At 48.9% G+C, this 72,089-nt stretch overlaps 3 protein-coding genes across 8 annotated transcripts in view; 2 read left to right on the top strand and 1 right to left on the bottom strand.

Moving 5' to 3' along the window:
- The window catches only part of BARHL1 (BarH like homeobox 1), an 11,299-nt gene extending 11,048 nt beyond the window's left edge, over nt 1-251 (top strand). For both annotated transcript variants that reach the window (XM_072125545.1, XM_072125544.1), the window contains exon 3: nt 1-251. This exon is cut by the window's left edge and continues 244 nt beyond it. In XM_072125545.1, the coding sequence (XP_071981646.1) occupies nt 1-51 (51 nt within the window). In that variant the 3' untranslated portion in view covers nt 52-251.
- Nucleotides 252-14,886: 14,635 nt separating this feature from the next.
- On the bottom strand, nt 14,887-56,099 carry DDX31 (DEAD-box helicase 31). 5 transcript variants are annotated; one of them, XM_072125536.1, is made up of 21 exons: nt 55,926-55,999; nt 53,213-53,283; nt 50,594-50,961; nt 42,924-42,999; nt 42,797-42,840; nt 42,433-42,503; nt 42,247-42,311; nt 42,037-42,081; nt 41,907-41,948; nt 40,967-41,031; nt 40,756-40,875; nt 40,535-40,641; nt 39,485-39,702; nt 38,695-38,844; nt 37,387-37,446; nt 35,199-35,249; nt 32,678-32,817; nt 32,511-32,586; nt 26,630-26,741; nt 21,566-21,746; nt 14,887-15,316 (listed from the first exon to the last, which is right to left on the bottom strand). In XM_072125536.1, the coding sequence occupies exons 2-21, from the start codon at nt 53,213-53,215 to the stop codon at nt 15,193-15,195; spliced, it is 2,118 nt and encodes a 705-aa protein (XP_071981637.1). In that variant the 5' UTR covers nt 53,216-53,283; nt 55,926-55,999; the 3' UTR covers nt 14,887-15,192. The 5 variants fall into 5 exon arrangements, with proteins under 5 accessions (XP_071981637.1, XP_071981638.1, XP_071981636.1 ...); XM_072125537.1 differs by having other exon boundaries at nt 55,899-55,956; XM_072125535.1 differs by lacking the exon at nt 53,213-53,283 and having other exon boundaries at nt 55,926-56,099.
- Nucleotides 56,100-56,105: 6 nt separating this feature from the next.
- Nucleotides 56,106-66,227, top strand: GTF3C4 (general transcription factor IIIC subunit 4). The gene is made up of 5 exons (XM_072125532.1): nt 56,106-56,348; nt 61,028-62,779; nt 63,069-63,199; nt 65,305-65,393; nt 65,531-66,227. Exons 1-5 carry the CDS (start codon nt 56,106-56,108, stop codon nt 65,593-65,595), a joined length of 2,280 nt encoding a protein of 759 aa, XP_071981633.1. The 3' UTR covers nt 65,596-66,227.
- Nucleotides 66,228-72,089: the final 5,862 nt, after the last annotated feature.

Here is a 72,089-nt window from a genome sequence, read left to right as displayed (position 1 = left end):
GCCCTGCCCCCGCTGAGCGGCGTCCTCCCCAGGGCGGCACAACCGCGGTGAAGGGGCCTACAGAAACTCAACCAGGTGCCAACGTCATAGACTTCACCACCGCACCGGAGAACGGGTGACCTCATCAGCGATGGGGCTGTATATATACGGACTGTCAGCGGAGCAGCCCTACAAAAAAAAACTGAAAAAAAAAAAGTGACCTTCTGAGGAGACTTCAAAAACTACAAGAAGACTAAAGACACAAAAACTATTGTAATATGGTTCAACTTATTCATAACTTATTTCTCAGAAACTGGAAATTTTCCAGGAATTATTTATTATGACGTCATCATCTGGTCTTAGCATGATGGAAGAAAATTAAAAAAAAAAAACTAAAAAAAAAATGACCCAAAAATACAGAAATATCAGCCGGAGGGTCAACTCCTGCATCACTTTCCACGGAGTATTTATATATAGATTAATTAGAATTCTGAACAAACGTTTTTAATTAATTGGGAGGGAGAGGGTTAAGTGGCTCCGAAAAAAAATCACCAATTGTCTTGGAAATATCCACAAAAATTATTATTCCAATTCTTCCTGAGGCCAAAAATTCACTGTGACTAAAGATGAAACAACCTATAGGAACATGGAGAAGGCCAAGGCTATGGCATGACTAGCCTGTGCTAATGGTGATAGAACTAGCCAATGAGATCTCTCTACCTGTTAGCCCCGCCCCTGAGGATCCCACATATTTATTTCCTGCCTTTTACGTTGCTGCTATCCCTGTATCCATAGACATGTCCCTGATTCTGAGCTAATGGTGAGATGCAAGGATCCACAGGTCCTACATCTGCAGGTCCTAAGCTCCTTGTATCACCTCATATTATAAGGCCTAAAAACAAAATCCCCCTTGTACCTCTGGCCTCATGTTCTTGGGAAACTGTGAGAATTCTGGATTTGAGTGATTTTATTTCTGAGAAATAAGGATTGGTGGTCTTCTGCCTGTACATAGACCCTTTGTATATTACGTGCCCCCCCTCCATCGAACTATTTATAAAAAATGAAAATGACGCCATTGAATATGATTTTCCGAGCAAAGAAAGTGAAATAATGGGAAACTAACTTGACTTAACCTCTTATGTGCCACAGTCACTTGTTCAGTTCAGGCGTGACAGGAAAAAAATCTGTAATTGTAGGAATAGACATTTTTTGTAAAAGTTTCCTGAGGAACCATTGTCAATTTGTGTGGAAATTGAATAGTTTGGCGCCCATTTTGAGGCCTGTAGCAGCCATCTTTGAGGCACAGCTTATGAGTCTGAACATGTGGGGGGGTCCACGATGACCTCTATAAAGCGGATTGTCCTGTCCTGTGGCATGGCAGAGGTTAACAGCGTTGGCTTCTCTCCAGACTGATGTGTACATGTATTTTCTAGGGCCCCGTGGACCTGAATGTCATCATCCATCTTATTTATTCTCTGTTCAATGACTTTATGGGAAATATTAAAATGCCATAAAAAAAACAAAATCAGTAAACATCATTCACAAGGAACATCGCGCGTTGTCATTCACTTGAAAGAAATGAGCGCGGGCGCCATTTTGTTGGAGTCCAGTTTTGGATGTTGTTTCTGTCACCACAACCAGTTTATAATAATACACAATGTGATTGGCCAGTCAGAGACGTCTGCCATTTTATATCAGTAATGTATATGAGAGATCTGTGGTAAAAAAAATACACATGCGGCAAAGTACTGCTGTGTGTGAACATGCTCCGAGATGTATTGGTATTTTCACACATAATGTGGTAAACACAAGGCCTGCGCACCAGAGAAAGGCCTGAAATTTGAGCAACATGGAGACACCATGTTAGAAACCCATACTACACAAACATCTCATGTATTACTACACATGTGATTATCAATGGCCGCCATCCACAAGGCCTCACTTATGTGACAGACATGATACTACTTCATAAGATTTACTTCTGTGGACATCTTGACAAGTCTCACAGATCTTATTACCGTGAAAACACATTCTTGTCACAAGAAACGCAGAGCAATTTCTCCCCTCGTAGTAATGGCTGACCCCAAACTGTAAACACGGGCCATAGATCATCCACAATAAAATCTGTAGCTACACAAAGAAAAAGTCCCAGCAAGAAACGCAAACGGTCCATCGTATCTCTCTGTTATCAGCCAATTCACACCGGGGAGAGGAGACTGTACAGGGGGATACAATCTATTACTCTCTGTTATCAGCCATTACACCCCGGGGAGAGGAGACTGTACAGGGGGATACAATCTATTACTCTCTGTTATCAGCCATTACACCCCGGGGAGAGGAGACTGTACAGGGGGGATACAATCTATTACTCTGTGTTATCAGCCATTACATCCCGGGGAGAGGAGACTGTACAGGGGGATACAATCTATTTCTCTCTGTTATCAGCCATTACATCCCGGGGAGAGGAGACTGTACAGGGGGGATACAATCTATTACTCTCTGTTATCAGCCATTACATCCCGGGGAGAGGAGACTGTACAGGGGGGGATACAATCTATTACTCTCTGTTATCAGCCATTACATCCCGGGGAGAGGAGACTGTACAGGGGGGATACAATCTATTACTCTCTGTTATCAGCCATTACATCCCGGGGAGAGGAGACTGTACAGGGGGGGGATACAATCTATTACTCTCTGTTATCAGCCATTACATCCCGGGGAGAGGAGACTGTACAGGGGGATACAATCTATTACTCTCTGTTATCAGCCATTACACCCCGGGGAGAGGAGACTGTACAGGGGGATACAATCTATTACTCTGTGTTATCAGCCATTACATCCCGGGGAGAGGAGACTGTACAGGGGGATACAATCTATTTCTCTCTGTTATCAGCCATTACATCCCGGGGAGAGGAGACTGTACAGGGGGATACAATCTATTACTCTCTGTTATCAGCCATTACACCCCGGGGAGAGGAGACTGTACAGGGGGGGATACAATCTATTACTCTCTGTTATCAGCCATTACACACCGGGGAGAGGAGACTGTACAGGGGGGGATACAATCTATTACTCTCTGTTATCAGCCATTACATCCCGGGGAGAGGAGACTGTACAGGGGGGGATACAATCTATTACTCTCTGTTATCAGCCATTACATCCCGGGGAGAGGAGACTGTACAGGGGGATACAATCTATTACTCTCTGTTATCAGCCATTACATCCTGGGGACAGGAGACTGTACAGGGGGGGATACAATCTATTACTCTCTGTTATCAGCCATTAGACCCTGGGGAGAGGAGACTGTACAGGGGGGATACAATCTATTACTCTCTGTTATCAGCCATTACATCCCGGGGAGAGGAGACTGTACAGGGGGATACAATCTATTACTCTCTGTTATCAGCCATTACATCCCGGGGAGAGGAGACTGTACAGGGGGGATACAATCTATTACTCTCTGGTATCAGCCATTACATCCCGGGGAGAGGAGACTGTACAGGGGGGGATACAATCTATTACTCTCTGTTATCAGCCGTTACACCCCGGGGAGAGGGGACTGTACAGGGGGGGATACAATCTATTACTCTCTGTTATCAGCCATTACACCCCGGGGAGAGGAGACTGTACAGGGGGGGATACAAACTATAACTCTCTGTTATCAGCCATTACATCCCGGGGAGAGGAGACTGTACAGGGGGGATACAATCTATTACTCTCTGTTATCAGCCATTACATCCCGGGGAGAGGAGACTGTACAGGGGGATACAATCTATTACTCTCTGTTATCAGCCATTACACCCCGGGGAGAGGAGACTGTACAGGGGGGGATACAAACTATAACTCTCTGTTATCAGCCATTACATCCCGGGGAGAGGAGACTGTACAGGGGGGATACAATCTATTACTCTCTGTTATCAGCCATTACATCCCGGGGAGAGGAGACTGTACAGGGGGATACAATCTATTACTCTCTGTTATCAGCCATTACACCCCGGGGAGAGGAGACTGTACAGGGGGATACAATCTATTACTCTGTGTTATCAGCCATTACATCCCGGGGAGAGGAGACTGTACAGGGGGATACAATCTATTTCTCTCTGTTATCAGCCATTACATCCCGGGGAGAGGAGACTGTACAGGGGGATACAATCTATTACTCTCTGTTATCAGCCATTACACCCCGGGGAGAGGAGACTGTACAGGGGGGGATACAATCTATTACTCTCTGTTATCAGCCATTACACACCGGGGAGAGGAGACTGTACAGGGGGGGATACAATCTATTACTCTCTGTTATCAGCCATTACATCCCGGGGAGAGGAGACTGTACAGGGGGGGATACAATCTATTACTCTCTGTTATCAGCCATTACATCCCGGGGAGAGGAGACTGTACAGGGGGATACAATCTATTACTCTCTGTTATCAGCCATTACATCCTGGGGACAGGAGACTGTACAGGGGGGGATACAATCTATTACTCTCTGTTATCAGCCATTAGACCCTGGGGAGAGGAGACTGTACAGGGGGGATACAATCTATTACTCTCTGTTATCAGCCATTACATCCCGGGGAGAGGAGACTGTACAGGGGGATACAATCTATTACTCTCTGTTATCAGCCATTACATCCCGGGGAGAGGAGACTGTACAGGGGGGATACAATCTATTACTCTCTGGTATCAGCCATTACATCCCGGGGAGAGGAGACTGTACAGGGGGGGATACAATCTATTACTCTCTGTTATCAGCCGTTACACCCCGGGGAGAGGGGACTGTACAGGGGGGGATACAATCTATTACTCTCTGTTATCAGCCATTACACCCCGGGGAGAGGAGACTGTACAGGGGGGGATACAAACTATAACTCTCTGTTATCAGCCATTACATCCCGGGGAGAGGAGACTGTACAGGGGGGATACAATCTATTACTCTCTGTTATCAGCCATTACATCCCGGGGAGAGGAGACTGTACAGGGGGGGATACAATCTATTACTCTCTGTTATCAGCCATTACATCCCGGGGAGAGGAGACTGTACAGGGGGATACAATCTATTACTCTCTGTTATCAGCCATTACACCCTGGGGACAGGAGACTGTACAGGGGGGGATACAATCTATTACTCTCTGTTATCAGCCATTAGACCCCGGGGAGAGGAGACTGTACAGGGGGGATACAATCTATTACTCTCTGTTATCAGCCATTACATCCCGGGGAGAGGAGACTGTACAGGGGGATACAATCTATTACTCTCTGTTATCAGCCATTACATCCCGGGGAGAGGAGACTGTACAGGGGGGATACAATCTATTACTCTCTGGTATCAGCCATTACATCCTGGGGAGAGGAGACTGTACAGGGGGGGATACAATCTATTACTCTCTGTTATCAGCCATTACACCCCGGGGAGAGGAGACTGTACAGGGGGGGATACAATCTATTACTCTCTGTTATCAGCCGTTACACCCCGGGGAGAGGGGACTGTACAGGGGGGGATACAATCTATTACTCTCTGTTATCAGCCATTACACCCCGGGGAGAGGAGACTGTACAGGGGGGGATACAAACTATAACTCTCTGTTATCAGCCATTACATCCCGGGGAGAGGAGACTGTACAGGGGGGATACAATCTATTACTCCTTGTTATCAGCCATTACATCCCGGGGAGAGGAGACTGTACAGGGGGGGGGATACAATCTATTACTCTCTGTTATCAGCCATTACATCCCGGGGAGAGGAGACTGTACAGGGGGGATACAATCTATTACTCTCTGTTATCAGCCATTACATCCCGGGGAGAGGAGACTGTACAGGGGGGGGGGGGGGATACAATCTATTACTCTCTGTTATCAGCCATTACACCCCGGGGAGAGGAGACTGTACAGGGGGGATACAATCTATTACTCTCTGTTATCAGCCATTACATCCCGGGGAGAGGAGACTGTACAGGGGGGATACAATCTATTACTCTCTGTTATCAGCCATTACATCCCGGGGAGAGGAGACTGTACAGGGGGGGATACAATCTATTACTCTCTGTTATCAGCCATTACATCCCGGGGAGAGGAGACTGTACAGGGGGGATACAAACTATAACTCTCTGTTATCAGCCATTACATCCCGGGGAGAGGAGACTGTACAGGGGGGATACAATCTATTACTCTCTGTTATCAGCCATTACATCCCGGGGAGAGGAGACTGTACAGGGGGGGGATACAATCTATTACTCTCTGTTATCAGCCATTACACCCCGGGGAGAGGAGACTGTACAGGGGGGATACAATCTATTACTCTCTGTTATCAGCCATTACATCCCGGGGAGAGGAGACTGTACAGGGGGGATACAATCTATTACTCTCTGTTATCAGCCATTACATCCCGGGGAGAGGAGACTGTACAGGGGGGGATACAATCTATTACTCTCTGTTATCAGCCATTACATCCCGGGGAGAGGAGACTGTACAGGGGGGGATACAAACTATAACTCTCTGTTATCAGCCATTACATCCCGGGGAGAGGAGACTGTACAGGGGGGATACAATCTATTACTCTCTGTTATCAGCCATTACATCCCGGGGAGAGGAGACTGTACAGGGGGGGGGGGATACAATCTATTACTCTCTGTTATCAGCCATTACATCCCGGGGAGAGGAGACTGTACAGGGGGATACAAACTATTACTCTCTGTTATCAGCCATTACATCCCGGGGAGAGGAGACTGTACAGGGGGATACAATCTATTACTCTCTGTTATCAGCCATTACATCCTGGGGAGAGGAGACTGTACAGGGGGGGATACAATCTATTACTCTCTGTTATCAGCCATTACACCCCGGGGAGAGGAGACTGTACAGGGGGATACAATCTATTACTCTCTGTTATCAGCCATTACATCCCGGGGAGAAGAGATTGTACAGGGGGGAATACAATCTATTACTCTCTGTTATCAGCCATTACATCCCGGGGAGAGGAGACTGTACAGGGGGATACAATCTATTACTCTCTGTTATCAGCCATTACATCCCGGGGAGAGGAGACTGTACAGGGGGGGATACAATCTATTACTCTCTGTTATCAGCCATTACATCCCGGGGAGAGGAGACTGTACAGGGGGGATACAAACTATAACTCTCTGTTATCAGCCATTACATCCCGGGGAGAGGAGACTGTACAGGGGGGATACAATCTATTACTCTCTGCTATCAGCCATTACATCCCGGGGAGAGGAGACTGTACAGGGGGGGATACAATCTATTACTCTCTCACCCTGCTCCCTGGAAGGTTATGTATAACTTTTACTTCCCTTTTGATCCCCCCTGTAACTCTCCGGTCACACTACCGTTCAAGCCTCTGTTAATTAAAGTAAAGAAGAACTAAAGTTTAAAATATCAGTTAAAAATCCCGTTGACGTCAGTGTAAAATTTTATGTAAACTGTTACCATCAGTTAGGAATTCCTCTGCTATGCTAGTGGCGGTTTTAATTTATTATTATTATTTTTTAAACATTTCATTTGGATTTCAAATACAAGTAAAAGAACAATAAATATACAATGAGTGTTGTTCTGGCAGTAACAGTTCACCAAACACTTTCTGACAAACAAAAGAAAATCCCCTTGGGGGAGACGGATATCGGATGTTATCATTTTATCATTAAAGTCAATGGGAGACGGATAGTTAGAAACAGTATCAGCTTTTTTCAATCCGTTATTTTATCAGGTTTCTTTGGATAGATAAATAGATATAGATAGACAGAAATCTCTCTCTATATATATATACACTCACCGGCCACTTTATTAGGTACACCTGTCCAACTGCTCGTTAACACTTAATTTCTAATCTGCCAATCACATGGCGGCATTTAGGCATGTAGACATGGTCAAGACAATCTCCTGCAGTTCTCCCGAGCATCAGTATGGGGAAGAAAGGTGATTTGGTGCCTTTGAACGTGGCATGGTTGTTGGTGCCAGAAGGGCTGGTCTGAGTATTTCAGAAACTGCTGATCTACTGGGATTTTCACGCACAACCATCTCTAGGGTTTACAGATGGTCCGAAAAAGAAAAAACATCCAGTGAGTGGCAGTTCTGTGGGTGGAAATGCCTTGTTGATGCCAGAGGTCAGAGGAGAATGGGCAGACTGGTTCGAGCTGATAGAAAGGCACCGTTACAACCAAGGTAGGCAGAAGAGCATCTCTGAACGCACAGTACGTCCAACTTTGAGGCAGATGGGCTACAGCAGCAGAAGACCACACCGGGTGCCACTCCTTTCAGCTAAGAACAGGAAACTGAGGCTACAATTTGCACAAGCTCATCGAAATTGGACAGTAGAAGATTGGAAAAACGTTGCCTGAACTGGTCTGATGAGTCTCGATTTCTGCTGCGACATTCGGATGGTAGGGTCAGAATTTGGCGTCAACAACATGAAAGCATGGATCCATCCTGCCTTGTATCAACGGTTCAGGCTGGTGGTGTCATGGTGTGGGGAATATTTTCTTGGCACTCTTTGGGCCCCTTGGTACAACGCCACAGCCTACCTGAGTATTGTTGCTGACCATGTCCATCCCTTTATGAGCACAATGTACCCTGTAACATCTGATGGCTACTTTCAGCAGGATAATGCGCCATGTCATAAAGCTGGAATCATCTCAGACTGGTTTCTTGAACATGACAATGAGGTCACTGGACACAAATGGCCTCCACAGTTAATAGGATATCAATCCAATGGTACATCTTTGGGATGTGGTGGAACGGGAGATTCGCATCATGGATGTGCAGCCGACAAATCTGCGGCAACTGTGTGATGCCATCATGTCAATATGGACCAAAATCTCTGAGGAAGCTTCCAGCACCTTGTTGTATCTATGCCACGAAGAATTGAGGCAGTTCGGAAGGCAAAAGGGGGTCCAACCCGTTACTAGCATGGTGTACCTAATAAAGTGGCCGGTGAGTGTATATATACTAATAGAGAGAGAGAAATAGATGAGATTATAGATAAATGATACATTTTAAAGAAATAGCACAACAAAGAGTGAAAAATGCTGATCCTTTATTCCATATTAAAGTGCAACGTGCAAAACTTTGGCCATTTTTCACTCTGAACTTTGTAGTGCTGCCATTTCTTAGGATTAGGTGCAGCAGCCAACTCTATGGAGGACATTTACTTACCCGTCCGGAGGAGTCCACAGAAAGTGCATTGTCCGTGTATAATGCACTGTGCGATTCACTAAGATCGTGCACCCGATATCCTGTATGTGTCGCTTCCCCGCTCAGGTCCCCGGAGTTCACCTTCTTCTTCCTGGTGCATGTAAGTGTCTGATCTTGCAACACAATTTGAATGTTAATCCGATCACGTGCAACACAATCCCGTTAAATACCTGTCACAGCCGCGCAATCCCCGAAAACGCAGGAAAAAAACAACAAAAGTGCGTCCGTGGAACCTTATATGTACTGCTGTACTGCTCTAGACTTTTGTACTTTCTAGATACATACAACTGGGGGCTCACAATCACTCATTGGGGAGGAATAGAGAGACAGACATGAGTTATAGATGGCAGATTTGACATAATAAATGTTCCGTGTTTTCTTTTTTTGATGGAGATGAATAATGGAAATTCTGACAGTAATGGGAACTTAGCCCCAGGAATATGAATGATACAATATAAGACATTATAATAATTGAGGGCTTATAATAAGATGTCAGGAGCCGTGGATCACTCACCTTCCTGCCCTGATTACCTGCAACTTTGGATGAATCCAAGTTTTATTTCATTTGTTTACTTTTTAATTATTACAGTATTTGCAGTAAATTGGCATCTGGTGTAGGGTCATGTGACCTGGTCCATTATCTGCCCATGTGATAGCTCCTCTGGGCAATGCAGGTCTCTGATGAATGTACCGGATCACTTGACAGTCGAGGGTCCAATGTACTGCTGCCATTCAGAGGCAGACAGAGAAGGAGAGCACTAACATGTTAAGGGTGCGTTCATACATGGCGCTAGCGTTGCATTTACAAACACCTTGGGCCTCAGCCCGATCGCATATACATGAAACACATGCAATCGGTAACCACCAACCAATTTCTTGTATTGTTTAAATGCAAGCCAAGCTGGTTACTGGAAACACATATGCCATCGGGCCTAATATTTCTTACAGCTGAGTGTTCCTTATAGACAATACTTTGGCTGCGTTTAGACATGGAGTTTGGATTGCGTTTTGAATTGCAATTGAAAGGATCCAACTCCAATCACACGCTGAGCTAAAATTGCGCTTCTATCATGCTGGAAACGCAATGGTAATGGTGAACACGGCATCAGCAGCACAAGTCTCTTATGTCCTGAGGATTTGTCACAAATGTATCACTGCAGGTTACATGTATGGGATATAACAGGATATAACAGGGACAAAACTTGTGAGAAGTTTCTGGTCATGAGAGGTAAAAGTAGCAGAACTGTTCCATTGACAATGATCAAATATGGCACCAGAACCAGTGTCCTGGTAATAAGTCCAATGCTCTGTATGTTTATAGGCCCCTCTACTTCTCATCATATCCAGTCACTTTGTTGCCATAGATGCACCACTGAGTGCTGGTATGTTGGGACAATGGCCGCCTCTAACCCCTGGTGACCTCACCCCACCTGGGGGCCCTTGTATTAGTAACAGGATGAATTATTAATGCAGACCACTCCTGTATAATTGCTTTAAATGGTCACTTTGCAGGATGGGTGCTGCCGTCCCTTTAAGGTGTGGCTGGCTGGGTGACAGCCGTGTGCCAGCAGCTGGTGACTAGGACAGACTGGAAGCGGCTAGCAGTGCAGGCAGCCAACAGATGGACAGCGGAGCCTGCTAATACATGCATGTGACCCCCCTCCTCCCTGGCACATAAAGGGCAGCAGCCAGCAGCATTGTCTATGAGCCCTGCAGGTCGGAGTGACCTCTCACATGTGCAGGACAGTCTCAGGACACAAACAAAAGTCTCCCGAGCCCCTGCAGACATGTCAAGAGCTACAGCGAGTAAATGGAGAACTCATTGAAGACGCCTTCCCCTCATTGTCCTCCTGAAGTTGGTTAAGTTCCTCCTGCAACTTTTTGGCCTCATTTTTGTTACCACTGATAGTTATTGGGGTTCTCCAGTCTTTTTACTTTTGAAAGAACTGCCCCGTCACCTCAGTGCCCATTTGATGTCCCATTTTGGCAGCCACATTTGACACCCAGATTTTCCCCAACCACCTTAAAGGAATCCTCAGTCACTGTTAAAGGGAAATAAAGATGAGACACTTATGTTCTAAACCCCTCCATTTTATTGCCCTTTAATAATGGAAACAATTAGAGCCGAAGACCTTCTTTAAGGCAGCACATTGAGGGCACATTGCTGGTTTTAGGAAAAGCTGGGTGATAGATTGGAAGAGCAGAGACATCATATATCAGTCTCAACGTGTACCGTAATAATAATCAGGTTGTTAGTGGAATATTACAGAATCACAGCGGATCACGAAATCATTTAATGGATTCCAAATTCAAGCTTAGAGCTGTCCAGACATACACTACAGGTCCTAGAACGCTGTGTGACCGATATTGGGGGATCCATTGTAGAAGGATGTTTGGGGGTGACCCCCAATGCAAGACAGATAACACATAATCCCTATCGGATATAACCTGCCACCTGCCATGTGATTGCAAAAACTCTGATTAAAGTTGCGTGTTCATGTTCTGATTTCTTGCTAGTAATAAGTTACATTAGATGTGATGGAAGCAGTGATATGCCGCCATCTTGGATCACATGACATGGTTTCATAGCCAAAGATGCGCTACAGCCCCAGTGTACCCTCTAAATTGTCTAAATTGTCTAAATGGTACAGAGTTGCTTAGAACAAAGTGGCATTATTATAGTCGCTGGTGTGAAAGTCCTTCTGAAATAATGCAATTATGCGCCTCTTCTTAATCTTAAGGGTGCGTCCACGCGTTCCGCTGGTGTTGCGTACATAACGCGACGCTAGCGCACAGGGGCTCGGGGCATGAGAAACGCATGCGATCGGGTCACGAATCGCATGCGTTTCCCGGGAAATGCATATGCGATTGGCCCGAGCCCTGCCCCCTGTGCGATAGTGTCACGTTATGAACGTGACGCTAGCGGAATTTGTGAACGCGCCCTAAAAGGGTGCAGTCACACTTTGCGTTTAAAAATGCATTGCAACAGCTGAAGAGAGATTTGCCTATTTAAACAGCTGTTAACACTTGTGTTTACAAAACTCAACCGTTAACACTGTGTTAATGCAATGTTAACACATGCGTTAACACAAGTGTTAACATTTGCATCTTGTAAACACAAGTATTAACAGCTGTTTAATTAGGCAAATCTAATTGCCTAATTAACCCTAATTAGAGTACCTGCACATTACTCATACATTACAAATTTCTTGGGGAAAGGTTTGGGAGAAGGAAAGAACCAAAAACAACAACAAATAAGGGAGGTTCGCTGTGGTCACATTCCAAAGGGTAATTGATTGGTGAATCCTTATTCGGTTATAGATGGTAACATTTACTGTTTGCTCGAGGATCTTGTCTTCTGGTGGGCCAGAATTTTTCCTAAGCACAGGTGGTGTTCATTTGGTTGGTAACTTTATTAATATCGGGAGATTCCTTCTCTTTTTAGTTAATGCTAATTTTGTCGACATTAGAAGATGTGCAGAACATGTCTTCTCTTCCCTTAGGAATGACTCCCATAAGAGAAGGGCTTGCTCCGGGGAGATTGTTAGGTCTTTCTTGGTAGCTTCATTGATGACAATAGATGTGGCTTTGGGGTAGTCTCATAATTCCTAATTTTTTAAACTCTTGGATGCGTTCACACGTGGCGTCCTACAAAGTAGCCAAACATTTAGTAATATGAAAATGTATACTTTTAAGACGCTTGTGTTTTGTTGCATGTGTCAGGGTGCCACATGTGAACGCACTGGGTGCAAAGAATTTTATCTAAGAAAATTATTTATTATATTCTTTGACTTAAAGTAATTTAAAAAATAATTAAAAAAAAATCATAAAAACCCCTTTTTCCCTGCTTCCCCTTACCTGCAGCATGCTCTGTAATACACTTCGCAGGCTTTCACACTCCCTCACATCACAACTTTCCCACTTTTTATCCCCTTTTCGTCTTGTTTGCTGATTCTATTAACCCCGCGTTGGTCTTTTTCCCCGGCCTCTTTCATATTAATGGGACTAGTGGGGATTAATAGTATTTTTTTGGGAAATGCGCAGTAACTAATGAAGTCGATAAGGCGGCTCCTTTGTGATCGTTGTGCGTTTTGCATGTGAAAGGGCCGGGGCTAAATCCTCTGCCATGGATATGCTCGCCGCAGAGGATTGTCCCCCGGATCAGGGGGTTAATGAACTGACAGACAAGTTTATATCCAGCAGCCGGCGCACAACATATGCAGCCGCACACAAAAACTGCAGCTTCATGAAAAAAAAACCCGACATGGATCGACTTAAACCCCAGGGATAAGTGGTGGAAATTAATCTCATTGAATAAGAAAGACGCCAAACAAAACTCCTTAAAATCATATTAAAAATCTATCAAAGACGACTTGTGGGGGGTGGGGAGGGTGCAAGACGCCCACAGCTCGTTGCACATTTACAGGGACAAAATGGAAATCACTGGAAACAGATTCCACCAATATTTAATTTCCCTCGCACCTCGGAGATGCTCTTCCCACAATTAAAGGAATATTTAAAAATTCCAAATAAAAACACATTAGAGTTTAAATTTTAAAGGGGAACTCCATAATTTCTAAAACAGAAGTGTAGTCCCCGCTGTTGCACATATATAGGGCCCTGGATGCAAGAACTTAGATGACGGCTGCCATTCCCTGACTCATGAAGTTGTTTTGGGGTACAGGTTCAGTTCTTTAGATTCACTAACAGAACCTGTCACCAAATCTGTGACATGGAGGCAAAGTTCAAGCACACAAGGCCTTCTTGCTCATATCAATCAGAGCTCAGCTACCATTTTTAAAATTGCTGTGGTAAAATGAAAGCTTAACTCTGATTGGTTACCATAGGCGACACAGCTTTACTTGTTGATATGGTTGAGGCCTAGTGTTTTCTGTGGTGTGAGTTAGAGAAAGGTTTGACTAAATTCACACACACGATATTTCACTATGTACAACGTTGTTGGACACGTCTCACGCTGTCCATCCTTAGGGAGGTTCCCTTCAATCATAGTCTTTGCTTGTGAGGCACCGGCTCAGTGAAATGTACAACAATGGATGGTAACGTGAGACACAGGAACCCCTCTGCCCAGCGACATCTTTATGAGCGCTCCTCTTTTATCCTCTCAGGGAGAAGACAATGAGAAGACGCCTGAAGTGACTCCCAGCCGCGCCACAAAGGGCTCCCACAGAGAGGGGCCACAGTCAGGTCTAGGATTACACAGGCTGCTACATCACAATACAGAGGAACAGAGGATAGACTGGACAGGGAGACCCCCTGCCAAATATACCACCATAATACTAATGACATCACTGCCATATACTATGACATCACAATACAGAGGCATGGAGGATAGACTGGACAGGCCCGACCAAATATACCACCCTAATACTAATGACATCGCTGCCATATACCATGACATCACAATACAGAGGCATAAGATCTGTATGTACTAAATTAGTAAAGATCTTAGATGCTGACATCTTAAAGACAGAACACTATAAAGAATGCAGAGTTCATAGGTGATGACATCATAATGTACACATTAATTATAGGTGATGACATCATAATGTACACACTCAATAGACATTATAAGCACTGACATCACACTGCCCGGCTGACTTGACATCATAACATAATCTTCCATATTGTTAATTTGTGTTCAGATTTTTCAGGCAGAAATGGGAGAAAAAAAAATCAGAACTCTATAATCAGAATTTTGGTTTAATAACAGAATTTTGTCCATTAAAAATAATTTTTTGCTCTGTGTACAGTCATATATGTCTATTATGTCCTTTCTGAGTACTGAAGCTCCGTGGAGACCTAGCCAATGCATTGTGCGTTTTACATGGACAGTAATGAGATGTGTCAATCTTCACTGTAGTTCTGTTATTCAGTTTATGAACCAGGAAGCTCAGGATGAACAGAGCCACTGACTGCATTTATGTATAAAACTGTGCAATAAAACCCAGATCTAAATGATAAGACAATTCTATTTTTTCTCTCTGTCACTCAGGATGTCTCATTATTGCCCGTCTTCATCTTCTTGGGTCTGGCAGGGAGTCCGCTGGAATATTCTGACGTCAGGAGATTGGAGAACTTCTGCTTCGTCGTCACCGTTTTGTGTCTGTCAGTCCTGGGAGAGAAGGAAAGCGCACAGGATCAGAGATGGCTCACATGGCAGCCCACCACTCCATCTGGTTCATACAGACAGGTGCTGTTATAGGGTGGTATTCACACAGAAGTCCCAATATATAGACAGATGGTGATATAGGGCGGTATTCACACTACAGTCCCTCATATACTGTAAGCAGGCAGATGTCTGCGTGGAGTTTCTTGGGGTGTTCTGTGTGAATACTGTCCTGTATTAGCACCTGCCTGCATGGGACCCTTCTGTGTGCTGATATAGGGCGATATTCACACAGAAGCCCCATATATATCGCATGCAGGCAGGTGCTTATATATAGTGCGGCAGAAACTTCACCAAAGGTCCTGAGACTAAGGGGCCATCACAGGACCAAAAGGCATGGGGGGTCCAACAGAAAAAAAAAAAAAGAGGGATTTTACCCCATTATCTCTCAGTCTCCCTTAGGTAGGGATGAAAAAACCTTTCCAGGATTTCATCTTTTATGTGAAATCTCATCCATTTAACCATAAAAATAATCATGTAACACAATGGGGCAGATTTATTTAACCGGTCCATTCGCGATCCAGTGGCGCGTTCTCTGCGGTGGATTCGGGTCTACCGGCGATTCACTAAGGCAGTTCCTCCGCCGTCCACCAGGTGTCGCTGCTGCGCTGAAGTTCCCCCGAGGCTCGCTGGAGTTCACGATGCTATACTTGGTGAAGGTAAGCGCGTGTCCAGCGACACTTTTTTTTTTTTTTAAATGCGGCGGTTTCTCCGAATCCGTTGGGTTTTCGTTCGACCACGCCCCAGATTTGCGTCGCGTGCATGCCGATGCGCCACAATCAGATCGCGTGCGCCAAAAACCCGGGGCAATTCAGGGAAAATCTGCGCAAATCGGGTAACATGTTGGGAAAACGCAAATCGGGCCCTTAGTAAATGACCCCCATTGAGTCAGATCTACTTGAGATGAGTCAACTTCAGTGGTTGCAGGGAGTGGGTCAATTCAGACACCACTATCTTCAGTTCCATGGCACCTAGAAACATGATGTTGGTGTCATATTAAAGATAAGAACCTCTCCTTTCAGATTGCAGGCTTGTAGTTTTGTGAGATACAGAGCCTGAGCTACAGACAGATAAGTGGGAATTGGATCTTTACCTGCAGCTCAAACTTTCAACTATATCCCACTGCCCTTATCTCCGGTTTTGTTAATCACAGAAGCACAAGCTGATGCGATCCGAAAGATGAGATTATTATCTTTTATATGGAAGCAGCAACATCTTTTTAGGTGCTATAAACCAAAAGATAGGGCTGTCTGAAATGAGCTCTAAACTTGACTCATCACAGGTAAAATCTGACTCTTCTTTTTTCATTCTCAAATGACTGAAGAGGATTTTATTTATAGGATAATGGATGTGATTTCACATAAAAGAGGGAATTCTAGAAACAACATTTCATCACCAGCCTGAGAGGCCAGGAGTTAAATGGGGTAAAATCTGGTGGGATTTGGCCTGGATGCCCAGTGGGGTTAGAATAAGGACCATGATGACAACCTGTGACTCTACAGCTGTTGTGAGACTACAACTCCCAGCAACTTGGCCGTATGCTGCTGGGTGACAAGGGATGAGGTGCGCTACCATCCTCATGGATGGTTCATGGCCGCAGTCACATGTGTTATACTTGTAATATGTTCTGTCTGGGAAAGCTGGGTTACCTCTTACATGTCTTTCACTGCTGCTACACAGCCACACAACTTTCCCAGAACCCCGATGTACAAACCTGCCGCATTATGTAGTAATACCTCCCCCTTAGCCGCTGCATTCAGAGAACCTTAGAAAGCTGAGTGACAGCTGCTTTACATGGAGCTTTTCCGGAGCCCTGATGGGCAGCTCTGATACAGCAGTGCAAGGGGTTGTAGTCCTTTGCGACACTCATGTAATGGTGGGTCGGTCCTAATAGGGTTATGTCTGATGATTGACAGGAGGAGCACAGGGCAGGTCATTGAATAGCGATTACCCCGCTGACATGTTAACGTGCTTGGACACGGAGTCTGGGAAGGACTTGGAGACCCCCTTTACACCGAGGGTGTGGGGTCCCACCGGAGCGGAGATCACAGTCATTAATAGGAAACCGGCCGCGCTTCTGCCCCCCTCACCCGCCATGACACCTTAGTCTTTTTTTAATTGGGGTCTTAAACTGGTTCCTATTCAGCCCTGACAGGGTATGAAATAAGCTTATTGCGGGGGTCCCGTTGAGCCGCCCTGATCTCATTGTGGTACGGCCTTCACGGTCAACCTGCTGCTCGGAGCACGAGACAATGATGCAGACGGAGGGGCGCATATTCACCGGTTTTGCCAAAATTTTGTCAGGAACAAAAAAGGAAACCATCTGTTTAATAAAATGATGGCGGAAAGTGGTCGCACTCTGCTCATGGGCTCCAGAGAGAGGATCACCCAGCTTTCCCACCACCCAGAATGACCAGTCTCTCTATTAATGCTACAATCTATGTGTACTGTGATAGATCTAGGAAAGTTTGTCCCTTAGAGGCACAGGTTGATAACTTCTAGTCACCCAGCTTTCCCAGAAGTAGACACAGGACACAGGTTACATTGTTGCAACCAAGTGAAATCCATCACAAGTGAAATCCCCTCCAATGATCTCTTAATGATCCTTTAGGGTCTGTAAATGGTCTTTTGTGCAGGGGATGGCGACACGTTCGTGCACCCCGGGAGCCGCTCTTGTTCTCACCGGCTGGGAAGTCCCCAGGGCTAATGAGTAAAATAGAGGGGAGCAGACCCCCGACATCTCGTCAGGATAATCATGTGACACGCCTCGGGCCGCCAGTCCCCGCGCTGCGCCTTGTAACCCGCTACTTATCTACTAATCACACTATTCTTCCCATAATAAAAGCTCTGGACAAATCCTTCTAGTCATGGGGGGGGGGGGGGGTGGGTGGAGGTCCGGGGGTCCGAAGCAGTTTTCCATCTGCCTAAAGAGTCAAAGGAATGAGACAATGGGTCCCAACTTTGTCTGTGGAATGGGGGGCTCCTAGTGCCATATTGCTTGATGAGAGCCTAGCAGCATCCATATGGCAGTCTCTATATGGGGGTCTGGGGACAGGAGGGGACACCATTCTTGTAGGAGTAAATCTGGGAGTAAACTAGAGGCATCTACTTACCTGACCTGCACCCCATCCCCCAATAAAGAGGGGCAACACTGCACTGAGGACCCCTGCTGGGGACTAAGTGTAATACACTTCAGATTACAGACTCCCGTAACAACAGCAGTGGTCTACAGATGTCTTGTATGTACAGTGATTGTGGACCAGATTTATTAAAGCCCCTGCACTAGTTGTAGGTCAGACTGTCCAGTGAAAACTGCTTACTCAGGTATTCAACGGAACACAAAATTCTGCACGGACATCGGGCGTCCGCTGCTCAGATGGATCAAGCAACAAATTTATCGTGAAGTGGCCAACAGAATGGTGTCGCACAAACCATGTTAAAGGTGCACCAAAAAAAAAATTGGTGAACTCTGTCGGGGCAGTGCAGGCTAAGTGCATCACAATTCATGACGCTGGAGCCCCCTGCACACTACACAGGCAAACTGCACATAGTACACATTGCACTGTTTTTGATAAATATAGGCCAATGACTCCTCAACCACCAGTAGAATAGTGAGTGCAGCTCTGGAGTATAATACAGGATGTAATAATATATTCAAAAGAAGAAAGAAGTATGCTGTAAGACCCAAATTCAAAATATAAACAAATTTATTTGTACCGTGGTACACCACAACACAAAAACACATATAAAAACAATTAAAAAGTGTGAAAAACACACAAACACAATCCAGCAGGAAGACCTAGCATATGGTGATGCTGGTCCTCCTGACAGCCACCAGCTCCCCCTACTCTCAGCGACCTCTCCTAACTACGTGTATATCATAACAGTATAAACTGAAAAATGATGGCAATACATAAAACCAAGATAGCAAAACCCAAACAAACAACTGTATGAAGGAATGGAGTACTCAATTGATAATAGAGCCAAATCGCTATTTTGAAAGTAAATAATATGAAAAAATGCTCATAGGTCAATGAGGGTATCTACCTGTCATGTAAAGGATCCAAACCAAGGAAAGGTAAGGGGAAGCTGGGGCACAAAGCCCCACGCGTATCGCCAACCAACTGGCTTCCTCAGTGGTGTACACAGTGACTGCACCAGCAGCAGAATAGTGAGTGCAGCTCTGGTGTATAATACAGGATGTAACTCAGGATCAGTACAGGATAAGTAATGTCATGTATGTACACAGTGACTGCACCAGCAGCAGAATAGTGAGTGCAGCTCTGGGGTATAATACAGGATGTAACTCAGGATCAGTACAGGATAAGTAATGTCATGTATGTACACAGTGACTGCACCAGCAGCAGAATAGTGAGTGCAGCTCTGGGGTATAATACAGGATGTAACTCAGGATCAGTACAGGATAAGTAATGTCATGTATGTACACAGTGACTGCACCAGCAGCAGAATAGTGAGTGCAGCTCTGGGGTATAATACAGGATGTAACTCAGGATCAGTACAGGATAAGTAATGTCATGTATGTACACAGTGACTGCACCAGCAGCAGAATAGTGAGTGCAGCTCTGAAGTATAATACAGGATGTAACTCAGGATCAGTACAGGATAAGTAATGTCATGTATGTACACAGTGACTGCACCAGCAGCAGAATAGTGAGTGCAGCTCTGAAGTATAATACAGGATGTAACTCAGGATCAGTACAGGATAAGTAATGTCATGTATGTACACAGTGACTGCACCAGCAGCAGAATAGTGAGTGCAGCTCTGGAGTATAATACAGGATGTAACACAGGATCAGTACAGGATAAGTAATGTCATGTATGTACACAGTGACTGCACCAGCAGCAGAATAGTGAGTGCAGCTCTGGAGTATAATACAGGATGTAACTCAGGATCAGTACAGGATAAGTAATGTCATGTATGTACACAGTGACTGCACCAGCAGCAGAATAGTGAGTGCAGCTCTGGGGTATAATACAGGATGTAACTCAGGATCAGTACAGGATAAGTAATGTCATGTATGTACACAGTGACTGCACCAGCAGAATAGTGAGTGCAGCTCTGGGGTATAATATAGGATGTAACTCAGGATCAGTACAGGATAAGTAATGTCATGTATGTACACAGTGACTGCACCAGCAGCAGAATAGTGAGTGCAGCTCTGGGGTATAATACAGGATGTAACTCAGGATCAGTACAGGATAAGTAATGTCATGTATGTACACCGTGACTGCACCAGCAGCAGAATAGTGAGTGCAGCTCTGAAGTATAATACAGGATGTAACTCAGGATCAGTACAGGATAAGTAATGTCATGTATGTACACAGTGACTGCACCAGCAGCAGAATAGTGAGTGCAGCTCTGGGGTATAATACAGGATGTAACTCAGGATCAGTACAGGATAAGTAATGTCATGTATGTACACAGTGACTGCACCAGCAGCAGAATAGTGAGTGCAGCTCTGGGGTATAATACAGGATGTAACTCAGGATCAGTACAGGATAAGTAATGTCATGTATATACACAGTGACTGCACCAGCAGCAGAATAGTGAGTGCAGCTCTGGGGTATAATACAGGATGTAACTCAGGATCAGTACAGGATAAGTAATGTCATGTATATAGACAGTGACTGCACCAGCAGCAGAATAGTGAGTGCAGCTCTGGGGTATAATACAGGATGTAACTCAGGATCAGTACAGGATAAGTAATGTCATGTATATAGACAGTGACTGCACCAGCAGCAGAATAGTGAGTGCAGCTCTGGGGTATAATACAGGATGTAACTCAGGATCAGTACAGGATAAGTAATGTCATGTATATAGACAGTGACTGCACCAGCAGCAGAATAGTGAGTGCAGCTCTGGGGTATAATACAGGATGTAACTCAGGATCAGTACAGGATAAGTAATGTCATGTATATAGACAGTGACTGCACCAGCAGCAGAATAGTGAGTGCAGCTCTGGGGTATAATACAGGATGTAACTCAGGATCAGTACAGGATAAGTAATGTCATGTATATAGACAGTGACTGCACCAGCAGCAGAATAGTGAGTGCAGCTCTGGGGTATAATACAGGATGTAACTCAGGATCAGTACAGGATAAGTAATGTCATGTATATAGACAGTGACTGCACCAGCAGCAGAATAGTGAGTGCAGCTTTTTTTTTGTTTTACCTTTTGAACGTTGCTCCCTTCTGCTTCTTGGGGTTTCCGGTCAGCTGCTGGCTCAGGCTGTGTGGGGCATCTCTCAAGCCAAAACTTTTGGCTATGTGACCCAGGTGTAGAGAACGGACATGGAAAATGTGCTTCAGGTCCTTGGGGTAGGTGGCATAGGAGCGAATGAAGGATTGCAGGGCTAAAGAGGACAATAAGACAATTCAGAAACAAGTTTATAAAACTTTGCCTTGATATTTATTTCCCATCAGGAGGGAAAGAAGATTTTCATATGCACTGAATACTGCCCCCTGCTGAGGATAGCAGGTATTGCAGAGAAGAGCGGGGGAAGGGATGCGACAACTGCTCTGCATCTATACCATAGGTCATAAAGTCAAAATAATCTGAAAAAGGAAAACATGAGGAACCTAGGACCATGTGATTATCCGGAGATAATTATGGGTTAATTGGTTCATTATAAATGATTAAGTTCGTCTGTCATCTGATACATGTAACGAGCAGCTGATCACACGTCTCTGCTGCTCCCGCACACATCCCTCTGCTGTACCTTTCTCCCCCGTCCATGATTAGATAGAGTGAAGCTTAGCAGCGGCTCAGGAGTAATCTCTCCCGTCACTGCTGGATATTGGCGTTTATGAACAGTAATGAAAGTAAAAAGTGTCATTTTGGAGAGTGATGGACGAGAGATCAGGAGGAATCACTGAGGAAGATATCACCAGAGGTGGACACCGCCAGAGGCTCCGAGGATCAAAGCTACCAGCCCCATCTATATATATACCCCTACTATCAGTGCCTATAGTAATAGCCAGACTATAATACTGCCCCCTATGTACAGGAATATAACTACTATAATCCTGTCCCCTATGTACAGGAATATAACTACTATAATACTGCCCCCTATGTACAGGAATATAACTACTATAATACTGCCCCCTATGTACAGGAATATAACTACTATAATACTGCCCCCTATGTACAGGAATATAACTACTATAATACTGCCCCCTATGTACAAGAATATAACTACTATAATACTGCCCCCTATGTACAGGAATATAACTACTATAATACTGCCCCCTATGTACAGGAATATAACTACTATAATACTGCCCCCTATGTACAGGAATATAACTACTATAATACTGCCCCCTATGTACAGGAATATAACTACTATAATACTGTCCCCTGTGTACAGGAATATAACTACTATAATACTGCCCCCTATGTACAAGAATATAACTACTATTATACTGCCCCCTATGTACAGGAATATAACTACTATAATACTGCCCCCTATGTACAGGAATATAACTACTATAATACTGCTCCCTATGTACAAGAATATAACTACTATAATACTGCCTCCTATGTACAAGAATATAACTACTATAATACTGCCTCCTATGTACAAGAATATAACTACTATAATACTGCCCCCTATGTACAGGAATATAACTACTATAATACTGCCTCCTATGTACAAGAATATAACTACTATAATACTGCCTCCTATGTACAAGAATATAACTACTATAATACTGCCCCCTATGTACAGGAATATAACTACTATAATACTTCCCCCTATGTACAAGAATATAACTACTATAATACTGCCCCCTATGTACAGGAATATAACTACTATAATACTGCCCCCTATGTACAAGAATATAACTACTATAATACTGCCCCCTATGTACAGGAATATAACTACTATAATACTGCCCCCTATGTACAGGAATATGACTACTATAATACTGCCCCCTATGTACAGGGATATAACTACTATAATACTTCCCCCTATGTACAAGAATATAACTACTATAATACTGCCCCCTATGTACAGGAATATAACTACTATAATACTGCCCCCTATGTACAAGAATATAACTACTATAATACTGCTCCCTATGTACAGGAATATAACTACTATAATACTGCTCCCTATGTACAAGAATATAACTACTATAATACTGCCTCCTATGTACAAGAATATAACTACTATAATACTGCCCCCTATGTACAGGAATATAACTACTATAATACTTCCCCCTATGTACAGGAATATAACTACTATAATACTGCCCGCTATGTACAGGAATATAACTACTATAATACTGCCCCCTATGTACAAGAATATAACTACTATAAAACTTCACCCTATGTACAAGAATATAACTACTATAATACTGCCCCTATGTACAGGGATATAACTACTATAATACTGCCCCTATGTACAAGAATATAACTACTATAATACTGCCCCCTATGTACAGGAATATAACTACTATAATACTGCCCCCTATGTACAGGAATATAACTACTATAATACTGCCCCCTATGTACAGGAATATAACTACTATAATACTGCCCCCTATGTACAAGAATATAACTACTATAATACTGCCCCCTATGTACAGGAATATAACTACTATAATACTGCCCCCTATGTACAGGAATATAACTACTATAATACTGCCCCCTATGTACAGGAATATAACTACTATAATACTGCCCCCTATGTACAGGAATATAACTACTATAATACTGCTCCCTATGTACAGGAATATAACTACTATAATACTGCCCCCTATGTACAGGAATATAACTACTATAATACTGCCCCCTATGTACAGGAATATAACTACTATAATACTGCCCCCTATGTACAGGAATATAACTACTATAATACTGTCCCCTGTGTACAGGAATATAACTACTATAATACTGCCCCCTATGTACAAGAATATAACTACTATTATACTGCCCCCTATGTACAGGAATATAACTACTATAATACTGCCCCCTATGTACAGGAATATAACTACTATAATACTGCTCCCTATGTACAAGAATATAACTACTATAATACTGCCTCCTATGTACAAGAATATAACTACTATAATACTGCCTCCTATGTACAAGAATATAACTACTATAATACTGCCTCCTATGTACAAGAATATAACTACTATAATACTGCCCCCTATGTACAGGAATATAACTACTATAATACTTCCCCCTATGTACAAGAATATAACTACTATAATACTGCCCCCTATGTACAGGAATATAACTACTATAATACTGCCCCCTATGTACAAGAATATAACTACTATAATACTGCCCCCTATGTACAGGAATATAACTACTATAATACTGCCCCCTATGTACAGGAATATGACTACTATAATACTGCCCCCTATGTACAGGGATATAACTACTATAATACTTCCCCCTATGTACAAGAATATAACTACTATAATACTGCCCCCTATGTACAGGAATATAACTACTATAATACTGCCCCCTATGTACAAGAATATAACTACTATAATACTGCTCCCTATGTACAGGAATATAACTACTATAATACTGCTCCCTATGTACAAGAATATAACTACTATAATACTGCCTCCTATGTACAAGAATATAACTACTATAATACTGCCCCCTATGTACAGGAATATAACTACTATAATACTTCCCCCTATGTACAGGAATATAACTACTATAATACTGCCCGCTATGTACAGGAATATAACTACTATAATACTGCCCCCTATGTACAAGAATATAACTACTATAAAACTTCACCCTATGTACAAGAATATAACTACTATAATACTGCCCCTATGTACAGGGATATAACTACTATAATACTGCCCCTATGTACAAGAATATAACTACTATAATACTGCCCCCTATGTACAGGAATATAACTACTATAATACTGCCCCCTATGTATAGGGATATAACTACTATAATACTGCCCCCTATGTACAGGAATATAACTACTATAATACTGCCCCCTATGTACAGGGATATAACTACTATAATACTGCCCCTATGTACAGGAATATAACTACTATAATACTGCCCCTATGTACAAGAATATAACTACTATAATACTGCCCCCTATGTACAAGAATATAACTACTATAATACTGCCCCCTATGTACAGGAATATAACTACTATAATACTGCCCTCTATGTACAGGAATATAACTACTATAATACTGCCCCCTATGTACAAGAATATAACTACTATAATACTGCCCTCTATGTACAGGAATATAACTCCTATAATACTGCCCCCTATGTACAGGAATATAACTACTATAATACTGCCCCCTATGTACAAGAATATAACTACTATAATACTGCCCCCTATGTACAAGAATATAACTACTATAATACTGCCCCCTATGTACAAGAATATAACTACTATAATATAGCCCCCTATGTACAAGAATATAACTACTATAATACTGCCCCCTATGTACAAGAATATAACTACTATAATACTGCCCCCTATGTACAGGAATATAACTACTATAATACTGCCCCCTATGTACAGGAATATAACTACTATAATACTGCCCCTATGTACAAGAATATAACTACTATAATACTGCCCCCTATGTACAGGAATAGAACTACTATAATACTGCCCCCTATGTACAGGAATATAACTACTATAATACTGCCCCCTATGTACAGGAATATAACTACTATAATACTGCCCCCTATGTACAGGAATATAACTACTATAATACTGCCCCCTATGTACAAGAATATAACTACTATAATACTGCCCCCTATGTACAGGGATATAACTACTATAATACTGCCCCCTATGTACAGGAATATAACTACTATAATACTGCCCCTATGTACAAGAATATAACTACTATAATACTGCCCCCTATGTACAGGAATAGAACTACTATAATACTGCCCCCTATGTACAGGAATATAACTACTATAATACTGCCCCCTATGTACAGGAATATAACTACTATAATACTGCCCCCTATGTACAGGAATATAACTACTATAATACTGCCCCCTATGTACAGGAATATAACTCCTATAATACTGCCCCCTATGTACAAGAATATAACTACTATAATACTGCCCCCTATGTACAGGAATATAACTACTATAACACTACCCCCTATGTACAGGAATATAACTACTATAATACTGCCCCCTATGTACAAGAATATAACTACTATAATACTGCCCCCTATGTACAGGATACAATGTGTATTTTCCTCTTACCCTTCTTTGCAGATAGTGATGTCTCGGTGTTGGCGTGCACATAGTCTTCATACTTTGTCTGTAATACTGTGGCCCTCTCTTGTAGAGCCTGGGGGTCCGCTCTGTCTGGTCTCTGTGGGAGCGGGAGAGAGGGTTAAATCAGAAGTTGTGGAGAGTGAATAATAAAGCGTTTAGAATAGATTTAATAACAGTATAATGACACAGCGCGGTCTCCGGGGCAGGGGGGTAATCCTTCCAATATTAATGGTAAAAGAAGAGAAATTACACTGTAATAAAATGCTGGGAGGAGGAGGGGGGGGGGGGGGGAAGCTCACCAGACATTAACCCTTACTCTACCAAGAACTTAAAACTCTACTCATTTCCATCATTAATGTCCAACAGTCTTTTCTGATGTAATGGCTGACAACAGAGAGTAATAGATTGTATCCCCCCCTGTACAGTCTCCTCTCCCCGGGATGTAATGGCTGATAACAGAGAGTAATAGATTGTATCCCCCCCTGTACAGTCTCCTCTCCCCGGGATGTAATGGCTGATAACAGAGAGTAATAGATTGTATCCCCCCCTGTACAGTCTCCTCTCCCCGGGATGTAATGGCTGATAACAGAGAGTAATAGATTGTATCCCCCCCCCTGTACAGTCTCCTCTCCCCGGGATGTAATGGCTGATAACAGAGAGTAATAGATTGTATACCCCTGTACAGTTTCCTCTCCCCGGGATGTAATGGCTGATAACAGAGAGTAATAGATTGTATCCCCCCCTGTACAGTCTCCTCTCCCCGGGATGTAATGGCTGATAACAGAGAGTAATAGATTGTATCCCCCCCCTGTACAGTCTCCTCTCCCCGGGATGTAATGGCTGATAACAGAGAGTAATAGATTGTATCCCCCCCTGTACAGTCTCCTCTCCCCGGGATGTAATGGCTGATAACAGAGAGTAATAGATTGTATCCCCCCTGTACAGTCTCCTCTCCCCGGGATGTAATGGCTGATAACAGAGAGTAATAGATTGTATCCCCCTGTACAGTCTCCTCTCCCCGGGATGTAATGGCTGATAACAGAGAGTAATAGATTGTATCCCCCCTGTACAGTCTCCTCTCCCCGGGATGTAATGGCTGATAACAGAGAGTAATAGATTGTATCCCCCCCTGTACAGTCTCCTCTCCCCGGGATGTAATGGCTGATAACAGAGAGTAATAGATTGTATCCCCCTGTACAGTCTCCTCTCCCCGGGATGTAATGGCTGATAACAGAGAGTAATAGATTGTATCCCCCCTGTACAGTCTCCTCTCCCCGGGATGTAATGGTTGATAACAGAGAGTAATAGATTGTATCCCCCCCTGTACAGTCTCCTCTCCCCGGGATGTAATGGCTGATAACAGAGAGTAATAGATTGTATCCCCCCCTGTACAGTCTCCTCTCCCCGGGATGTAATGGCTGATAACAGAGAGTAATAGATTGTATCCCCCCCTGTACAGTCTCCTCTCCCCGGGATGTAATGGCTGATAACAGAGAGTAATAGATTGTATCCCCCCCTGTACAGTCTCCTCTCCCCGGGATGTAATGGCTGATAACAGAGAGTAATAGATTGTATCCCCCCCTGTACAGTCTCCTCTCCCCGGGATGTAATGGCTGATAACAGAGAGCAATAGATTGTATCCCCCCTGTACAGTCTCCTCTCCCCGGGATGTAATGGCTGATAACAGAGAGTAATAGATTGTATCCCCCCCTGTACAGTCTGCTCTCCCCGGGATGTAATGGCTGATAACAGAGAGTAATAGATTGTATCCCCCCCCCTGTACAGTCTCCTCTCCCCGGGATGTAATGGCTGATAACAGAGAGTAATAGATTGTATCCCCCCTGTACAGTCTCCTCTCCCCGGGATGTAATGGCTGATAACAGAGAGTAATAGATTGTATCCCCCCCCCTGTACAGTCTCCTCTCCCCGGGATGTAATGGCTGATAACAGAGAGTAATAGATTGTATCCCCCCCTGTACAGTCTCCTCTCCCCGGGATGTAATGGCTGATAACAGAGAGTAATAGATTGTATCCCCCCCTGTACAGTCTCCTCTCCCCGGGATGTAATGGCTGATAACAGAGAGTAATAGATTGTATCCCCCCCCCCTGTACAGTCTCCTCTCCCCGGGATGTAATGGCTGATAACAGAGAGTAATAGATTGTATCCCCCTGTACAGTCTCCTCTCCCCGGGATGTAATGGCTGATAACAGAGAGTAATAGATTGTATCCCCCCCTGTACAGTCTCCTCTCCCCGGGATGTAATGGCTGATAACAGAGAGTAATAGATTGTATCCCCCCCCCTGTACAGTCTCCTCTCCCCGGGATGTAATGGCTGATAACAGAGAGTAATAGATTGTATCCCCCCTGTACAGTCTCCTCTCCCCGGGATGTAATGGCTGATAACAGAGAGTAATAGATTGTATCCCCCCCTGTACAGTCTCCTCTCCCCGGGATGTAATGGCTGATAACAGAGAGTAATAGATTGTATCCCCCCCTGTACAGTCTCCTCTCCCCGGGATGTAATGGCTGATAACAGAGAGTAATAGATTGTATCCCCCCCCCCTGTACAGTCTCCTCTCCCCGGGATGTAATGGCTGATAACAGAGAGTAATAGATTGTATCCCCCTGTACAGTCTCCTCTCCCCGGGATGTAATGGCTGATAACAGAGAGTAATAGATTGTATCCCCCCTGTACAGTCTCCTCTCCCCGGGATGTGATGGCTGATAACAGAGAGTAATAGATTGTATCCCCCCCCTGTACAGTCTCCTCTCCCCGGGATGAAGTAGTCAGGATCCTGCATCTCACACTGACATTACTTCCTACAGCTGAGGGTTTGTTACAGTTGCATCCCCTGTAGATAATCTCTCTTATCCTGATACTTTGTTACGTTATCCGCCTCATAGAGGATTGTTTAGAATAGATACAACTGTAACAAACCTCCAGCTGTGGGAGTCAATGCATCAGGACGGTCTGCAATCACTGACAGCAAGCAGAGGTAGTGAGAATGTAGCGACACCAGTGGCCCCGCCCCCTGATGTGTATCCTGTAATCCGCCTGTCCCTTTAATTCCCGCTTTCACTGTAACTTTTTTCCTCATTTTTATTATTATTTTTTAATATTAATGTGCGGTGTCGTCGGCCGTCTCTCCCCAGGTGGACGCGATCCTCCGATATTAAAACTAAAGCACTTTAATAACGCAGGAAATACGGAAAAATAATCCTGCGCCCCCTCCTCCCGAGCCGCCCCTCCGTCCTGTTAACATCCCCCGATTAATGAGAAGAGGGGGGGGGGGGGGGGGGTCCGTGTGAGCACAACACTTGTTATAGTAATATTGCGGCTCCGGCCGGAGGAGGGGGATGAGCGAGCGGGAAGAGAAATCCGGATAAAGCGCTAAATAAACAGATCCCAAGCCGCCGCTCAATCCCTCCGCTGGTTACTGTTACACGGCGGGAAGAGGTGACAGCGACTGCCAGAATCCAATAAACACCTCAAACCCGGAAATTACACAGCGACTCCATCCTAAGCGAAAGATGACTCGTCTCACTGTCACAACTGCCAGGGGATTAGTGGTAATACAACAATATATTACAAAGGGAGGGGGAGGGATACAGCACCCCCCCCCACCGAGGAGTAACATCTACTACAAGACCCAACCCCAGAGCTGCACTCACTATTCTGCTGCTGGTGCAGTCACTGTGTACATACATGACATTACTTATCCTGTACTGATCCTGAGTTACATCCTGTATTATACTCCAGAGCTGCACTCACTATTCTGCTGCTGGTGCAGTCACTGTGTACATACATGACATTACTTATCCTGTACTGATCCTGAGTTACATCCTGTATTATACCCCAGAGCTGCACTCACTATTCTGCTGCTGGTGCAGTCACTGTGTACATACATGACATTACTTATCCTGTACTGATCCTGAGTTACATCCTGTATTATACCCCAGAGCTGTACTCACTATTCTGCTGCTGGAGCAGTCACTGTGTACATACATGGCATTACTTATCCTGTACTGATCCTGAGTTACATCCTGTATTATACTCCAGAGCTGCACTCACTATTCTGCTGCTGGTGCAGTCACTGTGTACATACATAACATTACTTATCCTGTACTGATCCTGAGTTACATCCTGTATTATACCCCAGAGCTGCACTCACTATTCTGCTGCTGGTGCAGTCACTGTGTACATACATGACATTACTTATCCTGTACTGATCCTGAGTTACATCCTGTATTATACTCCATAGCTGCACTCACTATTCTGCTGCTGGTGCAGTCACTGTGTACATACATGACATTACTTATCCTGTACTGATCCTGAGTTACATCCTGTATTATACCCCAGAGCTGCACTCACTATTCTGCTGCTGGTGCAGTCACTGTGTACATACATGACATTACTTATCCTGTACTGATCCTGAGTTACATCCTGTATTATACCCCAGAGCTGCACTCACTATTCTGCTGCTGGTGCAGTCACTGTGTACATACATGACATTACTTATCCTGTACTGATCCTGAGTTACATCCTGTATTATACCCCAGAGCTGCACTCACTATTCTGCTGCTGGTGCAGTCACTGTGTACATACATGACATTACTTATCCTGTACTGATCCTGAGTTACATCCTGTATTATACCCCAGAGCTGCACTCACTATTCTGCTGCTGGTGCAGTCACTGTGTACATACATGACATTACTTATCCTGTACTGATCCTGAGTTACATCCTGTATTATACCCCAGAGCTGCACTCACTATTCTGCTGCTGGTGCAGTCACTGTGTACATACATGACATTACTTATCCTGTACTGATCCTGAGTTACATCCTGTATTATACCCCAGAGCTGCACTCACTATTCTGCTGCTGGTGCAGTCACTGTGTACATACATGACATTACATATCCTGTACTGATCCTGAGTTACATCCTGTATTATACCCCAGAGCTGCACTCACTATTCTGCTGCTGGTGCAGTCACTGTGTACATACATGACATTACTTATCCTGTACTGATCCTGAGTTACATCCTGTATTATACTCCAGAGCTGCACTCACTATTCTGCTGGTGCAGTCACTGTGTACATACATGACATTACTTATCCTGTACTGATCCTGAGTTACATCCTGTATTATACCCCAGAGCTGCACTCACTATTCTGCTGCTGGTGCAGTCACTGTGTACATACATGACATTACTTATCCTGTACTGATCCTGAGTTACATCCTGTATTATACCCCAGAGCTGCACTCACTATTCTGCTGCTGGTGCAGTCACTGTGTACATACATGACATTACTTATCCTGTACTGATCCTGAGTTACATCCTGTATTATACCCCAGAGCTGCACTCACTATTCTGCTGCTGGTGCAGTCACTGTGTACATACATGACATTACTTATCCTGTACTGATCCTGAGTTACATCCTGTATTATACCCCAGAGCTGCACTCACTATTCTGCTGCTGGTGCAGTCACTGTGTACATACATGACATTACTTATCCTGTACTGATCCTGAGTTACATCCTGTATTATACCCCAGAGCTGCACTCACTATTCTGCTGCTGGTGCAGTCACTGTGTACATACATGACATTACATATCCTGTACTGATCCTGAGTTACATCCTGTATTATACCCCAGAGCTGCACTCACTATTCTGCAGGAGCAGTCACTGTATGAGTATGAAGCATCATGAATACAAACCACCATAACAAGCAGGACATTCTGGGAGAATTTAGCTTTGAAACCTGCAGACGTGTGAGTCAAGTACACCATAATATATGTACACAGTGGCATTCCAGTGTGAATGTATCAAACATATCGCTAGGTTCTGGATATGGCAACTTACTTTTCCCTGCTTTATTGACAGGAAGTCCTCCAACAGCAAGTTTGACAAGATGTCCTCCATCTTCATCTCCGAGACACTGAGGATAAAAAGACCTTGTTATAGAATATACAGCGCCCTCATAAGATGAGAAGGTCAGCAGCGGCACTGCACTCGGCAGAGTCTCCTACCAGATCTTGTGATTCACCAAAGTCTGAATGTACTCGGCCTCCGATGGCATCAGAAAGAGCAAACTGCTGCCACGAGCGCCGATCCTGGCTGTACGACCGACACGATGTATGTACTCCGCTGCGGACGCTGGAGCGCTATACTGCAAGGGGAGGAGGAGACAGTGATGTTATATAGCATCATGTACAGCGTGCAAGGAGGATGTATATACAGAGTGTTCTCATCTACAGGGGGAAGTATTATAGCAGTTATATTCCTGTACATAGGGGGCAGTATTATAGTAGTTATATTCCTGTACATAGGGAGCAGTATTATAGTAGTTATATTCCTGTACATAGGGGCAGTATTATAGCAGTTATATTCTTGTACATAGGGGGCAGTATTATAGCAGTTATATTCTTGTACATAGGGGGCAGTATTATAGTAGTTATATTCTTGTACATAGGGGGCAGTATTATAGTAGTTATATTCTTGTACATAGGGGGCAGTATTATAGTAGTTATATTCTTGTACATAGAGGGCAGTATTATAGTAGTTATATTCTTGTACATAGGGGGCAGTATTATAGTAGTTATATTCTTGTACATAGGGGGCAGTATTATAGTAGTTATATTCTTGTACATAGGGGGCAGTATTATAGTAGTTATATTCCTGTACATAGGGGGCAGTATTATAGTAGTTATATTCTTGTACATAGGGGGCAGTATTATAGTAGTTATATTCTTGTACATAGGGGCAGTATTATAGTAGTTATATTCTTGTACCTAGGAGGAAGTATTATAGTAGTTATATTCCTGTACATAGGAGGCAGTATTATAGTAGTTATATTCTTGTACATAGGGGGCAGTATAATAGTAGTTATATTCTTGTACATAGGGGGCAGTATTATAGTAGTTATATTCCTGTACATAGGGGGCAGTATTATAGTAGTTATATTCCTGTACATAGGGGGCAGTATTATAGTAGTTATATTCCTGTACATAGGGGGCAGTATTATAGTAGTTATATTCTTGTACATAGGGGGCAGTATTATAGTAGTTATATTCTTGTACATAGGGGCAGTATTATAGTAGTTATATTCTTGTACCTAGGAGGAAGTATTATAGTAGTTATATTCCTGTACATAGGAGGCAGTATTATAGTAGTTATATTCTTGTACATAGGGGCAGTATTATAGTAGTTATATTCTTGTACATAGAGGGCAGTATTATAGTAGTTATATTCCTGTACATAGGAGGTAGTATTATAGTAGTTATATTCTTGTACATAGGAGGCAGTATTATAGTAGTTATATTCCTGTACATAGGGGGCAGTATTATAGTAGTTATATTCCTGTACATAGGGGGCAGTATTATAGTAGTTATATTCCTGTACATAGGGGGCAGTATTATAGTAGTTATATTCTTGTACATAGGGGGCAGTATTATAGTAGTTATATTCCTGTACATAGGGGGCAGTATTATAGTAGTTATATTCCTGTACATAGGGGGCAGTATTATAGTAGTTATATTCCTGTACATAGGGGGCAGTATTATAGTAGTTATATTCCTGTACATAGGGGGCAGTATTATAGTATATACTTGTACATAGGGGGCAGTATTATAGTAGTTATATTCTTGTACGTAGGGGGCAGTATTACACTGATGTACTATATCCAGGGTTATATTTCTCTACCCCCTGTAGCAGAGCAGTGATTATGTGGTAGACATCTCATCAGTGTAATATCTCTCTCAGTGAGGCTGTGGTAGTAGATGTGGAGTGAGACACAGACAGACATATTTCAGCCTCCGCTCTATAACTCGCGGCCTCCTGACAGGGAGAGATGTGTGTGCAGTAAATGACGTATTGTTGGGATGAATTCTTGGAGCCCTAATTACCCCACATATAACAGCCCCGGCCTCTCCCGGCAGCCCATGAGGGATACATCAGATGCGGAGAAGAAGGATGTGCTCAGATGTGGCTGTCAGGGGAACGCCGCGCTCTGACATGTGAAGACAAAATGCATGCTAGATGTGGAGCTAATGGGCCCCATCTCCAGAGAAGCTGTCCTCCGCCGCGCTCCTCTCACCCCGCTCCCTGTCTCATCGTTAGCCGCTTGCATCTATTCTCAGAGACACCGCTGAGGAGACGGATAGGTAGGTGACACCGGGCAAGCTCAGCAATCTCCCGCTGCCGCTTGATGAGTGAGTAGGGGCAGGAGCGGGCGGCTATGCTGCCCAGGTGCTTGTGTATGGATACAGGCAGGAACACGCTCACCTGCCAGCCCCAATTTATACTCCATCCATCCTGCAGGATACACCGACGCTTTGCTACAAGCAATGGTGCTACTCAGACAATAGGATGGGTCACAGCAGCACAGAGTGTTTCAGAGTGTGATCCTGAGGAATGGTGGCAAATGTGCAATGATGTGATAGTAGGGGGCATAGAGAAAGCCGTCTGAGCAGCACAGAGTATTTAGGAAAGGATAAAGTGAAAAACGAAACCTCATAACCTACCTGCCGCAGAGGGCAAGGGGGAACTTACCTGTACAATCCATGTGACTTGGGGGAGATCCAGACCCCGAGCAGCAACATCCTGCAAGAAAGAAAATGAAGGTAAAAATCTTTTATGTCATACATAAAGACAAGGGGAGAGCCGCGCCGAGGCCGCCTGGACACGGGCGCAGAGCCGCGCCGAGGCCGCCTGGACACGGGCGCAGAGCCGCGCCGAGGCCGCCTGGACACGGGCGCAGAGCCGCGCCGAGGCCGCCTGGACACGGGCGCAGAGCCGCGCCGAGGCCGCCTGGACACGGGCGCAGAGCCGCGCCGAGGCCGCCTGGACACGGGCGCAGAGCCGCGCCGAGGCCGCCTGGACACGGGCGCAGAGCCGCGCCGAGGCCGCCTGGACACGGGCGCAGAGCCGCGCCGAGGCCGCCTGGACACGGGCGCAGAGCCGCGCCGAGGCCGCCTGGACACGGGCGCAGAGCCGCGCCGAGGCCGCCTGGACACGGGCGCAGAGCCGCGCCGAGGCCGCCTGGACACGGGCGCAGAGCCGCGCCGAGGCCGCCTGGACACGGGCGCAGAGCCGCGCCGAGGCCGCCTGGACACGGGCGCAGAGCCGCGCCGAGGCCGCCTGGACACGGGCGCAGAGCCGCGCCGAGGCCGCCTGGACACGGGCGCAGAGCCGCGCCGAGGCCGCCTGGACACGGGCGCAGAGCCGCGCCGAGGCCGCCTGGACACGGGCGCAGAGCCGCGCCGAGGCCGCCTGGACACGGGCGCAGAGCCGCGCCGAGGCCGCCTGGACACGGGCGCAGAGCCGCGCCGAGGCCGCCTGGACACGGGCGCAGAGCCGCGCCGAGGCCGCCTGGACACGGGCGCAGAGCCGCGCCGAGGCCGCCTGGACACGGGCGCAGAGCCGCGCTGAGGCCCAGAGCTCGGATACAGTGCTACACTGTAGTAAAATGACTGAAGGTGAATGTCAACATGTGCACGAAGGACAGCCTCACGGTTATTGAAGCCATTGCTGCGTGGGATGAAGCTGACTCTGCTCCAATGTAATCCCAGACTGCAGCAGAATTTAGTGCGTCCACCTTGCCCGTTCCTGGCGCTGTGCCTACCTACAGCTCATCTTCACCGTGGCATGAAAGAAGGGAGAGGATACGGGGGGAGCAAAAAGGTCATTTAGAAAATGTTTTGCTGTTTACTCAGCCACGTTAACTCGTGTTGCCATATTCTGGTGGCTCCAGCCAAGAGTCCGGGCTCCCGTGCGCCGCTCTGCCTGACTTTATTACTCAGCCCAATCTGTCGGCGGAGCGGCGGGGGATCCACCCCTGCTGAGGCCTCTCTGTGCTCGGCAATAATGACTTTTGGCAGGACGGAAAGGGCGGGACGGCTGCCTCCATTGCTCTGGCTGAGACGTTCCCCCTGCTAGCTGCCATACTGGGTGCGCTTCCATGCTAAATAAATGAGTCATTTTAATCCGGCTGACAGGCGGGCACCTGAGCAAGCTGATACCCATCTGTGCCATCCAGATCGACAGAGGAAGCTCAAGCAAGCAGAACTAAGCCTGCGCTACAGCCGTCACATCATCCCTTTACCAGGTGCACCACTTCAGGCAGTCAACATACCTGTCCCATCACGGGCCGCGGCACTGAAGTGGTTAACGAGCTCCGCCTCCTCGTGGATAAGCCGTTTTCGGCACTAATTACTCTAGATGGCTGTAATTTACAAGTTGGCGGTGGGTCGGACGCTCCGTGCTTCACACGTTTTCCGATCAACAGCTGCCACGATTAGGTAGCTAATTGCGCTGCCTTCTGTAGCGTGCAGCAGGCTGGCGGGCCGGACCACCGCCATCACAAAATATCGTGCCAGAGCCGCAAAGAGGGGATATTAAAGGCAGCCGTCTCCTGCCAGTGGAGGGGACATGAAGGGCATACAAGCCCGGGAAGGAGGCAGTGCTATCTGACAGCCGCCACCAAGGTCTATGCAAGGTCCGGACGTACAGCACATGCAGGGCCGCTCCCTAGTCTTTAGGCTGCGCGGCCGGGGCGCACTGCACATTTACTGGTAGCAGCGCTAGATATTATATGCAAGTTTGACATAGTAATAATAAGGGTAACAAGGGGGTGCTGGGGGGTCACATGCAGGAGGTGCACCATATTACTGTAGCATAAGTGTATATTACACATCGGCAGATGGACCCAGAATGACACCACAATAACATGTCTACTCACCGTACACAGCAGGACCCCTGCCCGGGCAGCAGAGAACTGCTGGAAAACCTCCGTCCGGTCCTGTAATTAAGAATACAGAGAGTTTAGGGGGTCTCCTTTGGGGCATTTACTTGGGAGGTCTGATATGTGGGATGTATTGATTCACTGGATCTAGTCTTGGGTAAGCATTACCTGAGGGGGCCCAGATCGTGGGGGCCACCCTAGCTAAGAGGGCCTGATTTTGGGGCTGTGGTAGATTAGGGGGCCTGGTTTGGGATCTTTAGTAGTATTTGGGGTCTGTATTTGTTCTGGACGTCTTGTCTAGCCTCTGTAGTGGTTTTATGGTTTTAGTATTGGGTCTGTGATAGGGAGAGGGGGGGTCAATGTGACTAATAACGTCACATTACATTTGGCAGCAAAGGGGTGAAAGAAATCCCCTCTTGTGTTTAGGGGCAGCAGTGCACAGCAGACTTGGTGCAGCACCTCCTGCTGGGAAGATTAAAGGGATCCGGTTACTGGGATGATTTGTGCCTTTGTAATAAGCCAGCATTGTCCTCCGCACTTACAGAGGGGGTTCTTAAAATAACAGGGGAGCAGGGAGGATGCTATTAATTTGTTTCCAATGCGAGATGGAGTGCCGCCATCTGGGAGTCCCTGTTTAGTTCCATCAAAGCTCCTAATGTGAGGACATCAGGAACTAATTGCCCCCCATGACTTGCCCTCCCTGGGAGGCGGCCAACGAGGCGGAGAGCAGCTGGCCAGGAGAGGATTAGTCCAAATAAAGACCCTCAGGTGGCGGCGAGGATGGAGGCGGCTGCACATTTCCAGCACAGAACCGGCTGCTAATGTGACACTTATTGTGCCCGAGCGAGGAGGTCAGGCGGCTGCCGCAACAGCTCACTAGTTGTGTGCACTACATGGCAAATTTATAAAACTGCAACACTTATTGACACTGAACTTGAGGATAGGCACGGGGAGGACACGGCGGCCCAGGGCGGGCAGGGTCACACGGCGGCCCGGGGCGGGCAGGGGCACACGGCGGCCCGGGGCGGGCAGGGGCACACGGCGGCCCGGGGCGGGCAGGGGCACACGGCGGCCCGGGGCGGGCAGGGGCACACGGCGGCCCGGGGCGGGCAGGGTCACACGGCGGCCCGGGGCGGGCAGGGTCACACGGCGGCCCGGGGCGGGCAGGGTCACACGGCGGCCCGGGGCGGGCAGGGTCACACGGCGGCCCGGGGCGGGCAGGGTCACACGGCGGCCCGGGGCGGGCAGGGTCACACGGCGGCCCGGGGCGGGCAGGGTCACACGGCGGACCGGGAGGATACTGACCTCTTGCTCCATGTTCCCATGTAGCCGCAGGAACGCGGCCTCATCTTTGTGGGCGTTCTGCAGAGGGAGGACATTGCTGAGCAGCGTGTGGTGGAACTCCACCAGCTCACAGCTCGGGAAGAAGACGATCATCTTAGGTTTTGGATCACACTGGAATAAAACAACAGAGAATTCAGTGAGGGCATTCCCTAAAACACAGTGAACCCCCCTGCCCCCTTATATCCATGTATATAGTAGATTTCAGAAACCCAGTATTAGGGATACTGCTACTATGGTGAAAGAGCAACAAGGCTACTGCAACTTCAACATGATAAACCAGGGACATTACTCACAGATCCAGACACCGGGACGGTGGGATCTTCTTAATTTATCCTTAATCCTTCTAATATCAACTTTTATAAGTCTGCTAAAAAGCCCCTGGGGCATCTCCCAGAGCCAGTCTGTGCTGCACTTTCAGGGGCTGCTACACTGTGCAGGAGCACTTCCTCCCATTAGGGAGAGGGACGTGTGTAACCGCCTGTGAAACACAGAGCAATGGTACGGCCCCAGTAGCCTTTATGGCTAATTAGCATAATTGTAATAGTTGAGGACATGGATAACAAATACATCTGATAATCACAGTCCCGGTGCCTGGATCTATGAGTAATGTCCCTGGTTTATAAGGATGGGTTCTGATGGGAGATTTCCTTTACAATGATCTCCTCAAAGTGTTACTGCCCCCTATAGGTTGCACAATGAAATGACATCACACTATCCTGACCAATGGGATAAGCATCTGATGTCCCCTCACCTTCCACTTCCCCAGTATAAAGGCGGACAGCGTGACCAGCTTCAGCTTACTGGGGACCACCGCCGTGTGCTGCCGCAGCTTCTCCGGCATAGCGAAGCCCCCCGCATCCTCCTGCCCCACCATCGCTTGTACTGGGGTGTGTCTGCGACTGTTACCATCTTCTGTCACTGTCACATTGATGGGATTCTGTAAACTGATGTCAGCCAAACGCACCACACCTGAGGGGGAGGAAGTATCACACAGGATAGGATTAGATACACAGCTCAGCAGACAGTATCACACAGGATGGAATTAGATACACAGCTCAGCAGACAGTATCACACAGGATAGGATTAGATACACAGCTCAGCAGACAGTATCACACAGGATGGGATTAGATACACAGCTCAGCAGACAGTATCACACAGGATGGGATTAGATACACAGCTCAGCAGACAGTATCACACAGGATAGGATTAGATACACAGCTCAGCAGGCAGTATCACACAGGATGGAATTAGATACACAGCTCAGCAGGGAGTATCACACAGGATGGGATTAGATACACAGCTCAGCAGACAGTATCACACAGGATGGGATTAGATACACAGCTCAGCAGACAGTATCACACAGGATGGGATTAGATACACAGCTCAGCAGACAGTATCACACAGGATAGGATTAGATACACAGTTTAGCAGACAGTATCATACAGGATAGGATTAGATACACAGCTCAGCAGGCAGTATCACACAGGATAGGATTAGATACACAGCTCAGCGGTCAGTATCACACATGATAGGATTAGATACACAGCTCAGCAGACAGTATCACACAGGATAGGATTAGATACACAGCTCTGCAGACAGTATCACACAGGATAGGATTAGATACACAGCTCTGCAGACAGTATCACACAGGATAGGATTAGATACACAGCTCAGCAGAAAGTATCACACAGGATAGGATTAGATACACAGCTCAGCAGAAAGTATCATGCAGGATGAGATTAGATACACCAGTAGTGTAACATGATAGGATGGGGGTTGTAGTAGTCGGAGGTGATGATACCTTGGGTCAGTGTAGCAGACAGTAAGACGTTCTGCCTCTCCTCGCTCTGGGAGTTCAGTGCATTCAGGATTGCTGTGACGTCCTTCTCAAATCCCAGATCCAGAATCCTATAAACCGTACAAGAATATTTCAGGAGGAAAATCCCAGAAATCTTCAATATCTAATCAATCAATATCTAGTCCATGTCCCCCTGGGGGGGTCAGCATGTAGCCTGCGCTTACCTGTCCGCCTCGTCTACTATGAGCCAGCGCGTGCGAGTGAAGTGGATGCTCTTAGTGGACTTGATGTGATCGACCAGTCGCCCCGGAGTGGAGATCAGGATATTAATGCCCTTACGTAACCTACACAGAGGAGACAATGCAAATAGTGAAGAAATAAATCACCATCTAGAAGTCAAGAAACACGGATCACCCAAAAATACAACCAAAATACCTGGCCTTCTCAGACTTCCTCTTCTCTCCTCCCATCAATACTCCGGGCACGATCCATGTGAAAGGCTGAAAATCAAAGAGTATCAAACAGTAGAATAGTGAGTGCAGCTCTGGAGTATAATACAGGATGTAACTCAGGATCAGTACAGGATAAGTAATGTCATGTATATACACAGTGACTGCACCAGCAGCAGAATAGTGAGTGCAGCTCTAGGGTATAATACAGGATGTAACGCAGGATCAGTACAGGATAAGTAATGTCATGTATGTACACAGTGACTGCACCAGCAGCAGAATAGTGAGTGCAGCTCTGGGGTATAATACAAGATGTAACTCAGGATCAGTACAGGATAAGTAATGTCATGTATGTACACAGTGACTGCACCAGCAGCAGAATAGTGAGTGCAGCTCTGGAGTATAATACAGGATGTAACTCAGGATCAGTACAGGATAAGTAATGTCATGTATGTACACAGCGACTGCACCAGCAGCAGAATAGTGAGTGCATCTCTGGAGTATAATACAGGATGTAACTCAGGATCAGTACAGGATAAGTAATGTCATGTATGTACACAGTGACTGCACCAGCAGCAGAATAGTGAGTGCAGCTCTGGGGTATAATACAGGATGTAACTCAGGATCAGTACAGGATAAGTAATGTCATGTATGTACACAGTGACTGCACCAGCAGCAGAATAGTGAGTGCAACTCTGGAGTATAATACAGGATGTAACTCAGGATCAGTACAGGATAAGTAATGTCATGTATGTACACAGTGACTGCACCAGCAGCAGAATAGTGAGTGCAGCTCTGGGGTATAATACAGGATGTAACTCAGGATCAGTACAGGATAAGTAATGTCATGTATGTACAGTGACTGCACCAGCAGCAGAATAGTGAATGCAGCTCTGGGGTATAATACAGGATAAGTAATTACTGACCTTCAGCAGCTTCTGTATGGTGGTGAAGCTCTGCAGGGCCAGCTGTGGGGAGGAGGAAGATGATGATATAGATGATGTATGAGGTCATATATTATGTGAGTATCCTCTCTTAGTATTTGGGGTTTCTCACCTCTCTTGTTGGGACCAGTATTAGGGCATAGGGGCCGTCGCTGCGCTGTTGGGATGAGAAATGTGAAGCATTAAGCAGACAGTCGCACAGTGCAGACTTACAGACTGTGAAACTACAACTCTCATCATGCTCAGGCTGTCAGTCAGATGCAGAGGTTAGTTGCCCCACACATTACGGCAGTACGACGCTAAGAAGGAAACATTGTGTTACCTGGATTTTTGGGGTGGCTCCTTGTAGTCCTTGCACTAGGGGGACCCCGTAAGCCAAGGTCTTACCTGCAGAGAGGATTTGAGACACAGTTACCACTGACCTCTAGAAAACACATACAGAAGGGGGGGATGGTAGACCCTGCCCAAACACAGGAGGGGAAGCCATCACTGCTACTTCAGAACCTACCGGATCCAGTCTGGGAGCGGACCATGGCGTCTCTTCCGGACAGGAGGGCGGGGATGGTCAGCTTCTGGACACTGCCGCGATAAATACAGGACATCATTACTGACCCTATAGAGACCTTATACATTCATGTACCAGCCAGTCATACAGAAGCCCCCTCACACATATAGAAATATCCCACGGCCCCCTGCACTGCCCCAGGGGAAAGGAACACTCAGCCGAGGAATGCAAGTGTCCTCCAGGAGACTCCTCTGCCCCTCGTCAGACTCCCACCACTACTCCTGGACACAGCGCCACATTCTATGTTGCCATCGGTTTCCCCGGATATTCCAGAATGTGAGCGGCTGCTGTAACGTCACATAATCACCTGGTCATGGTGCTGATCTCCAGGACATTTGTCAGCGTGGCCACCTGATGGGAGAAAACCAACAGGTAACTAACACAGAACTAAGGGAACAATCTCAGCTCTGCTACATACCAATCCCTTTCCTTACCAGATGTGGATGAAGTCCAAGCTCAGAGAAGGAATCCGAGGAGAAGACTTTTTCCTGCAGCTGCTGAACGTCTGATCTGTAGAGGGAGAAGCCATTACTGTATTTATAGGTTTCATGATGGGGGATAGGACAAGTTATTCCCCATGTTAATTGTGGTTCAAGAACAGAATACTAGAACTACAGTGCAGACTGACACAGGGCCAGACTACTAGAACTACAGTGCAGACTGACACAGGGCCAGAATACTAGAACTACAGTGCAGACTGACACAGGGCCAGACTACTAGAACTACAGTGCAGACTGACACAGGGCCAGAATACTAGAACTACAGTGCAGACTGACACAGGGCCAGAATACTAGAACTACAGTGCAGACTGACACAGGGCCAGAATACTAGAACTACAGTGCAGACTGACACAGGGCCAGACTACTAGAACTACAGTGCAGACTGACACAGGGCCAGAATACTAGAACTACAGTGCAGACTGACACAGGGCCAGAATACTAGAACTACAGTGCAGACTGACACAGGGCCAGACTACTAGAACTACAGTGCAGACTGACACAGGGCCAGAATACTAGAACTACAGTGCAGACTGACACAGGGCCAGAATACTAGAACTACAGTGCAGACTGACACAGGGCCAGAATACTAGAACTACAGTGCAGACTGACACAGGGCCAGACTACTAGAACTACAGTGCAGACTGACACAGGGCCAGACTACTAGAACTACAGTGCAGACTGACACAGGGCCAGAATACTAGAACTACAGTGCAGACTGACACAGGGCCAGAATACTAGAACTACAGTGCAGACTGACACAGGGCCAGAATACTAGAACTACAGTGCAGACTGACACAGGGCCAGAATACTAGAACTACAGTGCAGACTGACACAGGGCCAGAATACTAGAACTACAGTGCAGACTGACACAGGGCCAGAACACTAGAACTACAGTGCAGACTGACACAGGGCCAGAACACTAGAACTACAGTGCAGACTGACACAGGGCCAGAATACTAGAACTACAGTGCAGACTGACACAGGGCCAGAACACTAGAACTACAGTGCAGACTGACACAGGGCCAGAATACTAGAACTACAGTGCAGACTGACACAGGGCCAGAATACTAGAACTACAGTGCAGACTGACACAGGGCCAGAATACTAGAACTACAGTGCAGACTGACACAGGGCCAGACTACTAGAACTACAGTGCAGACTGACACAGGGCCAGAATACTAGAACTACAGTGCAGACTGACACAGGGCCAGAATACTAGAACTACAGTGCAGACTGACACAGGGCCAGACTACTAGAACTACAGTGCAGACTGACACAGGGCCAGACTACTAGAACTACAGTGCAGACTGACACAGGGCCAGAATACTAGAACTACAGTGCAGACTGACACAGGGCCAGAACACTAGAACTACAGTGCAGACTGACACAGGGCCAGAATACTAGAACTACAGTGCAGACTGACACAGGGCCAGAATACTAGAACTACAGTGCAGACTGACACAGGGACAGAATACTAGAACTACAGTGCAGACTGACACAGGGCCAGACTACTAGAACTACAGTGCAGACTGACACAGGGCCAGAATACTAGAACTACAGTGCAGACTGACACAGGGCCAGAATACTAGAACTACAGTGCAGACTGACACAGGGCCAGACTACTAGAACTACAGTGCAGACTGACACAGGGCCAGAATACTAGAACTACAGTGCAGACTGACACAGGGCCAGAATACTAGAACTACAGTGCAGACTGACACAGGGCCAGAATACTAGAACTACAGTGCAGACTGACACAGGGACAGACTACTAGAACTACAGTGCAGACTGACACAGGGCCAGAATACTAGAACTACAGTGCAGACTGACACAGGGCCAGAATACTAGAACTACAGTGCAGACTGACACAGGGCCAGAATACTAGAACTACAGTGCAGACTGACACAGGGCCAGAATACTAGAACTACAGTGCAGACTGACACAGGGCCAGAATACTAGAACTACAGTGCAGACTGACACAGGGCCAGAATACTAGAACTACAGTGCAGACTGACACAGGGCCAGAATACTAGAACTACAGTGCAGACTGACACAGGGCCAGAATACTAGAACTACAGTGCAGACTGTCACAGGGTCAGAATACTAGAACTACAGTGCAGACTGACACAGGGCCAGAATACTAGAACTACAGTGCAGACTGACACAGGGACAGAATACTAGAACTACAGTGCAGACTGACACAGGGACAGAATACTAGAACTACAGTGCAGACTGACACAGGGCCAGAATACTAGAACTACAGTGCAGACTGACACAGGGCCAGAATACTAGAACTACAGTGCAGACTGACACAGGGCCAGAATACTAGAACTACAGTGCAGACTGACACAGGGCCAGAATACTAGAACTACAGTGCAGACTGACACAGGGCCAGAATACTAGAACTACAGTGCAGACTGACACAGGGCCAGACTACTAGAACTACAGTGCAGACTGACACAGGGCCAGACTACTAGAACTACAGTGCAGACTGACACAGGGCCAGAATACTAGAACTACAGTGCAGACTGACACAGGGACATAATACTAGAACTACAGTGCAGACTGACACAGGGCCAGACTACTAGAACTACAGTGCAGACTGACACAGGGCCAGAATACTAGAACTACAGTGCAGACTGACACAGGGCCAGAATACTAGAACTACAGTGCAGACTGACACAGGGCCAGACTACTAGAACTACAGTGCAGACTGACACAGGGCCAGACTACTAGAACTACAGTGCAGACTGACACAGGGCCAGACTACTAGAACTACAGTGCAGACTGACACAGGGACAGAATACTAGAACTACAGTGCAGACTGACACAGGGACATAATACTAGAACTACAGTGCAGACTGACACAGGGACAGAATACTAGAACTACAGTGCAGACTGACACAGGGCCAGAATACTAGAACTACAGTGCAGACTGACACAGGGCCAGAATACTAGAACTACAGTGCAGACTGACACAGGGCCAGAACACTAGAACTACAGTGCAGACTGACACAGGGCCAGAATACTAGAACTACAGTGCAGACTGACACAGGGCCAGACTACTAGAACTACAGTGCAGACTGACACAGGGCCAGACTACTAGAACTACAGTGCAGACTGACACAGGGCCAGAATACTAGAACTACAGTGCAGACTGACACAGGGCCAGAATACTAGAACTACAGTGCAGACTGACACAGGGCCAGAATACTAGAACTACAGTGCAGACTGACACAGGGCCAGAATACTAGAACTACAGTGCAGACTGACACAGGGCCAGAATACTAGAACTACAGTGCAGACTGACACAGGGCCAGAATACTAGAACTACAGTGCAGACTGACACAGGGCCAGAATACTAGAACTACAGTGCAGACTGACACAGGGCCAGAATACTAGAACTACAGTGCAGACTGACACAGGGCCAGAATACTAGAACTACAGTGCAGACTGACACAGGGCCAGAATACTAGAACTACAGTGCAGACTGACACAGGGACAGAATACTAGAACTACAGTGCAGACTGACACAGGGCCAGACTACTAGAACTACAGTGCAGACTGACACAGGGCCAGAATACTAGAACTACAGTGCAGACTGACACAGGGCCAGACTACTAGAACTACAGTGCAGACTGACACAGGGCCAGAATACTAGAACTACAGTGCAGACTGACACAGGGCCAGAATACTAGAACTACAGTGCAGACTGACACAGGGCCAGAATACTAGAACTACAGTGCAGACTGACACAGGGCCAGAATACTAGAACTACAGTGCAGACTGACACAGGGCCAGAATACTAGAACTACAGTGCAGACTGACACAGGGCCAGAATACTAGAACTACAGTGCAGACTGACACAGGGCCAGAATACTAGAACTACAGTGCAGACTGACACAGGGCCAGAATACTAGAACTACAGTGCAGACTGACACAGGGCCAGAATACTAGAACTACAGTGCAGACTGACACAGGGACAGAATACTAGAACTACAGTGCAGACTGACACAGGGCCAGACTACTAGAACTACAGTGCAGACTGACACAGGGCCAGAATACTAGAACTACAGTGCAGACTGACACAGGGCCAGACTACTAGAACTACAGTGCAGACTGACACAGGGCCAGAATACTAGAACTACAGTGCAGACTGACACAGGGCCAGAATACTAGAACTACAGTGCAGACTGACACAGGGCCAGAATACTAGAACTACAGTGCAGACTGACACAGGGCCAGAATACTAGAACTACAGTGCAGACTGACACAGGGCCAGAATACTAGAACTACAGTGCAGACTGACACAGGGACAGAATACTAGAACTACAGTGCAGACTGACACAGGGCCAGAACACTAGAACTACAGTGCAGACTGACACAGGGCCAGAACACTAGAACTACAGTGCAGACTGACACAGGGCCAGAATACTAGAACTACAGTGCAGACTGACACAGGGCCAGAATACTAGAACTACAGTGCAGACTGACACAGGGCCAGAATACTAGAACTACAGTGCAGACTGACACAGGGACAGAATACTAGAACTACAGTGCAGACTGACACAGGGCCAGAATACTAGAACTACAGTGCAGACTGACACAGGGCCAGAATACTAGAACTACAGTGCAGACTGACACAGGGCCAGAACACTAGAACTACAGTGCAGACTGACACAGGGCCAGAATACTAGAACTACAGTGCAGACTGACACAGGGCCAGACTACTAGAACTACAGTGCAGACTGACACAGGGCCAGACTACTAGAACTACAGTGCAGACTGACACAGGGCCAGACTACTAGAACTACAGTGCAGACTGACACAGGGCCAGAATACTAGAACTACAGTGCAGACTGACACAGGGCCAGAATACTAGAACTACAGTGCAGACTGACACAGGGCCAGAATACTAGAACTACAGTGCAGACTGACACAGGGCCAGAATACTAGAACTACAGTGCAGACTGACACAGGGCCAGAATACTAGAACTACAGTGCAGACTGACACAGGGACAGAATACTAGAACTACAGTGCAGACTGACACAGGGCCAGAATACTAGAACTACAGTGCAGACTGACACAGGGCCAGAATACTAGAACTACAGTGCAGACTGACACAGGGCCAGAATACTAGAACTACAGTGCAGACTGACACAGGGCCAGACTACTAGAACTACAGTGCAGACTGACACAGGGCCAGAATACTAGAACTACAGTGCAGACTGACACAGGGCCAGACTACTAGAACTACAGTGCAGACTGACACAGGGCCAGACTACTAGAACTACAGTGCAGACTGACACAGGGCCAGAATACTAGAACTACAGTGCAGACTGACACAGGGCCAGAATACTAGAACTACAGTGCAGACTGACACAGGGCCAGAATACTAGAACTACAGTGCAGACTGACACAGGGCCAGAACACTAGAACTACAGTGCAGACTGACACAGGGCCAGAATACTAGAACTACAGTGCAGACTGACACAGGGCCAGACTACTAGAACTACAGTGCAGACTGACACAGGGCCAGAATACTAGAACTACAGTGCAGACTGACACAGGGCCAGAATACTAGAACTACAGTGCAGACTGACACAGGGCCAGAATACTAGAACTACAGTGCAGACTGACACAGGGCCAGAATACTAGAACTACAGTGCAGACTGACACAGGGCCAGAATACTAGAACTACAGTGCAGACTGACACAGGGCCAGAATACTAGAACTACAGTGCAGACTGACACAGGGCCAGAATACTAGAACTACAGTGCAGACTGACACAGGGCCAGAACACTAGAACTACAGTGCAGACTGACACAGGGCCAGACTACTAGAACTACAGTGCAGACTGACACAGGGACAGAATACTAGAACTACAGTGCAGACTGACACAGGGCCAGAATACTAGAACTACAGTGCAGACTGACACAGGGCCAGAATACTAGAACTACAGTGCAGACTGACACAGGGCCAGAATACTAGAACTACAGTGCAGACTGACACAGGGCCAGAATACTAGAACTACAGTGCAGACTGACACAGGGCCAGAATACTAGAACTACAGTGCAGACTGACACAGGGCCAGAATACTAGAACTACAGTGCAGACTGACACAGGGCCAGAATACTAGAACTACAGTGCAGACTGACACAGGGCCAGAATACTAGAACTACAGTGCAGACTGACACAGGGCCAGAATACTAGAACTACAGTGCAGACTGACACATGGCCAGACTACTAGAACTACAGTGCAGACTGACACAGGGCCAGAATACTAGAACTACAGTGCAGACTGACACAGGGCCAGACTACTAGAACTACAGTGCAGACTGACACAGGGCCAGAATACTAGAACTACAGTGCAGACTGACACAGGGCCAGAATACTAGAACTACAGTGCAGACTGACACAGGGCCAGAATACTAGAACTACAGTGCAGACTGACACAGGGCCAGAATACTAGAACTACAGTGCAGACTGACACAGGGCCAGAACACTAGAACTACAGTGCAGACTGACACAGGGCCAGAATACTAGAACTACAGTGCAGACTGACACAGGGCCAGAATACTAGAACTACAGTGCAGACTGACACAGGGCCAGAATACTAGAACTACAGTGCAGACTGACACAGGGCCAGAATACTAGAACTACAGTGCAGACTGACACAGGGCCAGAATACTAGAACTACAGTGCAGACTGACACAGGGCCAGACTACTAGAACTACAGTGCAGACTGACACAGGGCCAGAATACTAGAACTACAGTGCAGACTGACACAGGGCCAGAATACTAGAACTACAGTGCAGACTGACACAGGGCCAGAATACTAGAACTACAGTGCAGACTGACACAGGGCCAGAATACTAGAACTACAGTGCAGACTGACACAGGGCCAGAATACTAGAACTACAGTGCAGACTGACACAGGGCCAGAATACTAGAACTACAGTGCAGACTGACACAGGGCCAGAATACTAGAACTACAGTGCAGACTGACACAGGGCCAGAATACTAGAACTACAGTGCAGACTGACACAGGGCCAGACTACTAGAACTACAGTGCAGACTGACACAGGGCCAGAATACTAGAACTACAGTGCAGACTGACACAGGGCCAGAACACTAGAACTACAGTGCAGACTGACACAGGGCCAGAATACTAGAACTACAGTGCAGACTGACACAGGGCCAGAATACTAGAACTACAGTGCAGACTGACACAGGGACAGAATGGTGAGAGAGAATGAAAGCAACTTCAATTAAAATTGCAGAGCTCGGTTGTACCGTGAAAATAATAATAGACTGACACGTACTGGAAAGACGATCCATAGCATAGCAGTTCAGACTATATGTTATTAGCAGCCTGTGACCCCCTAACGGTGACATCTATTGTAGGGACGTCTGTGATTGTAGTGCACCCCCATTTGAGGCGCAGCATAGCGCAGGAGGCTTCAGAGTAATCTGCCATGTCCAATGTGATGTTATGGCAGCAGACCTATGGGAACAGCCCCTCTCCTGCTCATACTGTGGTCAGACTACAATACCAGACAGAACCTGTGGAGAATAGGGGCGCTGTACAGATAGTACCCACCTCTCGATGTCAGGAAGCTCTGGATTGTTCTTGAAGAGGGAAGACGTCTTTATAGCCGGACGACCCTTGGGTGGCTCCTGGTTGCTTCCAGCCTGGGACTTCTTGGGTGAGGATTTGGCTCGGATTTGTTTGCTGGGTTTGTCTCTGCTCTTGATTTGTAGAGAAGCAGAAGGTGCTGGGTACTTGGATGGAGGCGCCTGGGGTTTGGATGGGGGTGGTGGGTGCTTGGAGGGAGGCGCCGGGGGTTTGGATGGGGGTGGTGGGTGCTTGGATGGAGGCGCCTGGGGTTTGGATGGAGGTGCTGGTCTCTTGGATGGAGGCTCCTCGCTGGCATCTCGAGACTTTCTTTTCAAAGCTTTAAGTTTCTGCTGTTGGAGGAAGATGTCAGATTTTAAGAAATAATATCTCAGCTTGCTGTCAGATAGCGCAAAGCCACACGTGACTAGGGTGCACCTATAGCAGCTGTGTTACAGACATCACCCCTGGGTGCACCTATAGCAGCTGTCATATAGACATCACCCCTGGGTGCACCTATAGCAGCTGTCATACAGACATCACCCCTGGGTGCACCTATAATACAGACAGCACCCCTGGGTGCACCTATAGCAGCTGTCATACAGACAGCACCCCTGGGTGCACCTATAATACAGACAGCACCCCTGGGTGCACCTATAGCAGCTGTCATACAGACAGCACCCCTGGGTGCACCTATAGCAGCTGTCATACAGACATCACCCCTGGGTGCACCAATAATACAGACATCACCCCTGGGTACACCAATAATACAGACATCACCCCTGGGTACACCAATATTACAGACATCACCCCTGGGTGCACCTATAGCAGCGGTCATACAGACAGCACCCCTGGGTGCACCTATAATACAGACAGCACCACTGGGTGCACCTATAGCAGCTGTCATACAGACAGCACCCCTGGGTGCACCTATAGCAGCTGTCATACAGACAGCACCCCTGGGTGCACCTATAGCAGCTGTCATACAGACAGCACCCCTGGGTGCACCTATAATACAGACAGCACCCCTGGGTGCACCTATAGCAGCTGTCATACAGACAGCACCCCTGGGTGCACCTATAGCAGCTGTCATACAGACAGCACCCCTGGGTGCACCTATAGCAGCTGTCATACAGACAGCACCCCTGGGTGCACCTATAGCAGCTGTCATACAGACAGCACCCCTGGGTGCACCTATAGCAGCGGTCATACAGACATATAACCCCTGGGTGCACCTATAGCACCGGTCATACAGACATATAACCCCTGGGTGCACCTATAGCACCGGTCATACAGACATGTAACCCCTGGGTGCACCTATAGCACCGGTCATACAGACATGTAACCCCTGGGTGCACCTATAGCAGCGGTCATACAGACAGCACCCCTGGATGCACCTATAGCAGCGGCCATACAGACAGCACCCCTGGATGCACCTATAGCAGCGGTCATACAGACAGCACCCCTGGATGCACCTATAGCAGCGGTCATACAGACAGCACCCCTGGGTGCACCTATAGCAGCGGTCATACAGACAGCACCCCTGGGTGCACCTATAGCAGCGGTCATACAGACATGTAACCCCTGGGTGCACCTATAGCAGCGGTCATACAGACAGCACCCCTGGATGCACCTATAGCAGCCGTCATACAGACAGCACCCCTGGGTGCACCTATAGCAGCCGTCATACAGACAGCACCCCTGGGTGCACCTATAGCAGCCGTCATACAGACAGCACCCCTGGGTGCACCTATAGCAGCCGTCATACAGACAGCACCCCTGGGTGCACCTATAGCAGCCGTCATACAGACAGCACCCCTGGGTGCACCTATAGCAGCCGTCAGACAGCACCCCTGGGTGCACCTATAGCAGCCGTCATACAGACAGCACCCCTGGGTGCACCTATAGCAGCCGTCATACAGACAGCACCCCTGGGTGCACCTATAGCAGCGGTCATACAGACAGCACCCCTGGGTGCACCTATAACACCTATTATACAGACATCACCCCTGGGTGCACCTATAGCAGCGGTCATACAGACATCACCCCTGGGTGCACCTATAACACCTATTATACAGACATCACCCCTGGGTGCACCTATAGCAGCGGTCATACAGACAGCACCCCTGGGTGCACCTATAGCACCTGTTATACAGACATCACCCCTGGGTGCACCTATAGCAGCGGTCATACAGACAGCACCCCTGGGTGCACATGTTTGGGACTCACCCACTTTCCTTTAGGTTTCTGGGATTTTTGGAAGTTCTTTTTCCCATTGTAGAATTTCCCAGGAGCCTCTGCGATATTGAGGATTAACCCTTGGTCCCCCATGACTCGGCGGCTCCGCTCTCATTCACTTCAGAGACCCCCAGAAACACGAGCCCGGCTCCAGCCCTCAGTAACACATGTGAGCACTAGGCCCCCTTACGGGCTGCCCCAATACTGCCTGACTGCATACTACCGGAAAGCATTGCCCCCTGTGAGGAAAAAAACCCATACGAGCCCAAAATTGCCAATACTTTTCATGTCTCCTGTAAGGGTGGATGTAATAGACACAATATCGGGTAAATACTACAAATGTCTATGTAGCTGCCGCCATTTTGCCATAGATCCGCCGGTTACAGCAAATGAAGGCAGGTCTTCAACAAAATGGCCGCCGCATTGCCGGCTCTTTACTGGAATAGAGACAGCTTTGAACCACTGCTGATTTTGTGTTATAGTAAAATACTTGTAGTAGGCTTAGATATATTAGGATTATATTCTGACTGGTAATATTAAGTATAAGAGTTATTATAACAACTTCTGCAAGTGTAAAGGGAGCATACTACAAAGAATGAAGAAAAGGAATTAATGTTAAAGAGGACCTGTCACCTAAAAAAATGGCCAAAACAGACGCAGTAGTGCTATAGTGGATCACACTGCCGTTGCCCGCCGTACCGTAGCACGGTGGGCACATGGCAGCGCGCGGTGAGAGGAGAAGGTGAGTGCTTCTCACCCCTGCCCCTCTCCATAGGGGTATATGGCGCACGACGCCGTATTCTGGAGAAGGGTAGGACATGTCCTATCTTTTCACGGAGTACGGAGCGGTACAATGCCGCATGTGTGCTGTACCGTACTGCTGCCGTAGGGCGACGTGCGCCCATTGCCGTCTATGCGGGACGTAAATCGGACCACGCAGTTTGTAGTGTACAGCGCGGCAGTGTCTGCTAGCGTTATCGGAGGTTTCGGAAATGTAACACATCTGTTTTTATAGGTGACAGGTCCTCTTTAAAACTAATTAATACGGGAAAAAAGAGAGGTGTAATGAGATTCCCATACGACGTACACGAGGAATGAACAGGCTGTAAGTGTAAGACGTCTCCATTCTACACAACATCCCCCCGGTATATGATGTCGCCTCTGAATGCGTCTAATGACCTTTATTCCACTATAATCTACACATGTGATCTTTGTATTATACATAATGGCGGGCTGGTGTGTTATACATGTATAATGACGGCTGGTGTGTTATACATGTATAATGGCGGGCTGGTGTGTTATACATGTATAATGACGGCTGCTGTGTGATACATGTATAATGACGGCTGGTGTGTGATACATGTATAATGGCGGCTGGTGTGTGATACATGTATAATGGCGGGCTGGTGTGTGATACATGTATAATGACGGCTGGTGTGTGATACATGTATAATGACGGCTGGTGTGTGATACATGTATAATGACGGCTGCTGTGTGATACATGTATAATGGCAGGCTGGTGTGTGATACATGTATAATGACGGCTGCTGTGTGATACATGTATAATGGCGGGCTGCTGTGTGATACATGTATAATGACGGCTGGTGTGTGATACATGTATAATGACGGCTGCTGTGTGATACATGTATAATGACGGCTAGTGTGTGATACATGTATAATGGCGGGCTGGTGTGTGATACATGTATAATGACGGCTGCTGTGTGATACATGTATAATGACGGCTAGTGTGTGATACATGTATAATGACGGCTGGTGTGTGATACATGTATAATGACGGCTGGTGTGTGATACATGTATAATGACGGCTGGTGTGTGATACATGTATAATGGCGGGCTGGTGTGTGATACATGTATAATGGCGGGCTGGTGTGTGATACATGTATAATGGTGGGCTGGTGTGTGATACATGTATAATGGCGGGCTGGTGTGTGATACATGTATAATGACGGCTGCTGTGTGATACATGTATAATGACGGCTGGTGTGTGATACATGTATAATGACGACTGGTGTGTGATACATTTATAATGACGGCTGGTGTGTGATACATTTATAATGACGGCTGGTGTGTGATACATTTATAATGACGGCTGGTGTGTGATACATGTATAATGACGGCTGGTGTGTGATACATGTATAATGACGGCTGGTGTGTGATACATGTATAATGACGACTGGTGTGTGATACATGTATAATGACGGCTTGTGTGTGATACATGTATAATGACGGCTGGTGTGTGATACATGTATAATGGCGGGCTGGTGTGTTATACATGTATAATGACGGCTGGTGTGTGATACATGTATAATGGCGGGCTGGTGTGTGATACATGTATAATGGTGGGCTGGTGTGTGATACATGTATAATGGCGGGCTGGTGTGTGTGAATGTATAATGGCGGGCTGGTGTGTGATACATGTATAATGACGGCTGGTGTGTGATACATGTATAATGGCGGGCTGCTGTGTGATACATGTATAATGACGGCTGCTGTGTGATACATGTATAATGGCGGGCTGGTGTGTGATACATGTATAATGACGGCTGCTGTGTGATACATGTATAATGACGGCTGCTGTGTGATACATGTATAATGGCGGGCTGCTGTGTGATACATGTATAATGACGGCTGGTGTGTGATACATGTATAATGACGGGCTGCTGTGTGATACATGTATAATGACGGCTGCTGTGTGATACATGTATAATGACGGCTGGTGTGTGATACATGTATAATGACGGCTGCTGTGTGATACATGTATAATGACGGCTGCTGTGTGATACATGTATAATGGCGGGCTGGTGTGTGATACATGTATAATGACGGCTGCTGTGTGATACATGTATAATGACGGCTGCTGTGGGATACATGTATAATGACGGCTAGTGTGTGATACATGTATAATGACGGCTGGTGTGTGATACATGTATAATGACGGCTGGTGTGTGATACATGTATAATGACGGCTGGTGTGTTATATTCCGGGTTCCCTAAATAGCAACTGGATAATGGCTTTAATTTTTTTCCTTACAACCAATCAAAATTCTGCTTTCATGACCGATCCTGTGTGTAAAATATGATAAGAAGAATTTGATTGGATGCTGCTTTGGATGGTTTGAGGCAGGTTACTTGGCGCCTGGCGCATGCGCGGGCAGCCTGTCTCTATGGCAGCGGGGTCCTTCCTCTCAGCCGGGCGCGCGGTGATGACGTCACCCGGTGTAGATGGTAGCTAGAGAAGATGTCAGAGGCCAGGCCGCCGAGCTTCCACCTGACAGTCACTAAGCGGGAGCCGGCGGTGAGGCTGCTGCACCCGGTGACCGGCCTGGAGCCGCTGTCATGGTCGGAGGATCACCGGCTGGCTGTCTGCACCGGCGGGAACGTGTCTGTGCTGGAGCAGCGGTGCGACATCCAGAGCAGCGGCCCCGAGCTGTCCCTGCACCGCACATGCGTGCCCGCCCCGGCCAGGACCTGCGTGCTCCGGGTATGTGCGGCCTCAGTGCATCCCCTGCTCCTAGTACATCATGTATAGCGCCCCCCACTGCTGCATAGAGGGAGCACAGCACAACCCCCAGGGCTCAACGCATACCCTGCTCCTACTACACCATGTATAGCGCCCCCCACTGCTGCATAGAGGGAGGACAGCACAACCCCCGGGGCTCAGTGCATCCCCTGCTCCTAGTACATCATGTATAGCGCCCCCCACTGCTGCATAGAGGGAGCACAGCACAACCCCCGGGGCTCAGTGCATCCTCTGCTCCTAGTACATCATGTATAGCACCCCCCACTGCTGCATAGAGGGAGCACAGCACAACCCCCAGGGCTCAACGCATACCCTGCTCCTACTACACCATGTATAGCGCCCCCCACTGCTGCATAGAGGGAGCACAGCACAACCCCCGGGGCTCAGTGCATCCCCCACTGCTGCATAGAGGGAGCACAGCACAACCCCCAGGGCTCAGTGCATCCCCTGCTCCTAGTACATCATGTATAGCACCCCCACTGCTGCATAGAGGGAGCACAGCACAACCCCCGGGGCTCAGTGCATCCCCTGCTCCTAGTACATCATGTATAGCGCCCCCCACTGCTGCATAGAGGGAGCACAGCACAAACCCCGGGGCTCAGCGCATCCCCTGCTCCTACTACACCATGTATAGCGCCCCCCACTGCTGCATAGAGGGAGCACAGCACAACCCCCGGGGCTCAGTGCATCCCCTGCTCCTAGTACATCATGTATAGCGCCCCCCACTGCTGCATAGAGGGAGCACAGCACAACCCCGGGGCTCAGTGCATCCCCTGCTCCTAGTACATCATGTATAGCGCCCCCCCACTGCTGCATAGAGGGAGCACAGCACAACCCCCGGGGCTCAGTGCATCCCCTGCTCCTAGTACATCATGTATAGCGCCCCCCCCCACTGCTGCATAGAGGGAGCACAGCACAACCCCCGGGGCTCAGTGCATCCTTTGCTCCTAGTACATCATGTATAGCGCCCCCCACTGCTGCATAGAGGGAGCACAGCACAACCCCCGGGGCTCAGTACATCCCCTACTCCTAGTACATCATGTATAGCGCCCCCCACTACTGCATAGAGGGAGCACAGCACAACCCCGGGGCTCAGTGCATCCTCTGCTCCTAGTACATCATGTATAGCGTCCCCCACTGCTGCATAGAGGGAGCACAGCACAACCCCCGGGGCTCAGTGCATCCCCTGCTCCTAGTACATCATGTACAGCGCCCCCCACTGCTGCATAGAGGGAGCACAGCACAAACCCCGGGGCTCAGCGCATCCCCTGCTCCTACTACACCATGTATAGCGCCCCCCACTGCTGCATAGAGGGAGCACAGCACAACCCCCGGGGCTCAGTGCATCCCCTGCTCCTAGTACATTATGTATAGCGCCCCCCACTGCTGCATAGAGGTAGTACAACACAACCCCCGGGGCTCAGTGCATCCCCTGCTCCTAGTACATCATGTATAGTGCCCCCCACTGCTGCATAGAGGGAGCACAGCACAACCCCCGGGGCTCAGTGCATCCCCTGCTCCTAGTACATCATGTATAGCACCCCCCACTGCTGCATAGAGGGAGCACAACACAACCCCCGGGGCTCGGTGCATCCCCTGCTCCTAGTACATCATGTATAGTGCCCCCCACTGCTGCATAGAGGGAGCACAGCACAACCCCCGGGGCTCAGTGCATCCTCTGCTCCTAGTACATCATGTATAGCGCCCCCCACTGCTGCATAGAGGGAGCACAGCACAACCCCCGGGGCTCAGTGCATCCTCTGCTCCTAGTACATCATGTATAGCGCCCCCCACTGCTGCATAGAGGCAGCACAGCACAACCCCCGGGGCTCAGTGCATCCTCTGCTCCTAGTACATCATGTATAGCGCCCCCCACTGCTGCATAGAGGGAGCACAGCACAACCCCTGGGGCTCAGTGCATCCTCTGCTCCTAGTACATCATGTATAGCGCCCCACCACTGCTGCATAGAGGGAGCACAGGACAACCCCCGGGGCTCAGTGCATCCCCTGCTCCTAGTACATCATGTATAGCGCCCCCCACTGCTGCATAGAGGGAGCACAGCACAACCCCCGGGGCTCAGTGCATCCCCTACTCCTACTATATCATGTATAGCGCCCCCCACTGCTGCATAGAGGGAGCACAGCACAACCCCGGGGCTCAGTGCATCCTCTGCTCCTAGTACATCATGTATAGCGTCCCCCACTGCTGCATAGAGGGAGCACAGCACAACCCCTGGGGCTCAGCGCATCCCCTGCTCCTAGTACATCATGTATAGCGCCCCCCCACTGCTGCATAGAGGGAGCACAGCACAACCCCCGGGGCTCAGTGCATCCTCTGCTCCTAGTACATCATCTATAGCGTCCCCCACTGCTGCATAGAGGGAGCACAGCACAACCCCCGGGGCTCAGTGCATCCTCTGCTCCTAGTACATCATCTATAGCGTCCCCCACTGCTGCATAGAGGGAGCACAGCACAACCTCCAGGGCTCAGTGCATCCCCTGCTCCTAGTACATCATGTATAGCGCCCCCCACTGCTGCATAGAGGGAGCACAGCACAACCCCCGGGGCTCAGTGCATCCCCTGCTCCTAGTACATCATGTATAGCGCCCCCCACTGCTGCATAGAGGGAGCACAGCACAACCCCCGGGGCTCAGTGCATCCTCTGCTCCTAGTACATCATGTATAGCGCCCCCCACTGCTGCATAGAGGGAGCACAGCACAACCCCCGCGGCTCAGTGCATCCTCTGCTCCTAGTACATCATGTATAGCGCCCCCCACTGCTGCATAGAGGGAGCACATCACAACCCCCGGTGCTCAGTGCATCCTCTGCTCCCTAGTACATCATGTATAGCGCCCCCCACTGCTGCATAGAGGGAGCACAGCACAACTCCCGTGGCTCAGTGCATCCTCTGCTACTATTAACCATGTATAGCGCCCCCCACTGCTGCATAGAGGGAGTACAGCACAACCCCCGGGCTCAGTGCATCCCCTGCTCCTAGTACATCATGTATAGCGCCCCCCACTGCTGCATAGAGGGAGCACAGCACAACCCCCGGGGCTCAGTGCATCCCCTGCTCCTAGTACATCATGTATAGTGCCCCCCACTGCTGCATAGAGGGAGCACAGCACAACCCCCGGGGCTCAGTGCATCCCCTGCTCCTAGTACATCATGTATAGCACCCCCCACTGCTGCATAGAGGGAGCACAACACAACCCCCGGGGCTCAGTGCATCCCCTGCTCCTAGTACATCATGTATAGCGCCCCCCACTGCTGCATAGAGGGAGCACAGCACAACCCCCGGGGTTCAGTGCATCCCCCACTGCTGCATAGAGGGAGCACAGCACAACCCCCAGGGCTCAGTGCATCCCCTGCTCCTAGTACATCATGTATAGCACCCCCACTGCTGCATAGAGGGAGCACAGCACAACCCCCGGGGCTCAGTGCATCCCCTGCTCCTAGTACATCATGTATAGCGCCCCCCACTGCTGCATAGAGGGAGCACAGCACAAACCCCGGGGCTCAGCGCATCCCCTGCTCCTACTACACCATGTATAGCGCCCCCCACTGCTGCATAGAGGGAGCACAGCACAACCCCCGGGGCTCAGTGCATCCTCTGCTCCTAGTACATCATGTATAGCGCCCCCCACTGCTGCATAGAGGGAGCACAGCACAACCCCCGGGGCTCAGTGCATCCTCTGCTCCTAGTACATCATGTATAGCGCCCCACCACTGCTGCATAGAGGGAGCACAGGACAACTCCCGGGGCTCAGTGCATCCCCTGCTCCTAGTACATCATGTATAGCGCCCCCCACTGCTGCATAGAGGGAGCACAGCACAACCCCCGGGGCTCAGTGCATCCCCTACTCCTAGTACATCATGTATAGCGCCCCCCACTGCTGCATAGAGGGAGCACAGCACAACCCTGGGGCTCAGTGCATCCTCTGCTCCTAGTACATCATGTATAGCGTCCCCCACTGCTGCATAGAGGGAGCACAGCACAACCCCCAGGGCTCAGTGCATCCCCTGCTCCTAGTACATCATGTATAGCGCCCCCCACTGCTGCATAGAGGGAGCACAGCACAACCCCCGGGGCTCAGTGCATCCCCTGCTCCTAGTACATCATGTATAGCACCCCCCACTGCTGCATAGAGGGAGCACAGCACAACCCCCGGGGCTCAGTGCATCCTCTGCTCCTAGTACATCATGTATAGCGCCCCCCACTGCTGCATAGAGGGAGCACATCACAACCCCCGGTGCTCAGTGCATCCTCTGCTCCCTAGTACATCATGTATAGCGCCCCCCACTGCTGCATAGAGGGAGCACAGCACAACTCCCGTGGCTCAGTGCATCCTCTGCTACTATTAACCATGTATAGCGCCCCCCACTGCTGCATAGAGGGAGTACAGCACAACCCCCGGGGCTCAGTGCATCCCCTGCTCCTAGTACATCATGTATAGCGCCCCCTACTGCTGCATAGAGGGAGCACAGCACAACCCCCGGGGCTCAGTGCATCCCCTGCTCCTAGTACATCATGTATAGCGCCCCCCACTGCTGCATCTGTGTTATTCTTCAGGTCTTGTCTATAAGGGACCTTTTACCATTCTATGTGTGTATCACATGTACCTTCTCCGCTTACAGATTGGACCTCTAAAAGATGTGGAGCAATGCAGGGCGAAGTTTGCCAGATCCAAGGACCCGGTGGTCAGTCAGAGGTTCATGCTGGACAGGGTTTTGAACCCGGAAGGGAAGGCTCTGCCCCCGCTGCAGGGATACAAGTACGCCTGCTGGTCTCCTGTGGGATGTGACGGCAACGGCAGATGCCTCCTGGCTGTCCTGACACTGGACAACCGGCTGACCATCAGCGCCAATTTTGATGGTCTCCAGTGGAAGCAGCTGGCGGACCTGACTGAAATGTACGGCGAGCGACTGGCGCAAAGTAACTACGTGATGACTGAGGCGGACAAGGCTGCCGACCTGGAGGACTTTGCAGAGTTTGAGCGGCGACACACTATGCAGACCCCAGTGAGGATGGAATGGTCCGGGATATGCACCACACAAGAGGTACTGGAAAACAACACCTGCCGGGACGTGAGCACCGTCCTCCTGGCCGTACTCTTTGAGAGCGGTGATGTTGCGGTCTGGCAGTTCCAGCTTCCCATCAAGGACCGGGACTCCATCATCTCCTGTAGCACCATTGTTTCTGGGGTGGAATCCCCCAGTGTCCTGGCCTGGTGGGAATACGAGCACAGCAACCGCAAAATGAGCGGCCTGATCATCGGAAGCGCCTTGGGTCCGGTCAAAATCATCCCAGTGAACCTGAAGGCTGTGAAGGGTTATTTTACGTTACGGCAGCCGGTGATCCTCTGGCAGGAGACTGATCGCCTGCCGGTGCACAGCATCAAGTGTGTTCCCCTGTATCACCCCTACCAGAAGTGCAGCTGCAGCCTGGTGGTGGCGGCCCGAGGGTCCTACGTCTTCTGGTGCCTGTTGTTAATCTCCAAAGCCGGCCTCAATGTGCACAATTCCCATGTGACCGGCCTCCACTCCTTGCCCATTGTCTCCATGGCGGTGGACCGGCAGAACGGGACTATTTACACCTGCTCCACCGACGGCAAAGTGCAGCAGCTCAGCCCCATCTTTACCAACGTCGCCCTCAAGTTCGAGCACCAACTCATCAACTTGTCAGACATGTTTGGTGCCATCAAGTCTCACGGCATTGGCATCAGCCCGTTCGGTGCCTACCTGGCCTGCGTCACATCGGAAGGTATGAACAATGGCGTCCATCCGGTCAACAAGAACTTTCAGGTGAACTTTATGGCTCTCAAGACGTTTGAGGAGGCAGCGGCTCAGCTCCTGGAGACTTCCAGCCAGAACCTCTTCCGGCAGGTGGACCTTACAGATCTGGTACGATGGAAGGTCCTGAAAGATAAGATCATCCCTCAGTTCCTGATGGACGCTTTGGATAAGAAGATTGAGGGTGGACCCTTGTACTTCTGGAGGTTCCGTCTCTTTCTCCTCAGAATTTGGTACCAGTCGTTCAAGAAGAAGTCGTCAGATGTGGTCTGGAAGCCAAATCCCAAGGAGTCAAAGGTGTCAAAGACTGAGGAGGTTATAGAGGGCGAGGTGGGGGAGGGGGCGGAGGTTAGCCCCAGTAAGACATTGAGGGACTCTGCTGAGCCTGATGGGGATTGTAGTCCAGCAGAGGAAGGTCTACAGGAGATCCAGCAGAAGATCGATGCTGCGGAGGCGCATCTTATCCGGGAACATATGAAGCATGTGCTGGGGGAAGTCTACCTACACACCGGCATCACCGAGTACACGACCATCCCTACGCGAGGCGTCTGCGCCTACCTCATGGCCAACCGTGACAGCGAGGACCGCACGGCACAGGTGCGCCCCCTAGCCGCCATTCTGCATGATCACTTTTCAGGGTATTGATGTTACATGTTTGTTCCCCACCTGCTTCCATCTCATCCGCCTGTACTTGTACTGATACATTGTAACAAACCCGAAGACAGGAGACCTGACAACAATCAGCGCAGGTCCCCCCCCCGCCCCCCCATCAGTTGTGTAATGTGTTTCTCACTTCATTATATGACTGTGTGCCTGTTTATAAGCTGCGGGTTTGGTTCTGTGTATTAGTGCACTGGTTTTATTTGTCTCTTTTTAACCCCTGCAGGTCCTTACCGGACACGTGGAGAAGAAGATGAATAAGCAGACGTTTCCTGAGTATTGCAGCCTGTGCAAAGAGGTTCTACCTTTCACAGACAGTAAGAAGGCCCTCTGCCCGAATGGACATCTATGGCCGAGGTAAGTCCTCACACTGGCTGCCTGTCATTGCCTGTGCTCATTCAGTGTGATATATTGTTGTTACTTCTGTGCTCTCTGCAGCCAGTGCTATGTACTGTCCCTGGAGAGATGTGTAATAAGACCTCACACTGCTGTGCTCTGTGCTCTCTGCAGCCAGTGTTATGTATTGTCCCTGGAGAGAAGTGTAATCAGACCTCACACTGCTGTGCTCTGTGCTCTCTGCAGCCAGTGTTATGTATTGTCCCTGGAGAGATGTGTAATCAGACCTCACACTGCTGTGCTCTGTGCTCTCTGCAGCCAGTGTTATGTATTGTCCCTGGAGAGATGTGTAATCAGACCTCACACTGCTGTGCTCTGTGCTCTCTGCAGCCAGTGTTATGTATTGTCCCTGGAGAGATGTGTAATCAGACCTCACACTGCTGTGCTCTGTGCTCTCTGCAGCTAGTGTTATGTATTATTCCTGGAGAGATGTGTAATCATACCTCACACTGCTGTGCTCTGTGCTCTCTGCAGCCGGTGTTATTACACATCTCTCCAGGGACAGTACATAACACCGGCTGCAGAGAGCACAGAGCACAGCAGTGTGAGGTATGATTACACATCTCTCCAGGAATAATACATAACACTAGCTGCAGAGAGCACAGAGCACAGCAGTGTGAGGTCTGATTACACATCTCTCCAGGGACAGTACATCATACCTCACACTGCTGTGCTCTGTGCTCTCTGCAGCCGGTGTTATGTATTGTCCCTGGAGAGATGTGTAATCAGACCTCACACTGCTGTGCTCTGTGCTCTCTGCAGCCAGTGTCTTGTATAATCCCTGGAGAGATGTGTAATCATACCTCACACTGCTGTGCTCTGTGCAGCCAGTGTTATATTTTATCCCTGGAGAGATGTGTAATCATACCTCACACTGCTGTGCTCTCTGTAGCCAGTGTTATATATTATCCCTGGAGAGATGTGTAATCAGACCTCACACTGCTGTGCTCTGTGCTCTCTGTAGCCAGTGTTATGTATTGTCCCTGGAGAGATGTGTAATCAGACCTCACACTGCTGTGCTCTCTGCAGCCAGTGTTATATTTTATCCCTGGAGAGATGTGTAATCAGACCTCACACTGCTGTGCTCTGTGCTCTCTGCAGCCAGTGTTATGTATAGTCCCTGGAGAGATGTGTAATCATACCTCACACTGCTGTGCTCTGTGCTCTCTGCAGCCAGTGTTATGTACTGTCCCTGGAGAGATGTGTAATCTTACCTCACACTGCTGTGCTCTGTGCTCTCTGCAGCCAGTGTTATGTATTGTCCCTGGAGAGATGTGTAATCATACCTCACACTGCTGTGCTCTGTGCTCTCTGCAGCCAGTGTTATGTATTGTCCCTGGAGAGATGTGTAATCATACCTCACACTGCTGTGCCCTGTGCTCTCTGCAGCCAGTGTTATGTATTGTCCCTGGAGAGATGTGTAATCAGACCTCACACTGCTGTGCTCTGTGCTCTCTGCAGCCAGTGTTATGTATTGTCCCTGGAGAGATGTGTAATCATACCTCACACTGCTGTGCTCTTTGCTCTCTGCAGCCAGTGTTATGTATTGTCCCTGGAGAGATGTGTAATCAGACCTCACACTGCTGTGCTCTGTGCCCTCTGCAGCCAGTGTTATGTACTGTCCCTGGAGAGATGTGTAATCATACCTCACACTGCTGTGCTCTGTGCTCTCTGCAGCCAGTGTTATGTATTGTCCCTGGAGAGATGTGTAATCAGACCTCACACTGCTGTGCTCTGTGCTCTCTGCAGCCAGTGTTATGTATTGTCCCTGGAGAGATGTGTAATCAGACCTCACACTGCTGTGCTCTGTGCTCTCTGCAGCCAGTGTTATGTACTGTCCCTGGAGAGATGTGTAATCAGACCTCACACTGCTGTGCTCTCTGCAGCCAGTGTTATGTATTGTCCCTGGAGAGATGTGTAATCAGACCTCACACTGCTGTGCTCTGTGCTCTCTGCAGCCAGTGTTATGTATTGTCCCCTGGAGAGATGTGTAATCAGACCTCACACTGCTGTGCTCTGTGCATTGTGTTGGATGAAGCTGAGCTGTGTTTGCTGTGTGGTTCTAGGTGTTTCCTGACCTATCAGGCTTGTCAGACCCTGGAGTATCGCAGGTGCCTACAGCACGACAGCATCGCCAGGCACCCCGCCCCTGAAGGTAAGTGCTCCTACGCACTATGCATTGAGGTGTAGGGGGGGTCATCTGCTGTGCGCCTAAAGGGATTATTGGGACCATGTAATCTGCCAGCATGTGACTATTACTGTGTGACTCCTCCCCCTTGTCTTGGTTTCCAGATCTGGAATGGATAAAGCGGTTACTTAGGGGGCCGTGCACCCTGTGCGACTCTCCTGTCTTCTAGCAATTTGCGTAAGTCCATGATCTCCTCTGAGCAGCGATTTCCATGGATGCGCACGCTGTAAGTCACATGACCAGCCCGCAGCCGTCACCTGACAGGAAGGAGGCGGTGCCTGCAGCACAGAGGATTTCAGCAGCTCTGCTCTATGAGGAGGCTCCACGTCTCTTATTTATCGCACATTTCCAGCATCGGACGGATGGCGTCTTTTGTGTTACATATAAGTCACGGCCGGGGGAAGGTCGCTGTAGGGAGGTGCTAGATCGTGTGCCGGGGGTCTGGACTCGTGGACCCCCCCCCCCCTCCCTGCTCCTGTGATATAGGGGGCCCTGCACAGGACTCCCGCTCTCCCTCATCACATCCATGGGGACGTGTAGTAACCTGTAGACGCGCCGCCGCCTCGTTACTAGCGGCTATAAGGATCGGGATGGAAAGTATCCGGCCAACCAACCACCCACCCACCTACCTACCTACCTACCTACCTACCTGCCCCCACTGTCATCTCTTTGTACATATTATGTGTCTGTGATTGTGTTTTGTGATATTTATAGAACTTTTTTTTGTACTTTTCCGTGTAATTGTCATAAAGGTCAATAAAAGGTTTGTAAGAGGAGGGCGGAGCCTCCTGGTAATGATAACGAAGAATATCTGGTCATTAAGGAGCCATTTCTCCTGTTAAAGGCTTGTATGATGAGGTTCTGCAGCAGCTGAGTGGCTATGACCTCACCATGTGATCTCCCGGTTGTGACAGCTGCTTTAGGGAGTTGTCCTTTCAGCATTACCTGTGGTGCCCCCATTGCCCATAGTCTGTGCAGCTGTGGACGCGCTTGTTATGCTGCAGATTATTAAAGCTGTACTGCCCGGCCTTGGCCTGTGTTGTCCTGTGAGGCCGGGGGCTCGGTGACGGCCGCCAGTTATATCCTCGCCTAGATGTGACTTCCTGTGCCATCTGCAGTTTAGAGCTGGCGCCTCTCCCCTGCCATGTGTTGTTTGCATCATTAAAGAGTTGCCACTTCATAATGGCAGAGGCTGTGCCAACCCTGCGCCCAGGACCTGCTCCAACATCAATGCCTCCTGCCCGGGCACCGGTCCTGCTCCGTGATCCGCAGAACCGCGCAGCCACAACATGGATCATTGTATAAGTAGGGGGGTCCTGCCAGACGAGCAGATGGTGGCCGTCCATCACCGCCTCGTGTGGGGTCCAGGGGCTGCGCCCGCCATCGCCTCTGGTTTGGAGTCTGTCCTAATTGTTATAGGCGGGAGGGCGAAACGACTACATGGAAGGGAAGGCGGCGGCAGAGACTTTATATTCATGACAATCCCTTCAGCATCCATTTATCAACTGATGATGAGATACGGGGGTGATGAAATACGGAGAGGATCGGTGGTGATGAGATACGGGGGAGCTGTACGGAGAGGATCGGGGGTGATGAGATAAGGGGGAGCTGTACGGAGAGGATCGGGGGCGATGAGATACGGGGAGCTGTACGAAGAGGATCGGGGGTGATGAGATATGGGGGAGCTGTACGGAGAGGATCGGGGGTGAGGAGATAAGGGGGAGCTGTACGGAGAGGATCGGGGGCGATGAGATACGGGGAGCTGTACGAAGAGGATCGGGGGTGATGAGATATGGGGGAGCTGTACGGAGAGGATCGGGGGTGAGGAGATACGGGGGAGCTGTACGGAGAGGATCGGGGGCGATGAGATACGGGGGAGCTGTACGGAGAGGATCGGGGGCGATGAGATACGGGGGAGCTGTACGAAGAAGATCGGGGGCGATGAGATACGGGGGAGCTGTACGAAGAAGATCGGGGGCGATGAGATACGGGGGAGCTGTACGGAGAGGATCGGGGGCGATGAGATACGGGGGAGCTGTACAGAGAGGATCGGGGGCGATGAGATACGGGGGGGCTGTACGGAGAGGATCGGGGGTGGTGATGAGATACGGGGGAGCTGTACGGAGAGGATAGGGGGCAATGAGATACGGGGGAGCTGTACGGAGAGGATCGGGGGCAATGAGATACGGGGGAGCTGTACGGAGAGGATCGGGGGCGATGAGATATGGGGGTGATGAAATACGGAGAGGATCGGGGGCGATGAGATACGGGGAGCTGTACGGAGAGGATCGGGGGTGATGAGATACGGGGGAGCTGTACGGAGAGGATCGGGGGTGATGAAATACGGAGAGGATCGGGGGTCATGAGATACGGGGGAGCTGTACGGAGAGGAGCGGGGGCGATGAGATACGGGGGGAGCTGTACGGAGAGGATCGGGGGTGATGAGATACGGGGGAGCTGTACGGAGAGGATCGGGGGTGATGAGATACGGGGGGGCTGTACGGAGAGGATCGGGGGCGATGAGATACGGGGGGGCTGTACGGAGAGGATCGGGGGCGATGAGATACGGGGGGGCTGTACGGAGAGGATCGGGGGCGATGAGATACGGGGGTGATGAAATACGGAGAGGATCGGGGGGCGATGAGATACGGGGAGCTGTACGAAGAGGATCGGGGGTGAGGAGATACTGGGGAGCTGTACGGAGAGGATCGGGGGTGATGAGATACGGGGGAGCTGTACGGAGAGGATCGGGGGCGATGAGATACGGGGGTGATGAAATACGGAGAGGATCGGAAGCGAGGAGATATGGGGGAGCTGTACGGAGAGGATCGGGGGTGATGAGATACGGGGGAGCTGTACGGAGAGGATCGGGGGCGATGAGATACGGGGGAGCTGTACGGAGAGGATCGGGGGTGATGAGATACGGGGGTGATGAAATACGGAGAGGATCGGGGGGCGATGAGATACGGGGAGCTGTACGAAGAGGATCGGGGGTGATGAGATACCGGGGAGCTGTACGGAGAGGATCGGGGGTGATGAGATACGAGGGTGATGAAATACGGAGAGGATCGGGGGCGATGAGATATGGGGGAGCTGTACGGAGAGGATCGGGGGTGATGAGATACGGGGGAGCTGTACGGAGAGGATCGGGGGCGATGAGATACGGGGGAGCTGTACGGAGAGGATCGGGGGCGATGAGATACGGGGGTGATGAAATACGGAGAGGATCGGGGGCGATGAGATACGGGGGAGCTGTACGGAGAGGATCGGGGGCGATGAGATACGGGGGAGCTGTACGGAGAGGATCGGGGGTGATGAGATACGGGGGTGATGAAATACGGAGAGGATCGGGGGCGATGAGATACGGGGGAGCTGTACGGAGAGGATCGGGGGGCGATGAGATATGGGGAGCTGTACGGAGAGGATCGGGGGTAATGAGATACGGGGGGCTGTACGGAGAGGATCGGGGGCGATGAGATACGGGGGAGCTGTACGGAGAGGATCGGGGGTGATGAGATACGGGGGTGATGAAATACGGTGAGGATCGGGGGTGATGAGATACGGGGGAGCTGTACGGAGAGGATCAGGGGGGCGATGAGATACGGGGGGCTGTACGGAGAGGATCGGGGGTGATGAGATACGGGGGGCTGTACGGAGAGGATCGGGGGTGATGAGGAGGTACGGGGGAGCTGTACGGAGAGGATCGGGGGCGATGAGATACGGTGGAGCTGTACGGAGAGGATCGGGGGCGATGAGATACGGGGGAGCTGTACGGAGAGGATCGGGGGTGATGAGATACGGGGGAGCTGTACGGAGAGGATCGGGGGTGATGAGATACGGGGGTGATGAAATACGGTGAGGATCGGGGGTGATGAGATACGGGGGAGCTGTACGGAGAGGATCAGGGGGGCGATGAGATACGGGGGGCTGTATGGAGAGGATCGGGGGTGATGAGATACGGGGGGCTGTACGGAGAGGATCGGGGGTGATGAGATACGGGGGAGCTGTACGGAGAGGATCGGGGGTGATGAGATACGGGGGAGCTGTACGGAGAGGATCGGGGGTGATGAGATACGGGGGAGCTGTACGGAGAGGATCGGGGGTGATGAGATACGGGGGAGCTGTACGGAGAGGATCAGGGGGGATGAGATACGGGGGGGCTGTACGGAGAGGATCGGGGGCGATGAGATACGGGGGAGCTGTACGGAGAGGATCGGGGGCGATGAGATACGGGGAGCTGTACGGAGAGGATCGGGGCGATGAGATACAGGGGAGCTGTACGGAGAGGATCGGGGGTGATGAGATACGGGGGAGCTGTACGGAGAGGATCGGGGGTGATGAGATACGGGGGAGCTGTACGGAGAGGATCGGGGGTGATGAGATACGGGGGAGCTGTACTGAGAGGATCGGAAGCGATGAGATACGGGGGAGCTGTACGGAGAGGATCGGGGGTGATGAGATACGGGGGAGCTGTACGGAGAGGATCGGGGGTGATGAGATACGGGGGTGATGAAATACGGAGAGGATCGGGGGTGATGAGATACAGGGGAGCTGTACGGAGAGGATCGGGGGCGATGAGATAAGGGGGAGCTGTACGGAGAGGATCGGGGGCGATGAGATACGGGGGAGCTGTACGGAGAGGATCGGGGGCGATGAGATACGGGGGAGCTGTATGGAGAGGATCGGGGGTGATGAGATACGGGGGTGATGAGATACGGTGGAGCTGTACGGAGAGGATCGGAAGCGATGAGATACGGGGGAGCTGTACGGAGAGGATCGGGGGTGATGAGATACGGGGAGCTGTACGGAGAGGATCGGGGGGTGATGAGATACGGGGGAGCTGTACGGAGAGGATCGGTGGTGATGAGGAGATCCCGGGGGAGCTGTACGGAGAGGATTGGGGGTGATGAGATACGGGGGAGCTGTACGGAGAGGATCAGGGGTGATGAGGAGATCCCGGGGGAGCTGTACGGAGAGGATCGGGGGTGAGGAGATACGGGGGAGCTGTACGGAGAGGATCGGGGGTGAGGAGATACGGGGGAGCTGTACGGAGCGAATCGGGGGTGATGAGATACGGGGGGCTGTACGGAGAGGATCGGCGGTGATGAGGAGATCCCGGGGGAGCTGTACGGAGAGGATCGGGGGTGATGAGATACGGGGGAGCTGTACGGAGAGGATCGGGGGTGATGAGATACGGGGGAGCTGTACGGAGAGGATCGGAGGTGATGAGATACGGGGGAGCTGTACGGAGAGGATGGGGGTGATGAGATACGGGGGTGATGAAATACGGAAAGGATCGGGGGTGATGAGATACAGGGGAGCTGTACGGAGAGGATCGGGGGTGATGAGATACGGGGGTGATGAAATACGGAGAGGATCGGGGGCGATGAGATACGGGGGAGCTGTACGCAGAGGATCGGGGGCGATGAGATACGGGGGAGCTGTACTGTGAGGATCGGGGGTGATGAGATACGGGGGTGATGAAATACGGAGAGGATCGGGGGTGATGAGATACGGGGGTGATGAAATACGGAGAGGATCGGGGGGCGATGAGATACGGGGAGCTGTACGAAGAGGATCGGGGGTGATGAGATACGGGGGAGCTGTACGGAGAGGATCGGGGGTGATGAGATACGGGGGGCTGTACGGAGAGGATCGGGGGTGATGAGATACGGGGGAGCTGTACGGAGAGGGTCGGGGGTGATGAGATACGGGGGAGCTGTACGGAGAGGATCGGGGGTGATGAGATACGGGGAGCTGTACGGAGAGGATCGGGGGTGATGAGGAGATACAGGGGAGCTGTACGGAGAGGATCGGGGTTGAGGACATACGGGGGAGCTGTACGGAGAGGATCGGGGGTGATTAGATACGGGGGTGATGAGATACGGGGGAGCTGTACGGAGAGGATCGGAAGCGATGAGATACGGGGGAGCTGTACGGAGAGGATCGGGGGTGATGAGATACGGGGAGCTGTACGGAGAGGATCGGGGGGTGATGAGATACGGGGGAGCTGTACGGAGAGGATCGGTGGTGATGAGGAGATCCCGGGGGAGCTGTACGGAGAGGATTGGGGGTGATGAGATACGGGGGAGCTGTACGGAGAGGATCAGGGGTGATGAGGAGATCCCGGGGGAGCTGTACGGAGAGGATCGGGGGTGAGGAGATACGGGGGAGCTGTACGGAGAGGATCGGGGGTGAGGAGATACGGGGGAGCTGTACGGAGCGGATCGGGGGTGATGAGATACAGGGGGGGCTGTACGGAGAGGATCGGCGGTGATGAGGAGATCCCGGGGGAGCTGTACGGAGAGGATCGGGGGGTGATGAGATACGGGGGAGCTGTACGGAGAGGATCGGGGGTGATGAGATACGGGGGAGCTGTACGGAGAGGATCGGAGGTGATGAGATACGGGGGAGCTGTACGGAGAGGATGGGGGTGATGAGATACGGGGGTGATGAAATACGGAAAGGATCGGGGGTGATGAGATACAGGGGAGCTGTACGGAGAGGATCGGGGGTGATGAGATACGGGGGTGATGAAATACGGAGAGGATCGGGGGCGATGAGATACGGGGGAGCTGTACGCAGAGGATCGGGGGCGATGAGATACGGGGGAGCTGTACTGTGAGGATCGGGGGTGATGAGATACGGGGGTGATGAAATACG

Source organism: Engystomops pustulosus, chromosome 9 (genome assembly GCF_040894005.1).
Source record: "Engystomops pustulosus chromosome 9, aEngPut4.maternal, whole genome shotgun sequence".
NCBI classification, from domain to species: Eukaryota; Metazoa; Chordata; class Amphibia; order Anura; family Leptodactylidae; genus Engystomops; species Engystomops pustulosus.
The sequence above is the reverse complement of the archived record's forward strand: the minus strand, read 5'-3'. Positions and strand labels throughout refer to the sequence as shown.

Coding starts and splice junctions, on each gene's coding strand:
- DDX31 (XM_072125533.1), bottom strand. CDS start 52,939: ATGGGGGACCAAGGGTTAATCCTCAATATCGCAGAGGCTCCTGGGAAA. Junction 42,312..42,432: donor CCGCTCCCAGACTGGATCCG/GTAGGTTCTGAA, acceptor TCCTCTCTGCAG/GTAAGACCTTGGCTTACGGG. Junction 39,703..40,534: donor GTCTGCTACACTGACCCAAG/GTATCATCACCT, acceptor CCTCCCCCTCAG/GTGTGGTGCGTTTGGCTGAC.
- GTF3C4 (XM_072125532.1), top strand. CDS start 56,106: ATGTCAGAGGCCAGGCCGCCGAGCTTCCACCTGACAGTCACTAAGCGG. Junction 56,349..61,027: donor CCAGGACCTGCGTGCTCCGG/GTATGTGCGGCC, acceptor CTCCGCTTACAG/ATTGGACCTCTAAAAGATGT. Junction 63,200..65,304: donor AATGGACATCTATGGCCGAG/GTAAGTCCTCAC, acceptor GTGTGGTTCTAG/GTGTTTCCTGACCTATCAGG.